We start from the raw sequence: 72,089 nt of genomic DNA on the forward strand, positions 1-72,089 counted from the left end.
ATAGTGGCATTAGTTCCACAGAATGCAAACTAACCGTGACGCTGCTATACTACTGAGCCAACTAGTAACCACACTACTGGTCAAAAGTTTTAGAACACCTACTCATTCAAGGGTTTTTCTTTATTTGTACTATTTTCTACATTGTTGTATAATAGTGAAGAAAAAAATGATGAAATAACAATCATGTAGTAACCAAAAAAGTGTTGAACAAATCAAAATATATCTTATATTTGAGATTCTACAAAGCATAAGGTGAATGCACCAATTTGTAAGTCGCTCTGGATAAGAGCGTCTGCTAAATGACTTAAATGTAAATGTAAATGTAAGCAGCCACTATCTACTTTGGTTTACATACAAGCATCATGAAACCTATAATAATACATTAATTTGACTTTGTGAAAATGGTTTTCTTGGACCTAACTTCCTTACCACTTGTTCCATGTGGTTTCTTTCTTCACAGACTTCATGAATTGATTACCCCGTCCTAAATATTTGGTCACATGATTCATTTTGTGTATGGTTTCCTAGAAACAAGGGGTGGCTCAACCAACCCATTGGCACGACTTACCCCACTCTACCCTACTTGTACAATCTTTGCCCGTCCTTGTGATCTTCTGGAAAAATCACAAATTACAGTGCAAATCCATCGCAAAATAATCTCTTCTTCGAGCACATGCAGTACTCAAGACTGCAGAGGTACTTAGGAGTAGTAAAGATAGGCAAATTCTTGTAGTGCGTGCAAGACCACACACTAGTCGTCAACTGGACAAAACCGCTCTTTCTATCTGTACACTTTGGATTCTTGGCTGTTGGTAGGAGAGTAGAGCCTTGTCTCCATGGCTCATCTCCACTCACATGTCCAGGTTGAAGGCTTTCATGAGTAGGTCTAGGTCTCCGATGTTGGCCGCCTGGAAGAGCTCTGGCTGGTCCATCATGGACAGGGCTATCCGCAGGGCGGCCCAGATGTTCCCGGACATGACCTGGTGCGAGAGCTGCCGACTCCGGCTCTTCCTCTGCAGACTCAGAGCCGTTAGGAAGTTACTGGCCGCCTCCCTAAAAGATGAGGAAGACTTGACCATTAGAGAACCTTGTATTTGTTTGCTATCATTACATTAGAGCGAGTGTTACTAGGTTCAGGGCTGATGTGTTTGACATATTAAAAGGGACTTTGCTGATACTTGTAACATTACAGTGGTTGAACTTCAAGAGTAAGAGAGCATTATTAGGCTCAATATAATTCATTGTCTCTGCCTCACTCCCCTCCAATGACTCTACCAGAGCAGAAACTCAAAGCCTTCTGCTGCGGTGCCAGGTGCTGTGTCCGAGAGCACCAGCTGGCTCTCAGTTAGACAACCCCCCCCCACACCACCACCCCAAACCACCACCCCTTGCCCCCTTGCTCACCCACCTGTGTGCTCCCAGGTTGATGCAGCTGATGCCCAGATTGTAGCGGGACCTAATGAAGCCCGGCTGGAGCTCCAGGGCTCTGGTGTAGGCTTCCACTGCCTCCTCGCTGCGGTCCCCGTTAGCCAGCGTGGCACCCAGGCGGTTCCACAGCAGGTAGTCCTAGAGGAGACAGACAGGGGGAAGGAGTCAACACCAGAGGGGAGAATGGTGACACATAGTAAGTATAGTGGTTGGTTTTGACGTTTGGTTTCAGACAGTGTCAGACATGGTCAGACATGGCAACTGTCGACTGAGGGTATGTGGTTTGTTGGCAGATTTGGGGCCAGATTTTTTTTGCACTGTGATTCACTCCATCAGGCACTGCATCACTAAAATGGTTTAGTATTGGAACATATTTGTTGCTAATGATTGTTGTGTAATGTAATGCGAAGTCCAATCAGAAACTAACAGTGCCTGCTTTGGTAGAGAAGTATTGCAAGTTAAATTAAGTAGAATTTTGTCTGTGATATAATGTAAATTTCGACACGACAATAAAGGATTTTTGAGAGCAGTACATAATGTGTCTGTTCTTCCACTGTATCTTTGGTGTGTAAATGACTGTAATTTAGGTACTGTGATTGGGCTTGTATGCTCCGTGGTACATTATTTCTACCTCACATGGCAAAACACCCTGTGAAAACTGAGCCATGCTGAAGTTCCATGGATCCTTTGAGGACGGTTCAGTTGCATCATTAAGTCAGTCCTCACGTTGAAGACGCGTCTCCCACCTGGGGCTATATCTGCGTATACAGGGACATGGCCTGAGACGGGAACGCTTTGGTTTTTGTGCTGATGTGCTCACCACTGCAGGACAGGGTTGACATATGAAAAGCCTCATTGGACCCCACTTCTGGCCAATGATGCGTCTTTTTAACATCAACATTCTTACAGTCTAATAAATACATTTCAGGTATGGTATTGCAAAAAAAAAAAATTTTGATTGTGTCTATGAAGGTCTTAGAATATAACATATTTGATTTCAAAGAACACTATTCACCCATCTACACACAACACCCCATAATGACAAAGTTAAAACGTGTTTTTAGACAATTTTGTAAATTTAATGAAAATTAAATACAGACCCGAGTCAATACTTTGTATAAGCAGCTTTGACAGCGATAACAGCTGTGAGTCTTTCTGGGTAAGTCTCTTAAGAGCTTTCCAAACCTGCATTGTGGAATATTTGCCCATTATTCCTTTTTAAATTATTGAAGCTCTGTCAAATTGTTTGTTGATTGTTGCTAGATAACTATTTTCAGGTCTTGCCATAGATTTTCAAGTAGATTTAAGTCAAAACTGTAACATTCAGGACGATTCATTGTCTTCTTGGTAAGAAACTCCAGGATAGATTTGGCCTTGTTTTTGTCCTGTTGAAAGGTGAATTACTCTCCCAGTATCTGCAGACTTAACCAGGTTTTCCTCCAGGATTTTGCCTGTGTTTAGCTCCATTTGGTTAATTTTTTTATCCTGAAAAACTCCCCAGTCCTTAATGATTATAAGCATACCCATAACATGATTCAGCCACAATTATGCTTGAAAATATGGACAGTGGTACTGTGTTGTATTTAATTTTCCCCAAACATAATTTTGTGTCCTGAATACAGTGTTAATTGCTTCACCACATTTGTTGCATTACTTTAGTGCCTTGTTGCAAACAGGATGCATGTTTTTTAATATATTTTTTTCTGTATAGGCTTCCTTATTTTCACTCTGTCAATTAGGTAAGTATTATGGAGTAACTACAATGTAGTTGATCCATCCTCAGTTTTCTCCTATCACATCCATTAAACTCATAACTGTTTTAAAATCACCTTTGGCTTCATTGGGAAATCTCTTAGCGGTTTCCTTCCTCTTCGGCAGCTGAGTTAGGTAGGACATCTGTATCTTTGTAGTGATTGGGTGTATTGATACACCATCCAAATGTAATTAATAACTTCACCATGCACAAAGGGATATTCAATGTTTGCTTTTTTTACCCATCTACCAATAGGTTCTCTTCTTTTAGAGGCATTGGAAAACCTCCCTGGTCTTTGTGGTTGAATCTATGTTTGAAATTCATTGCTCGACTGAGGGGCTTACAGATAATTGTACAGTATGTGTGGGATACAGAGATTAGTCACATGATTCACGTAAAAGATCATGTTAATTAAACACTATTGTTGCACACAGAGTGAGTCCGTGCAACTTACTATGTGACTTGTTAAGTACAATTTTACTCCTGAACGTATTTAGGCTTGCCATAAAAAGGGGTTGAATGCTTATCGAATCAAGACATCTCAGCTTCTCGTTTTTTTACCCATTTGTAAAAACGTCTAAAAACATAATTCCACTTTGACATTATGAGGTATTGTGTGTAGGCCAGTGACACAAAAATCACTATTTAATCCATTTTCATTTCAGGCTGTAACACAACAAAAATGTGGAAAAAAGCAAGCAGTGTGAATACTTCCTGGAGGCACAGTAACAAAATGGCAGAGTAATTAATAAAGTACATTTGTTTTGAGTCAACGCTCTCTGCTCTCCTAGTGTTAAAGGATAGGAGCTTGAGCGGCAAACAGAGGCTGTAGTGCAGGGAGGGTGAATCAGGAGTTCATGAGAGTGGATTTCTCTCAAGTTTGGGATGAAGTGCTTCAGTGATTTGTGTGACAGGTTGGTGTGCCTCAGTGATTCTGTTTGCACAAACTCTCCCTTTCTCTCGCTATCTTGGGTCGTGTTTTGGGGGATTTGTGACCTTGATCAGTCATCTGTATGTATGTGTGTGTGTGCATGCATGCGCATAGTAGGCGTATCAGTGTGTGTGTGTGGGTGCGTTCATACGCACGTTTGTGTGTAAAGTTTTTACACTGCCCCCCTACCTCAGGCCGCACTGACAGGGCAGCATTGAAGGCCTCCACAGCTTTGTTGAACTCAGCGCTGATGTTGAACAGCACGCCCAGGCCCGTCTGCAGGTCCGGGTCGGTATCCCTGTTGTGCTGGGCAGCCTCCAGGAACAACTCCTTGACCTCCAGCAATAGTAGGGAGCTGTGGGCAGACAAACTTGGCTTAGAGCCTATATGGAGTGGAGACACACTGGCAACCAGCAGTGTAACGCTCTTGAGAGTCCTGCCACAGCACTGTTCGTCCCCCTGCGCCCACTTTATTCATTTTCCACACCGATTGTGTGCAGGGGAATGGAGAAGATAGAGAGAGCGAGAGAGCGAGAGAGCGAGAGAGCGAGAGAGCGAGAGAGCGAGAGAGCGAGAGAAGAATTGGAGGGAGATTTAGGAAGAAGTGGAGGGAGATTTAGAGGGGGCTGCACCTGCATCTCACTGTTGAATAGAGGATTTGATAGTCATGTTTTTCCTATACATTGGAGAATTCATTATATAGGCTCCAAACTGATAATTATTTTCATGTGGCACCTTAAAGTATGCCTTTAAAAGGAAAGAGCACCCTGAATTGTGGTCGTTTTAACATTGAATACAAGTGTGCATGCTTGCTCGATCGGCAAGAAAATTACACCCACACCAGCTGTGGTTGAAAAGCCTTGAAATAACGTTTCCTTTCATTTATGACAGGAGGTAATAGTCATTGCACTGAAACAACCTGAGTTTCTAAAACGAAACTGTTAAAAATAACATAACTGAGCGGGAGAATAAAGCACACCGTAGCATAAAATATGTATGAATAAGCCATTCCGTAATATTGTCACAGTGCTCAGGCTAAGAGATTGTAAAGGAGAGAGAGAGAGTGCCAGCAATGTGCTTTAAAGTAATAGATGTCAGATTTTAGTGCTCTTGAATGAAGGTGTCCTGGAGCATACTTCTCCAATGTTAAGTGTGTAATCCTGAATGGCCTGCATCTCTCCTGTTTCTGGAGAAAATATGGATATTGTAGTCTTCTTATACGATTCTCCTACAAAATGATTTGCTTAGTGCTATCCAGTCCTTATAATTCTACCTCTCATTCCTGCCCACTGTAGAGACACGTGACATCCTACGTTGGGAGCCCGGGGAGCCCGCCAGGTGTCTCTTGCTCTTCAGCAGGTGCTTGTACTTGGAGTTGTGGCGGAGCCAGCACAGCAGCGCCTCGCAGGCATCCTGCCTCATGCCCGTGTTGGTCAGGCTCACCGCCAGGGCCATGAGGGCCTGGAGGTTGTTGGGGTGGAGCTCCAGACACCTGGAGATACAGAGAGAGGGGGCGAAGAGCGGGTGAATGGGGGATAGTGAGCACTTCAAAGCGGTTGACGGACACTAATTTGGACAGGCCACAGCTAAGGAACATCAGGAGGCTGGGGTCAGGTGGCAAGGACCAGTCCCCCTTTGGGGTGACATACAAGTATCCCAGGCTAACATATTGCCTTCAAAAGCATTTGGTTCATAGGAGTGACATTGGGGCTTTGCAATTGTCATTGTTACTCTCAACTTAAAACTTTTTCTGTCTTGCTCGCAGTTTTGCTGTTGCATCAGAACTAGAATTATGAATTATTATGAGATATTAAAAGAGCTATGTTGGATGAACAACAAGGATTAGCGAGCACTCGGGGAAGAGCCAAACCCAGATATGGCTTTCATCAAATGTTCCACTGAGATTTGTGACAGTCGGTGCTACAACTTCCTTGTTCTCTCAGGAAAACCAAATTATTTATGGCAGACTTGCTACTGTGCCATGGATCTCTGACTGTTATATAAAGTTAGTTTACAATTGGTATACAGGGCAGAAGCTCCGTTCACCTTTTAAGATAACATGTTATCTGCGACAACTTTCCTTGTTTTCAGAGTTCTCTAATCCAGGCTTCTCGGGAATACACATCAACAATGGGGCTACACTAAAAGTCAGCAAAAACACAATGTAAAAGCAGTGTGGTATTAATAACAGAACAGTGCTGGATTTCAGGAGATGAGTCATTCTGAGGAGATTATATAAAAGTGTTACAGTTTTAAACCATTGGTTTTAACACCAATGATTAATTAACCCAAATGCACTTGATTTAATTTAGTTCCTTAATACAAGATGGTTGCATTCATCTGCAGTGAATGAAATCCAAGCACCGGCCTAGGATCTTATGAAATGCACATTTAATTGGATCAGCAATTTGTGAATGTGCATTGAGCGTAAAAGTACTGTCTGTGTTACTGTTCTGTGTCTCTTTTGATTTCCTTGTAAGTGTTTACATTCTCACAGATGGATCAAGCTGTTGTTTGATCTGTTGCTTATCCTATCTACTGACCGAGCGTGCCTTCTGACAAGGTAATATAAAATGGGCCATCTTTCCCCTTGTGGAGCCCGACACCTTTGGCTCTCTGATAGAATCCACTAGAACATGTGGCACGTATATTCGAGAAAACCCCCACTAAAATGTATTTTTTTCATGCCTGTAGACCAGTTGATAAAATGTAGTAGAAGCTTAGCCTAGGATCAGGCCTTTGAATACCTTCGGTACAATATCTAACGTTAACATAAAAAATGGTTTTCATCTAAGATGTGTGGCATCCCGCGAGGTTTACCCTGGGGGGGAATGGGGGGTAATAGAGGGGAGGTACATGCTGCAACATTGGCTCCCTCTGCTGGGAGTACACGAGCTGGACCCCCAACACAGATGGCTCCAAATGGAGGTAATTAGGGGAAAGTGCTAACCAGCCATGGAGGCCACATAAAAGGAGCACTGTGGCACACCGCAGCAGAGAACCCGGGAGAGATCTCTACAGAGCCAAAGCTGAGAAGAAGGACCAAGCAAAACCCACATGATTTTCTTTTGTTTTGTTTTGTTTATTTTATGGCCTAGTAAAGTCGTGTTTGCTGACTAAAACCTCCCGGTCTCTGTGTTAATCTCTGCACGCGCAACCCAACACCCCACGGTTTACCATAGACGGCTATACATTTCTAAAGCAGTTGAGGAGTATTCGAACTACAGAGCATGCAGTGTATTGCCGTGTTTGTGGTGAAGCCTATGGGTCCACGTTGCGCAGTAACACCTCCTTACCTTTGGAGGGAGACAATAGCAGCCTGCTCGTTCTCATTCTCGGCCTGGGTGGTCCCCAACACTTGCCAAGCCTGGGGAGACAATAGGGAGCATTGAACAACAGGGTCATCACCTGGGCTTTAACACCCTCTCTAAGGAGAGATGGTGTGGTCATGATGCAGAGGTCAGCACACTCTGAGGATGACTCATAGGATGACTCATAGGATGACTCACTCGCAGTCAATGCTCTAAGTACCACTCACACAGGCGCTTCTGCCATTGGTAAAGAACAGAACAGTCAGGAAACATCTTGTATCTCAAACAGTCTCTGCAATACAAACTTTTGTCTGAAGTTTGTCTAAGGGGAAGTTAGGACACATCAAAATACAATTACCGAAATTAATATCGCAAGCTTTGAGGTTTGTCTTCTGACAGAAACAGTAGTGTTCTGCCAGCCAAGTTCATTTAGGATTGCTGAGCCTCTTAACTCTATTATTGGGTGTTTCCTATTAAGATGATGCATCATGGTATTGTATTGTTCTAAAGAGCCAATAAGAATGAATGAATGAGATCAAGTTGCGGGGCATATTTACATTTACATTTACATTTAAGTCATTTATAGCAGACGCTCTTATCCAGAGCGACTTACAAATTGGTGCATTCACCTTATGACATCCAGTGGAACAGCCACTTTACAATAGTGCATCTAAATCTTTTAAGGGGGGTGAGAAGGATTACTTTATCCTATCCTAGGTATTCCTTAAAGAGGTGGGGTTTCAGGTGTCTCCGGAAGGTGGTGATTGACTCCGCTGTCCTGGCGTCGTGAGGGAGTTTGTTCCACCATTGGGGAGCCAGAGCAGCGAACAGTTTTGACTGGGCTGAGCGGGAACTGTACTTCCTCAGTGGTAGGGAGGCGAGCAGGCCAGAGGTGGATGAACGCAGTGCCCTTATTTGGGTGTAGGGCCTGATCAGAGCCTGGAGGTACTGAGGTGCCGTTCCCCTCACAGCTCCGTAGGCAAGCACCATGGTCTTGTAGCGGATGCGAGCTTCAACTGGAAGCCAGTGGAGAGAGCGGAGGAGCGGGGTGACGTGAGAGAACTTGGGAAGGTTGAACACTAGATGGGCTGCGGCGTTCTGGATGAGTTGTAGGGGTTTAATGGCAGGGAGCCCAGCCAACAGCGAGTTGCAGTAATCCAGACGGGAGATGACAAGTGCCTGGATTAGGACCTGCGCCGCTTCCTGTGTGTGAGGCAGGGTCGTACTCTGCGGATGTTGTAGAGCATGAACCTACAGGAACGGGCCACCGCCTTGATGTTAGTTGAGAACGACAGGGTGTTGTCCAGGATCACGCCAAGGTTCTTAGCGCTCTGGGAGGAGGACACAATGGAGTTGTCAACCGTGATGGCGAGATCATGGAACGGGCAGTCCTTCCCCGGGAGGAAGAGCAGCTCCGTCTTGCCGAAGTTCAGCTTGAGGTGGTGATCCGTCATCCACACTGATATGTCTGCCAGACATGCAGAGATGCGATTCGCCACCTGTGGAGCGAAGCGGAATGCGACCGGGTTGTTGAGTGCGGAAGTTCTATTCAGTAGACGTTGGCTAGCTGTTGGCTAGCTAGCAGTGTCTCCTACGTTAAGGACGACAAATAGCTGGCTAGCTAACCTCGGTAAATTAAGATAATCACGCTCTAAACTACACAATTATCTTAGATACGAAGACAGCAAAGACAACTATGTAGCTATCTAACACTACACTAATCAAGTCGTTCAGTTGAGTGTAATAGTTTCTACAGTGCTGCTATTCGGTAGACGGTGGACGTTATATTTCACATACTACTTTTGCAAAGGCTCACTCGAGACACTTGGCAACCAACCAAATTCATTAGGTGTACCTGATAAGTTCTGAAACCCAACTTTGAATCTCCATACCATCCAAGGATTGCATTTGGACAGCTAGCTGAATCTGCAATCCAAACAGACTTGTTTACATGCATCTTTCAGACCTCTTTGAAGAAACATATGATCTATGCAGGTTAATCTGCATTCTGGTTTATTTTGTGAATTGACATTGATACTGAATTTGTGAGTATCAATGTAAGGGTGACATTAGCTACAAACTATCCAGAGGTCTCTGCAGCAGAGCGATAAGCAACCAAGCACGCTAGGACTTTTGTGATCATATTAGTTCCATACACTGTGGAATAATTTTAGGCCATTCCCGAGTTCCGTTTTCTATTAATGTGGGCTCTCTGAGGCTGTAAAGAGATTACTGCTGTTACAATAGAGAGGAAATGAGCAGGAGAGAAAAAGCTGAGAAAATAGCTATTACTCAACTCATTGGGAAAATTGACAATTCTGAAGACAGCGTAGTTTTGCTACAGTAAACCACTCTATTTAACAGAATTCCCAGTCCTCCACTAGCAATCAGCGTCGGCCACTTAGCACTCTCTGAGTGTTGACCGCACACATGATTTGTGAAGTTCTGAGTATGGTGTTATCTGAACAGGCTGATTGGCAGTTGGTGCCAGAATATTATGGTCCTGTGTGAAAGTCATGCTGGAAATGTGTGTGATTACTGTGCCTGTGTCTCATCACCCCCTTGTGCCTGTTCACCTCTGAGTCCTGGGGATCCTGTAAAATGGCCCCCTCCAGTAACAGGACAGCGTTGGGCAGATCTCCCTCTTTGGACTTTCGAAACCCCTCCTCAAATGCGTTGGGCCAGTCCTTGTAGGGGTTGTCCGTGTGAAAGTAGTAGCCCTGTCACCAATGGGGGAAAAAATAACAGTAACATCAGCAATGTCAGCGCTCTGACGCTGTATTTAAAAAAAATGGCGAACCTGAGCAACTTTCCTCTAGAATACAATATTTAAGCAAAACTCCCAGGGCTCTATTTTAACAAACCTAATGGTAAATCTAAGCACTGGCAGAAGCACTATAGGTCCGGGGGTGTGTAAGAAATATGCACACTTGCCCGAGTCTTTAGGGTGTCTATAGCGAGGTTAACATCCAATTGGCGACAGATTTTTTTATGCAAATATTTTAAAATCATCAAAAAACAATATGCCATTTCAGAGTTACCTTTAGGGAAGATTTGGACTATTGGACTATTTTCTACATTGTAGTATAATAGTGAAGACATCAACAATATAAAATAACACATGGAATCATGTAGTAACCAAAAAAAGTGTTCAACAAATCGAAATATATTTTATATAATTCAAAGTAGACACCCGTTGACTTGATGACAGCTTTGCATAGTCTTAGCATTCTTTCACCTGGAATGCATTTCCAACAGTCTTGCATCCCCACATATGTTGAGCACTCGTTGGCTTCCTTTCCTTCACTCTGTGGTCCAACTCATCCCAAACCATCTCAATTGGGTTGAGGTCGGGTGAGTGTCGAGGCCCGGTCATCTGATGCAGCACTCCATCCCACTCCTTTGTCAAATAGCACTTACACAGCCTGGAGGTGTGTTGGATCATTGTCCTGTTGAAATAAACAAATGATAGTCCCACTAAGCGCAAACCAGATGGGATGGCGTATCTCTCTGGAGAGATCTGAAAATAGCTGTGAAGTGACACTCCCCATCCAACTTGACAGAGCTTGAGAGGATCTGTAGAGAAGAATGGGAGAATGCTCGTTTCGGGTTCAAGTCCAAGCTCTGGCTTGGCCACTCAAGGACAGACGGAGACTTGTCCCGAAGCCACTCCTGTGTTGTCTTGGCTCTGTGCTTAGGTTCGTTGTCCTGCTGTCAGGCGAATCTTCACCCCGGTCTGAGGTCCTGAGCGCTCTGGAGCAGGTTTTCATCAAGGATCTCTCTGTACTTTGCTCTGTTCATCTTTCCCTCAAACCTGACTAGTCTTCCAATCCCTGCCTCAGAAAAGCATCCCCACAGCATGATGCTGCCACCACCATGCTTCACCATAGGGATGTCATTGAGAGATCTGAAAATAGCTGTGAAATGACGCTCCCCATCTAACTTGACAGAGTTTGAGAGGATCTGCAGAGAAGGATGGGAGAAACTCCCCAAATACAGGTGCCCAAGAAGACATGAGGGGAGGTTAGTACATTTTTCACCTCGTTTACATTTGCTGTTCTGTTCCATTTTCCCGATAAACAATGCCTTTACTTTCTTTTGATATTACCCTAATAAAGTTTAGAAACGTTTGTGAAGGTTTCGTACGGTGTGGCTATTATTACGCTTTAGCTACTGCAGACCTATGATAGTGCACACTGGTGCTCCAACTGACATCGAAAGTTGAACTTGAGGGGACAAAGATTGTTTCAGGCCTACCAGAGTTACTCCTATAATGTAAGAATATCATGCTTATCTTTATACAAATCGAAAATGTGTGAATTACCCGCCTTCTGTACCTTTGCATCTGTATAGCAGACGCAGTAGTCTCTCTGACAAGGTACAAATCTTTCGTTCTGCCCCTGTTCCTAGGCCGTCATTGTAAATAAGAATTTGTTCTTAACTGACTTGCCGAGTTAAATAAAGGTAAAATAAAATTAAAATAAACATGTCAAAAAAGGAAAGCATGTCGGTGTCGCATATCTCTATCTCTCTGGGGTTAGGCCGAATCTTCTCTTCCTTTTCTATAGGCTATATATTTAATAATATATTCATATCATGCAGTGGACACCTAAGCCTATATGCCCATGTACAGTGGGGCAAATACCAGGCAGTGATGCAACCGGTCATGATGCTCTCGATGGTGCAGCCGTAGAACCTTTTGAGGATTTGAGGACCCATGCCAAATCTTTTCAGTCTCCTGAGGGGGAATAGGTTTTGTCGTTCCCTCTTCACGACTGTCTAGGTGTGCTTGGACCCTGTTTGTTTGTTGGTGATGTGGACAACAAGGAGAGGCAGTTGTCCTAGCACCACACTGACAGGTCTCTGACCTCCCTATAGGCTGTCTCATCATTGTAGATAATCAGGCCTACCACTGTTGAGTCATCGGCAAACTTAATGATGGTGTTGGAGTTGTGCCTGGCCTTGCAGTCATGAGTGAACAGGGAGTACTGGAGGGGACTGGGCACGCACCCCTGAGGGGCTCCAGTGTTGAGGATCAGCGTGGCAGATGTGTTGTTACCTACCCTTACCACCTGGGGGCAGCCCATCAGGAAGTCCAGGATCCAGTTGCAGAGGGGAGTGTTTCGTGCTAGGGTCCTAGCTTATTGATGAGCTTTGAAGGCTCTATGGTGTTGAACGCTGAGCTGTAGTTAATGAATAGCAATCTCACAAAGGTGTTCCTTTTGTCCAGGTGGGAAAGGGCAGTGTGGAGTGCAATAAAGATTGCATCATCTGTGGATCTGTTAGGGAGGTATGCAAATTGGAGTGGGTCTAGGTTTTCTGGGATAATGGTGTTGATGTGAGGCATGATCAGCCTTTCAAAGCAGTTCATGGCTACAGACGTGAGTTATACGGGTTGGAAGTCATTTAGGCAAGTTACCTTAGTGTTCTTGGGCACAGGGACTATGGTGGTCTGCTTAACATATTTTGGTATTACAGACTTGGACAGGGAGATGATGAAAATGTCAGTGAAGACACTTGCCAATAGGTCAGCGCATGCTCGCAGTTCCAGTCCTGGTAATCCGTCTGGTCCTGCGGCCTTGTGAACGTTGACCTGTTTAAAGGTCTTACTCACATCGGCTGCGGAGAGCGTGATCACAGTCTTCCGGAACAGCTGGTGCTCTCATGCATGTTTCAGTGTTATTTGCCTCCAAGCGAACATAGTAGTTTGCTTGTGTCACTGGGTAGCTCTCGGCTGTGCTTCCCTTTGTAGTCTAATAGTTTCCAAGCCCTGCCACATCCGATGGGAATCAGAGCCGGTGTTGTACGATTTTGATCTTAGTCCTGTATTGACGCTTTGCCTGTTTGATGGTTCTTAGCGGGATTTCTTATAAGCTTCCGGGTTAGAGTCCCGCTCCATGAAAGCGGCAGCTCTACCCTTTATAGCTCAGTGCGGATGTTGCCTGTATGTAATCCATGGCTTCTGGTTGGGGTATGTACGTACGGTCACTGTGGGCACGACGTCATCGATGCACTTATTGATGAAGCCCATGACTGATGTGTACTCCTCAATGCCATCGGAGGAATTCCGGAACATATTCCAGTCTGTGCTAGCAAAACAGTCCTGTAGCTTAGCATCTGCTTCATCTGACCACTTTTTTTATTAATTGAGTTACTGGTGCTTCCTGCTTTAATTTTTGCTTGTAAGCAGGAATCGGGAGGATAGAATTATGGTCAGATTTTCCAAATGGAGGGAGAGCTTTGTATGCGTCTCTGTGTGTGGAGTAAAGGTGGTCCAGAGTTTTTCCCCTCCGGTTGCACATTTAAGATGCTGATAGAAATTTGGTCAGGCGGATTTAAGTTTCCCTGAATTAAAGTCACCGGCTACTAGGACACCGCCTCTGGGTGAGCGTTTTCCTGTTTGCTTATGGTGGAATACAGCTCATTTAGTGTGGCCATAGTGCCAGCATCAGTCTGTGGTGGTATGTAAGACAGCTGCGAAAAATACAGATGAAAACACTCTAGGTAGACAGTGTGGTCTACAGCTTATCATGAGATACTTTACCTCAGGTGAGCAAAACCGAGACTTCCTTAGATATCGTACATCCGCTGTTCTGATATCATACACCAGCTGTTTTGATATACATAGTCCGCCCCCCCTTGTCTTTACCAGATGCCCCTGTTTTGTCCTGCCGATACAGCATTTAACCAGCCAGCTGTATGTTGATAATGTCGTCGTTGAGCCACGACTCCATGAAGCATAAGATACTACAGTTTTGTATGTCCCATTGGTAGTTTAATCTTCCACGTAGGTCATAGATTTTATTTTCCAAAGATTCCATGTTTGCTAGCAGAATGGAAGGAAGTGGGGTTTATTCGATCGTCTACAAATTCTTAGAAGGCAGCCCGCCCTCTGGCCCCTTTTTCTCCACCTTCTCTTCGCGCAAATTAGGGGGATCTGGGCCTGTTCCTGGGAAAGCAGTATATCATTCACATCGGGCTTGTCGGACTCGTCAAAGGAAAAAAAGGATTTTGCCAGTCCGTGGTGAGTAATCATAGTCCAGAAGTTATTTTCGGTCATAAGAGATGGTAGCAGCAACATTATGAACAAAATAAGTTTAAAAAAAGAAGTTACAAACAACGTAAAGAAACAATAAAAAAAAACACAATTGGTTAGGAATACGCCTTGTTCTCCCGCTCCATCTTGACCCTGTGTTTATAGACCCTGTGTTTATAAACACAGGTTCAAAACAGTTGTTATTTGTGGTCTTAAACATTATTTTGAGTTAATTCTATGAGGGTCGAGGGTGTTTAATTTATTTTACAATACAAGTGGAGGGTCATGCATTCTTTTTATGACACCTTGTGTTGGACTTAGCCCCCCCAGTAAATTTCGACCTGTCTCTAACATTATGGAAGCACTGGGTTAAATCAGTAAATCTGTATATCATCAAGTTCATAGGCTATATTTCCCTTCATTAAGTAGAACATATCCACATGCGAAGTAAACACATAATTGGCATCTAAACAGGCATCTAAACAGAGTACTATGATTAACAGAGGTCAAAGATGAAAATATAGTAACCTTCTCGTGAGGCGACACACTGGAGGGGGTCTGGGCCTGCTCGTTCTCCGTTAACCAGTTCCGTCGCGCTAGCTCCTCCCACTCTGCCTGCATCTTGTCCCAGAACTCTGTGTCTGACTGTGGAGGGATGGTGTTTTGAGGGTGGGAGAAAGGGAAAGGTAGGCGGATTAGTAAACAGAGGACTGGTAGCTTTGATACTTTGAGAATGCTGCATTCCCCTGCCACAGAAATGTCACCTCCATCTCACTCTTTCATTGGCGGGGTGTGTAACGTATGGACTTCAGGTGACTAATCACCATTACGTAAATGCAGTGTCCAAATGTCAAAAAAATTCTAGACCTTTGACCTTTCAGTTGTTGACATTTCAGTTGATGGATTGATGTTGAGGAATTTGCACTGTATGTGCAAAGCTCTAGACACAACAAACAGCCACCTCGATTGGTGTTATAACTACATATCCTTTGATGCCAAACTAGCAGGTGTAGAGGCCACACCTTTTCCTGAGGTCACACCTTCTTGCATTTGTAGTGGTGGAATGCTGACCAATTGTTTGTCATGGTTTTGATTGGGAGGATGGAACTCAATTGCTTGATCATTCCTAGATAAAGGGAAATATGTTTGAAGGAGGGAAGCTTTCTGGTCTGGGTAATTCTCCAGGTGCGGATTGTTACTGTTGTGATTCTTGCTAGCATGTTTTATGGTCCAACCTTTCAAGGGATTGCTGATTTTTCGGTTCTCTAAATTATTTTATGGAGCGCAAAGTGCCGTCAAATGAAAATCAAGTGGATGCAGAGAACTTCATCATGGTGAGATCTGTACTTTAGTGTCTCTCCTATAGTTGGAATTTGGCAAATAGTGCATTATGTGTCTAATGATCTGTCTTTCTAGTTATTTTGTTGGTATCATGGCAAAATGGGAGTTAAAAGTACTTGGTCAGAAAACACAAATGACATCAAATGCTTGTTACAAATTGAGGCATGTGTCGAATCTCTTCATTTGGACAGAAACAGGTCATGAGAAGTGTTGTGCTGATGTTGCTTTTTTTGTCTGACTTTGTCCAAGCATGCAGGCCATGCCTATTAGCCCTCAAGGTACAGCTGAGGCCAAAGACCTCCAAGCATGTCACTCGATAACTCCATGGGCCAGTGAGCAAAGAGAAAAGTGAGCAAGTCATCTGCTTTCAAAGAGCAAACGTTTCCGACACCTCCAGAAACCCGAAAAGAGAGTGCATTTTGACATGTCTATGACTTGCCAATCAAATTCCTGCACAGACGAATTTGACACTTTAGGCTACAGATGTCAGATCTTAACTTAATCACTCTTTTGTCAAGGAGAATTTTCCTGCGGCATCAGGAAATTCAAATGAGCCTTGCTATTCCTTGAAAATGTGCAGTTATCTGTATCTCCATGCAGGGGCAGTTGAGTCATTGGGATCAGGCCTGCTATCAATAATATACTATCTCTCACTTGCTCAAACACTAGGCCTAGGTCCTATTACTGCAACATTTAAGTACAAAAATGGATCATCTGAAAGGGAGCCATACATAACAATCATTGTTTTATATAGCTTAATAACAAGATAGATATTAGTCTCCACTAGGCCACGATATACAAGTGCAAAGTGTATCCTAAGTTTACGCATGAACTGTCAACATTTAGTTTAATTGTGGCCTGGGGTGGTCTAGCAGTTCGGACGCTCCCTTCAGGGGACAAACATAGGCCTACTGTGTAGGTATGGGTTCAATTCCGGCCCAAGCCCTTCTGGCACTAATAACTCAATCCCCCAAATGACTTATTTTAGTTACACATTTCAAATATGGACAGTCCAAGGATATTTTACCCCCGATCTTGAAAAGAAATGACCAAACAAATAAAATAACAGTAGGCTACACCAACATTAGTTTCCATTCATACAAAGTGTCGGGTAAAGTGCCACAGTAGATTTACTGTGGTAAACAAGGAAGAACTTTGTTCAAAAAGGACTAAGTTGTTCCGATGACGGTGTGTGAAGGTTAGTCGGCATGTTCTATTGACACGAGGGGGATGGGTGGATATAGTACCTTGTGAGTGTGTATTGATGGTGACAAAATAGTCAAAATGTTGGCTAACCACTGACAAGTGTATGCCCTACAGACTAATCTTGCTACTGCTGATGAACACGACACCAGCTTTAGTAATACAGATCCTGTAGACCAGGGGTGTCAAACTCATTCCATGGAGGGCCTAGTGCCCCCGCCACCCTTTCAATTAAGACCTAGACAAGCAGGTGAGGGGAGTTCCTGACTAGTGACCTTAATTCATCATTCAAGTACATGGGAGGAGTGAAAACCCACAGACACTCGTCCCTCCGTGGAATGAGTTTGACACCTGTGCTGTAGGTGTTGGATGAAAGCTGTCAGCCGGGAACAAGCTCAACATAATCTGACTTGGAAGAGGAAAAGACTGCACAGGGCTGGCATTAGCAGGAGTGTATAGTTTGAATCCAAGGTCATGAGCGCATTAAATTCTGCCAGACCAGCTGACATTGCCCAACACTAGGTTCACTACCTGAAGAACATTCCGGACCCGGTCTAGAACAAAGCCAACACGCCATTAATTTTCAGTAAGACTGATGTTATCGAATGCCTAGTATGCTCACAACTTCATTGTGGTATAGATATTGCTAGCTCTGTACATTTATGTATATAATGGAGTTTGATATAGTTTTATTTTCTGCAAGTGTACTGACAAATGTCTAAATCAGGGGTGGGCAAATTCTTTTGGCTCGAGGGCCACATCGGGATTTTGAAATTCTACAGCGGGCCGTATTTTTTGGGGACCAATTGTTAAAATCAATTTGCAGGGGCCTCCCGAGTGGCACAGCGGTCTACGACACTGCATTGCAGTGCTTGAGGCGTCACTAAAGACCAGGGTTCGATACCAGGCTATGTCACAGCTGGCTGTGACTGGGAGACCCATGAAGCTGCGCACAATTGGCCCAGCGTCGCCCGGGTTAGGAGAGGGTTTGGCAGGCAGAGATTTTCTTGTCCCATCGTGCTCTAGCCACTCCTGTGGCGGGCCGGGTGCATGCATGCTGACACGGTCTCCAGGTGTACGGTGTTTCTTCCGACACATTGGTGAGGCTGGCTTCCGGGTTAAGCTGGCATTTTGTCAAGAAGCAGTGCGGCCTGGTTGTGTTTGAGGATGCCACTGTTCTTGACCGTCGCCTCTCAGCGATGGGACAAGACTAACTACCAATTGGCTACCACTAAATATTATTAATATGTCTCGCGGGCCGGATTGAAGTGCCCGGCCTTCGCCCCCTACTTGGTCTAAATGATTCCAACTGCATCCAAAACCAATAGTGTTGACGTTAACTTCAGGATCAATTCATTGTGATATTCATGAAATGTATTTAGCATTAACTAGCTACAATATTTACTGCTAAAACAAATAATGGCAGGAGTTGATAGAAAACACGTTTCAATAGAAACCGATTAGTCGGTCAATATACAATAAGTAGACATGGCTTGTATTCAAGTCAAAGTTTATTTGCTCTGGAGACAGGTTCATTTTCAAAACAGTATGCAGGAACAGTTATGGCAATGTATATAGTAGAAGAAAAGTATACTAATGACTATAATAAATACTACAATTCTACAAAGGGACTACTTGCATCTGATGTGGTGTGTTTGGGGGGATGCAGTAAAGTGTTCAAAGTCACTTTGGTACAAGGGGAGATCGTGGTTTTGAACCTTTCACAGCTCCTCTTGAGTTTCATTGAATGGACCCAACAACACATGCAGGCAAGGGCATTTGGTGTCCTGTGCCTAGCTTTTCCACCACGTAGAACAAACTCCAAAAAACATCTGTAGGCCACCAAGCGGTATTGTCTGTAAGAGAATGACAACACTATTAAGGACTTTCATGGGTAATCATTGTGTACTGTCTGTATTCCTACTGTTGCAGCACGATCCAAATAATGGCACTGGACGGGGATGGCTGCCGTTTTACGGGCTCCTAACCAACTGTGCTATTTTGCTTGTTTTTTCACATTGTTTGTAACTTATGTACATAAAGTTGCTGCTACCGTCTCTTATGACCGAAAAGAGCTTCTGGACATCAGAACAGCGATTACTTGCCTCAAACTGGACAAATGTTAGACAAAATGAGTCCGAACGTGAAGGATATACTGCCTTCCGGAGAACATGTCCACATCCAGTCATTCGCGTTCAGAAAATATGGAGATACTGAGGGAGAAGGTCTGGATTACAAGGCTCCCCCTCACCCTCCATTTGGAAAATCTGACCATAATTCTATCCTCCTGATTCCTGTATACAAGGGAACTAAAGTAAGAACTACCAGTGAATTGCTCAATAAGAAAGTGGTCTGATGACGCAGATGCTAAGCTACAGGACTGTTTTGCTAGCACAGATTGGAATATGTTGCATGATTCTTCCAATGCCATTGGAGTATACCACCCCCGTCACCGGCTTCATCACTAAGTCCATTAAGGGCGTCATCCCCTCAGTGACCGTACGTACATATCCCAACCAGAAGCCATGGATTACAGGCAATATCCACACCGAGCTAAGGACTAGTGCTGCTGCTCTTCAAGGATTGGGACACTAATCCGGACACTTATAAGAAATCCCGCTATGCCCTCAGGCAAACCATCAAACAGGCAAAGTGTCAACGCAGGACTAACATTGAATCCTACCGCACCGGCTCTGATGTTTGTCAGATGTGGCAGGGCTTGCAAACTAATACAGACTACAAAGGGAAACCCAATGTTTGCACATTTTTAATAAAAAAATACAACTTAAATATCACATTCACGTAAGTATTCAGACCCTTTACTCTGTACTTTGTTAAAACACCTTTGGCAGCGATTTAAAGCCTTGAGTCTTCTTGGGTATGATGCTTCAAGCTTGGCACACCTGTAATTGGAGAGTTTCTCCCATTCCTCTCTGCAGATTCTCTCAAGCTCTGTCAGGTTGGATGGAGAGTGTGGCTGCACAGTTATTTTCATGTCTCTCCAGAGATGTTCTATCGGGTTCGAGGCTCTGGCTGGGCCACTCAAGGACATTCAGAGACTTGTTCCGAAGCCAATCCTTCTTTGTCTTGGCTGTGTGCTTAAGGTCGTTGTCCTGTTGGAAGGTGAACCTTTGCCCCAGTGTGAGGTCCTGAGCGCTCTCGAGCAGATTTTCATCAAGGATCTCTGTACTTTGCTTCGTTCATCTTTCCCTCAAACCTGACTAGTCTCCCAGCCCCCGTTGCTGAAAAACATCCCAACAGCACGATGCTCCCACCACTATGCTTCACCGTAAGGATGGTGCCAGGTTTCCTCCATTTACATTTACATTTAAGTCATTTAGCAGACGCTCTTATCCAGAGCGACTTACAAATTGGTGCATTCACCTTATGACATCCAGTGGAACAGCCACTTTACAATAGTGCATCTACATATTTTAAGGGGGGAGGGGGTGAGAAGGATTACTTTATCCTATCCTAGGTATTCCTTAAAGAGGTGGGGTTTCAGGTGTCTCCGGAAGGTGGTGATTGACTCCGCTGTCCTGGCGTCGTGAGGGAGTTTGTTCCACCATTGGGGAGCCAGAGCAGCGAACAGTTTTGACTGTGCTGAGCGGGAACTGTACTTCCTCAGTGGTAGGGAGGCGAGCAGGCCAGAGGTGGATGAACGCAGTGCCCTTATTTGGGTGTAGGGCCTGATCAGAGCCTGGAGGTACTGAGGTGCCGTTCCCCTCACAGCTCCGTAGGCAAGCACCATGGTCTTGTAGCGGATGCGAGCTTCAACTGGAAGCCAGTGGAGAGAGCGGAGGAGCGGGGTGACGTGAGAGAACTTGGGAAGGTTGAACACTAGACGGGCTGCGGCGTTCTGGATGAGTTGTAGGGGTTTAATGGCACAGGCAGGGAGCCCAGCCAACAGCGAGTTGCAGTAATCCAGACGGGAGATGACAAGTGCCTGGATTAGGACCTGCGCCGCTTCCTGTGTGAGGCAGGGTCGTACTCTGCGGATGTTGTAGAGCATGAACCTACAGGAACGGGCCACCGCCTTGATGTTAGTTGAGAACGACAGGGTGTTGTCCAGGATCACGCCAAGGTTCTTAGCGCTCTGGGAGGAGGACACAATGGAGTTGTCAACCGTGATGGCGAGATCATGGAACGGGCAGTCCTTCCCGGGAGGAAGAGCAGCTCCGTCTTGCCGAAGTTCAGCTTGAGGTGGTGATCCGTCATCCACACTGATATGTCTGCCAGACATGCAGAGATGCGATTCGCCACCTGGTCATCAGAAGGGGAAAGGAGAAGATTAATTGTGTGTCGTCTGCATAGCAATGATAGGAGAGACCATGTGAGGTTATGACAGAGCCAAGTGACTTGGTGTATAGCGAGAATAGGAGAGGGCCTAGAACAGAGCCCTGGGGGACACCAGTGGTGAGAGCGCATGGTGAGGAGACAGATTCTCGCCACGCCACCTGGTAGGAGCGACCTGTCAGGTAGGACGCAATCCAAGCGTGGGCCACGCCGGAGATGCCCAACTCGGAGAGGGTGGAGAGGAGGATCTGATGGTTCACAGTATCGAAGGCAGCCGATAGGTCTAGAAGGATGAGAGCAGAGGAGAGAGAGTTAGCTTTAGCGGTGCGGAGTGCCTCCGTGATACAGAGAAGAGCAGTCTCAGTTGAATGACTAGTCTTGAAACCTGACTGATTTGGATCAAGAAGGTCATTCTGAGAGAGATAGCGGGAGAGCTGACCAAGGACGGCACGTTCAAGAGTTTTGGAGAGAAAAGAAGGGATACTGGTCTGTAGTTGTTGACATCGGAGGGATCGAGTGTAGGTTTTTTCAGAAGGGGTGCAACTCTCGCTCTCTTGAAGACGGAAGGGACGTAGCCAGCGGTCAGGGATAAGTTGATGAGCGAGGTGAGGTAAGGGAGAAGGTCTCCGGAAATGGTCTGGAGAAGAGAGGAGGGGATAGGGTCAAGCGGTCAGGTTGTTGGGCGGCCGGCCGTCACAAGACGCGAGATTTCATCTGGAGAGAGAGGGGAGAAAGAGGTCAGAGCACAGGGTAGGGCACTGTGAGCAGAACCAGCGGTGTCGTTTGACTTAGCAAACGAGGATCGGATGTCGTCGACCTTCTTTTCAAAATGGTTGACGAAGTCATCTGCAGAGAGGGAGGAGGGGGGAGGGGGAGGAGGATTCAGGAGGGAGGAGAAGGTGGCAAAGAGCTTCCTAGGGTTAGAGGCAGATGCTTGGAATTTAGAGTGGTAGAAAGTGGCTTTAGCAGCAGAGACAGAGGAGGAAAATGTAGAGAGGAGGGAGTGAAAGGATGCCAGGTCCGCAGGGAGGCGAGTTTTCCTCCATTTCCGCTCGGCTGCCCGGAGCCCTGTTCTGTGAGCTCGCAATGAGTCGTCAAGCCACGGAGCGGGAGGGGAGGACCGAGCCGGCCTGGAAGATAGGGGACATAGAGAGTCAAAGGATGCAGAAAGGGAGGAGAGGAGGGTTGAGGAGGCAGAATCAGGAGATAGGTTGGAGAAGGTTTGAGCAGAGGGAAGAGATGATAGGATGGAAGAGGAGAGAGTAGCGGGGGAGAGAGAGCGAAGGTTGGGACGGCGCGATACCATCCGAGTAGGGGCAGTGTGGGAAGTGTTGGATGAGAGCGAGAGGGAAAAGGATACAAGGTAGTGGTCGGAGACTTGGAGGGGAGTTGCAATGAGGTTAGTGGAAAAACAGCATCTAGTAAAGATGAGGTCGAGCGTATTGCCTGCCTTGTGAGTAGGGGGAAGGTGAGAGGGTGAGGTCAAAAGAGGAGAGGAGTGGAAAGAAGGAGGCAGAGAGGAATGAGTCAAAGGTAGACGTGGGGAGGTTAAAGTCGCCCAGAACTGTGAGAGGTGAGCCGTCCTCAGGAAAGGAGCTTATCAAGGCATCAAGCTCATTGATGAACTCTCCGAGGGGACCTGGAGGGCGATAAATGATAAGGATGTTAAGCTTGAAAGGGCTGGTAACTGTGACAGCATGAAATTCAAAGGAGGCGATAGACAGATGGGTAAGGGGAGAAAGAGAGAATGACCACTTGGGAGAGATAAGGATCCCGATGCCACCACCCCGCTGACCAGAAGCTCTCGGGGTGTGCGAGAACACGTGGGCGGACGAAGAGAGAGCAGTAGGAGTAGCAGTGTTATCTGTGGTGATCCATGTTTCTGTCAGTGCCAAGAAGTCGAGGGACTGGAGGGAGGCATAGGCTGAGATGAACTCTGCCTTGTTGGCTGCAGATCGGCAGTTCCAGAGGCTACCGGAGACCTGGAACTCCACGTGGGTCGTGCGCGCTGGGACCACCAGATTAGGGTGGCAGCGGCCACGCGGTGTGGAGCGTTTGTATGGTCTGTGCAGAGAGGAGAGAACAGGGATAGACAGACAAATAGTTGACAGGCTACAGAAGAGGCTACGCTAATGCAAGGAGATTGGAATGACAAGTGGACTACACGTCTCAAATGTTCAGAAAGTTAAGCTTACGTAGCAAGAATCTTATTGACTAAAATGATTAAAATGATACAGTACTGCTGAAGTAGGCTAGCTGGCAGTGGCTGCGTTGTTGACTTTGTAGGCTAGCTGGCAGTGGCTGCGTTGTTGACACTACACTAATCAAGTTGTTCCGTTGAGTGTAATAGTTTCTACAGTGCTGCTATTCGGGGGCTAGCTGGCTAGCTATCAGTGTTGATTACGTTACGTTGCGTTAAAAGAACGACAACTCCACGTCCTCCAGACGTGACGCTTGGCATTCAGGCCAAAGAGTTCAGTCTTGGTTTCATCTGACTAGATAATCTTGCTTCGCATGGTCCGAGAGTCTTATATAGACAGGTGTGTGCCTTTCCAAATCATGTCCAATCAATTGAATATATCACAGGTGGCGTCCAATCAAGTTGTAGTAACATTGCATGGATGATCAATGGAAACATTGGAAACACCTGAGCTCAATTTAAAGTCTCCTAACAAAGGGTCTGAATACTTATGAAATGTGGTATTTGTTTTATTTTAACACATTTTCAAACATTTCTAAAAACCTGTTTACGCTTACGAAAAATCAGTGGCAATACCGGAAAATGGTTGTCTAGAAATGATCAACAACCAATTTGACAGAGCTCAATGGGCAAATGTTGGACAAGCTCTTAGACTTACCCAGAAAAACTGTAATCGCTGCTAAAAGGTGGTGCTACAAAGTATTGACTCAGGGGTGTGAATACTTATTTAAGAGATATTTCTGTATTTCATTTAACACATTTGCAAAAATGTCTAGACACGTTTTCAATTTGTCATTTTGTATTTTGTGTAGACGGGTGAGATTACATTTAATCAATTTGGATGCTTTCTAAAGGCCACTGTATACCTTAATTTCTCAAAGATACACTCTTAGCTCTCATTTGACACCTAATTTGATGTGCTCATATGAACTTCATGTTAGTACTCATGGAGCTTTTATACAAGGAAATGCCCAGAGTTAGGAGTCATTTAACGGTCAAGGTAATGTGGAGAGAACGCGTTTTAATTTGATAAGATTGAATGTGCATACAACCATACGTCATTCCTTGATTAAACAAGCACAGACCTGGGGCCATTTTATGATTAAAATTACAACATCTGTGAGAAAGGCAATTAAGAATGGTGCAATATTTCATTTGGCGACAGTAACCCTGCAGAGGCTTCATCCTAACTGATTCCAGAGCTAACAAAGCACGTAGCTAGAGAGACTGCGTGTAAGATGTAAGATCTGCTTGTGTGCACGAGTGTCCTATTGCTGTGTGTCATCACCACAAAATCAGACAAACTAATTACATTCTTGGATGTTACTTTCATGAGTGCATGCACCAATTATGATATGTGCCACGGTACTGGAATGGTTGTGAAGGGTGAAACAATCCTCAATAGCGTGACACATGACAATGTGATAGCAGTCTCTGTAAATTAGACACTTTGGCCGTTTATAACAGATTCTAAGGAATCAAACACACTAATTATTTGAAATGTTTGCAATGGTGTATTTTGCACACAGATCAGCATTTTCATTTCTGGGAATGAGATTGAGAGAGGAAGGTCCTTTTTATCCCATGTATCAATGAAGCAAGCCTCTGCCTGCGACTCTAATTCGACTAGCTCAGATGAAGTGTAAATGTGAAACGCACAGAATTCAGGCTTGTGCTCGCTGCCTGCCAAAACATAAGTTAATTTAGGAGATCCATTCGTTACTTCATGAATAGATTATTGCCAGTATAAGTAAATATGGAAATGCAGCCAGAGATAATACCAGTCCTTGGCCCCCCGGAACAGACCAAGAGCCTTATAGTTTGGCCCTTAATTGCAAGTAGTACTGTCCCCAACTCAAGTGAGGTAATTTATACAGTCAAAATAGATTTTTCTACACAGTCTAGGTCATTTCCTGAGACCAAATGATTACTGTCTCCTCTAGAATGTAGTATATAGCTCTAAACAACAGTGCATTATACTGTACAGTTCTTGTTTTAGACTTCATTATCAAATTGGCATTTTTCTTCTCCAAGATTAAGGGACCGACATTAATGGTTGTGCAATTAATTTTTTCTTTAATTATGCTTGATAACGGAAGGAACCATAGTCAGGCAGACATGAAAATGCGAGGGCCTTTCATTTTTCTTATCGGATAACTATCAGTGTTCTGTTTTAGAGTAAGTCATAGTATCTAATTACACAACCAGCAGTGGTACAGTTTATTTCAGTGTTTAATTCCATCTGTTTCTACCTTAATATGGCTCCAAGGACAGCCCCGCAGGTGTATCTGTCAAATCACTTCCTGTTGTTGTGATTGGGATTTTGCACATCAATAGAGCCATAAAGGATTGGACGTGTGAAGCTCTTTGAAGAACATCAAACACACTTTCAGACATGTAAATTGACTGATTTACTTTATATTTGGAGGGTGGAATTAAATTCCAACACCACAATGCTCTTGATATCCAGGAAATGAATTCAGATCTTCCCTGTTCAATTTACACGGAACAAAAATATAAACGCAACATGTAAAATGCCGGTCCCATGTTTCATGAGCTGAAAAAAAATCCCAGAAATGTGTTTATATATGCTTTCCGTTTATACTTTCCGAATGCACTGTATATAAGCAATATAACAATGGAGGTGTACAAACTATAGCATAAAGGAACGATGAGCAGATAAAAGGCAAGCCATAATTTCAATCAAGACAATAATGAGTTGAGCTAAGAGGGACGTTGTCGATATGCTTATTTGTTCAGGGCTTTTGAAATTGACAGCAACAGAATTCAGAACATGGGTCGTTCTTACAGTATTCTCCCTGTATACCAAGTCAGAACCGTATGATAAAAAACGGCATATAAGCAGACAATGAAAGCTCTTACAATATTCAATTATGACATTTCTCTAAAACAGGCTAACGTTATAGGCTACATGTGCACCACCAAGTCAGAACAGTAGGCTACTGGAGAGGGACCCAATTCTTATGGAGAGACACATGGGCTACTAACAGCTTACTACACAACATAAACTTCGTATTACTTTCTCAGTTACAGTATACATATCTCCCTGGCATATTACATCATTTATGCAGTTTACATACAATACATTTTTTGGACTCACCGTTGTTGTGCTGTGTTCACTTGAACAGGAAGGTGGCATGCCGATCCTTGTGGGCAAACTTTGTCATCAAAACTGTCATCAAAGTCTGATATTCTCTGGATGAAGTCATGCTGGATTGACAGCACAGTCAATCTATTCAACATTTTCTGGCCCATGGTATGTGTCAGGACCCGGTTACGAACCTGGGTCTCCGGAGTGAGAAACAGTCACTAAACCAACTGAGCCACGAATAGTCGGCAGAACCCAGAAGATGAGGCAGACACAGCAGTACTTGAGAAGGTGTATTTAATGAAGTAAAAAGTGAAGTTCCCACAACTTCAAAAGGAATTCCACAAGAACAAAGGTAATCCTCCAAGACAAAAAGGTAAATCCACAAGGTGGAAGGTAAAGCACAAAAAGCCTCAAAAGATACTCAAAAACAAACAAGAACAAAAAAACAGAATTCCACAAGAGAGTCCACCGGGATCAACAAGAGTTCAGAGTACTAGGGCTGGGTGCTAACATACAAACACAGAGCAAAGAACTGAGGGAAAACAAAGGGTTTAAATACAATCAGGGGAAACGAGGCACAGGTGCAAATAATAATGGGGATCAAGGGAAAACAAAAGGTCAAAAGGCACAATGGGGGCATCTAGTGACCAAAAACCGGAACAACCCTGGCCAAATCCTGACAGTATGGTGTGGGAATGTTTATCCTTCTAAGCTTGGAAAAGAGACCCTTTCAGACAGATGTTTTTAATCCTTGAACCCGGACTTGGACCACACACACTCTCCACTGACACACACTCGCAAATTCGGAAATAAATGGTTTGGAAGGAATCTGTCGCTTACTGTGAGCACAATAGTGATTGCTTTGCGACGCTCACAGAAAGCCACTGATTCCTTCCAAACCACTTACTTTTGGATATGGGATTTGTTGGGTAGATTATCGATGCGATTCATGATGATCAATGCTTGTCTAGCCATCTAAGATTTTGAAAGTAGGATGTTGACATGATCAGTCCAATCAAAGCTACGGTAGATAAAAATGTGATCTGTTGCAATGACCTTGAGCCTGGACGGGGCTTATACTGTAAATCTACGGCAGCACCCAAGAGGGCTTGAACTGCCTCGCTCTCCCTGTAGATTCTGTAGTGATGTAAAGTCCCCATGAGTGACAGAACACTGAGCCAATCATGGCGCAACTAGAGAATATTACCAACGCCTACAAACTGATTTTGCTGGCTGCCCCTCTACCACAAAGTACCGAGCTGGGATGAAACGGCTGCATTTTGGAGTTGCCTTACTCAATAGAGTAGACCATGTTGGTACAATATGCAGCTTTATTAACTCAAGGATTTTTTTGTGTATGTATGTATGTATGTATGTATGTATGTATGTATGTATGTATGTATGTATGTATGTATGTATGTATGTATGTATGTATGTATGTATGTATGTATGTATGTATGTATGTATGTATGTATGTATGTATGTATGTATGTATGTATGTATGTATAGTTTGCAAACTGACATGTGACACGAATTAATGCCAGAATAAAGACAAAATAAACAATATATTTCTGGGGGTGCTAAACAGGTAGGGAATCCACTGGTTGTGCATAATTTGAGGTCAAACCCCCAATGAACCCCAGTTGGTGCATTTAGCATGGACTATTAAGTTGTCAGCGAGTGTCATCGGAGTGAGAGAGAACACAGTCTCAGATATAATAGAGATCATTTCGCCCAGAGATAGGAGGGCTTGAGTCAAAAATAAATCTACCTCAAAGCAGCTTTTGGTAGACGGTGGTGACATAACAGCTATTATCAAAGACTGTTAGGCTAATGGGCTTTAAAGTGAAGTTGAAAGGTGATATTAGAAAAACTTCCTCTGCCAATGTTTTCAGGTTTATTGCAATATGTGATATCGCTGTCACTTATTGGTTTGAACCTTAATGAACCAATCAGCAAATCCATCGGCTGCATTTCAATCGCACTGACCTGAGGGCACATGATAGGTGAAAGAAGCAATGGATGATGGATGGCTACTTGAAACTTCAGAAAGCTAGCACAGACTACTGAGACTCAACAGTGAGGGTGAAGAAGCTCTACTTTGAGTGTGACTGGGTAGGGTTTGAAACCCGATATCGTGCACACCATAAGACTGTTGGCACACTATGCTAAAGTCCATGCATTAGTGCTGGGAAGTCTTCGGGTCTGAGGCAAAGTAACGTATTACATGAAGCAGTGCCTTGTATTACTAACAAAGTTCACTCATCTTATTTCAATCTGTGCCCTCTAGTTCTGCTATAATATTGAGAAATATAGCCACCCTGTGTCTATCTTTAGGAGCAATTCAAGAGTTAAGTGCTTGAAAAGGCCCAGGTGCAGTTGTCTGACCCTATACACGTGTGATGTGTCTGAAATCCCCCTCCGCTTACCTCGACAGCCGCCTTGGCGCGCTCAAACTCTTCCTCCAGGGACTGGTTTCTGGACAGGAGACCGCCACCGAACCGCTCTTTACTCAAACGGCCCTGTTTCTCACACACACACAGAGAGGGGTGCAGTGTCAGCCATCTCTGCCTTCCCCTGGAGTGGCAAATATCACTGCCTCGGCAAAGCCTTTGACATGCTCAAGAAGGCCAGCGGCTGGCAGGAGTGCCTCAGTCAGCACCTCTCAGCCCCCTCTAACACTTTTCCCACTTATCAGCGCCACTCTTCTCTCCAACCTCACTATCTCATCTCGATTACAGATTCATTCCCCTCTTTGTTGGCCAGGTCATACATCGCATGCCCTTTTGTATACTTTCCATGCACTATTATAACTCAGAAATATGCTGATTGTAGCTTGGTTATAGTATCTGACAGTACATTGTGCTTAGGGCTGTTTCGGTTAATGTATTACCGCCACACCAGCAGTTTTGAGTCCTGACCACAGTCAAATTCCACGTGACCATTGAGTCACGGTAATCTCCTCTTTACGCTCCTTGGACATGCATTGGTAGTACCCAACTTGCTAATGACGTCAGGTCGCTAATGGCCTGGTACTCAGCGCTCGATTGTCCTTCAAACCACTCTGACATCAATGCCGACGCAATCGAAAATGACATCAAACACAGTATCATGCTTTTAAAACTCCCCTCACTGTGATGATCAATTTGAAGAAAGTTCAACAACTGGGTGAAAGTGAGTGGAAAACATGGACGTTGCGGATGTTGTTTCAAAGCCAAACACAACAAAATGGACAGAGCATTCTATGTTGATGATTAATTCAAAAACACCCATCCGCATATTATGCATAGGCATATACACTATGAGCCCAAGCCTGAAAAAAAACCCAACTGAATTCAAATAATGATTGTGCTGTTATACAATACATAGCCAAATAGCCTCCAGCTTACACACGGCAGAAAAACATTTAAAAAATGCATAGATTTAAGATGTCTTTGGTACATAATTGGTCTAGAATGTACTCCACAATTTAACAAATTCCAGTAATCGCCTTTAAGTGTGGACTGTATTATTATGCATACTGAATGGATTGGCTACCTTGTTCTACACTATAAACCTTCAATCCATGAGTCTGGGAGAGAACGTACAGGCCTAGGCGATTCTGTTGGTTCATTGATTGTGCAGGGCGGCTTACAAAATGAGTAAAGAGTGAATGAATAGCGGATTTTGATTTTGAATAGCCTTGTAATAGGTAATGAAAAAAATATATTTTCATAATTAATAGGCTGACACATTACCTTTTAGCTACAGAATATCTCACCACCATGCGTTTCCATCTCTTTTTCTCTCTTTGTGATGTATGCTTGTGCCTATAAAACTTCTTAAGGCCCCTTAACAACATCCATTGAAAAGGCAGAGTACGAAATTCTAAAATATTTTAAAGAAATATTTAACTTATGAAAGTTAAATATTTCTTTAAAATATTTTAGAATTTCGCACTCTGTATGAACATTCACAAGTGCAATACACCAAATTAAAGCTTAACTTCTTGTTAATCTACCCATCATGTCGATTAAAAAAAGGCTTTACAGCGAAAGCACACCATATGGTTATGTTAGGTCAGAGCCAAGTCACAAAAACATACAGCCATTTTCCAGCCAAAGAGAGGAGTCACAAAAAGCAGAAATAGAGATAAAATGAATCACTGACCTTTGATGATCTTCATCAGATGGCACTAATAGGACGTCATGTTACACAATACATGTAGGTTTTGTTCGATAAAGTTCATATTTATATCCAAAAATCTCAGTTTACATTGGCGCATTATGTTCAGTAATGTTGTGCCTCGAAAACATACGGCGAATTTGCAGAGAGCCATATAATTTTACAGAAATACTCATCATAAACTTTGATAAAAGATACAAGTGTTATTAAAGATATACTTCTTGGTGACTGGGGGGCAGTATTGAGTAGCTTGGATAAATAAGGTGCCCAGAGTAAACTGCTTGCTACACTGTCCCAGATGCGAATATTTGCATATTATTAGTAGTATCGGATAGAAAACACTGAAGTTTCTAAAACTGTTTGAATGATGTCTGAGTATAACAGAACTCATGGCAGGCAAAAACCTGAGACAAATCCAACCAGGAAGTGGGAAATCTGAGGTTTGTAGTTTCATTTAAGGGATTGCCTATCCAATATGCTGTGTATATGGGGCCAGATTGCACTTTCCAAGGCTTCCAGCAGATGTCAACAGTCTTTAGAAAGTTGTTTGAGGCTTCTAATTGTGGTAGGGTGTCGAAAAAAAGAGCTGTTTCAACAAGTGGACCAGGAAGAGGCCAATCAGTTGTTTACTGCGCGGTCACGCGGGCGCGCCGGTCCTTATTTTTCCTCTGTAATGAATAAGCTATTGTCAGGTTGGAATGGTATTGAATATTTATTATAAAAAGACCCTAAGGATTGTTTGTAAACATTGTTTGTAAACATTGTAAACATTGTTTGACATGTTTCTACAAACTGTAATGGAACAAAACGGTATTTGGACATAAATATGGACGTAATCGAACAAAACAAACATTTCTTGTGGTAGTCCTGGGAGTGCATTCCGACGAAGATCAGCAAAGATAAGTGAAGATTTATAATGCTATTTATGACTTTTGTTGACTCCACAATTTGGCAGGTAACTGTATGGCTTGATTTTGTGGCTGAACGCTGTTCTCAGATGATTGAATATTGTGCTTTTGCCGTAAATCTTTTTTGAAATCTGACACAGCGGTTGCATTGTAAGTTTAAGTTTCTATGTAAGTTTATGATGAGTATTTGTTATTTGATGTGGCTCTCTTCAATTTCTCCGGATGTTTTAGAGGCATTTCTGAACATGGCGCCAATGTAAACAGGTTTTTGGAAATAAATATGATTTTGATTGAACAAAACATACATGGAGTGGGAGTGTCATCTGATGAAGATCAATGGTTAGTGATTACTTGATCTATATTTCTGCTTTTTGTGACACCTCTCTTTGGTTGGAAAATGGCTGAATGCTTTCTGTGACTAGTTTTTTTAAAACCTTTTATTTAACTAGGCAAATCAGTTAAGAACAAATTATTATTTTCAATGATGGCCTAGGAACAGTGGGTTAATTGCCTGTTCAGGGGCAGAACGACAGATATGTACCTTGTCAGCTCGGGGATTTGAACTTGCAACCTTCTAACCACTAGGCTACCCTTGCTGACCTAACATAATGATATGTTCTGCTTTCGCCGAAAATACCTTTTGAAATCGGACACTGTGATTGGATTAACGATAAGTGTATCTTTAAAATACTTGTATGGTTGAGGAAGTTTAATTATGAGATTTCTGTTTTGAATTTGGGGCCCTGCAATTTCACTGGCTGTTGGTGATGTGGGACGCTAGCATCCCGAACGATCCCAGAGAGGTTAATGCAACCGCTGTGTCAGATTTCAAAAAAGCCATGTTGTGGAGTCAGTAAAAGTTAGAAATAGCGTTATAAATATTTTATTTTATTATTTATTATTACACTTACCTTTGATCTTCAATAGAACGCACTCCCAGGAATAGCAGTTACACAATAAATGATTGTTTTGTTCTATAAAGTCCATCATTTATATCCAAAAACCTCGTTTTGTTAGCGTGTTTAGTTCACAAATCCAAACTCAGAAGGCGTGGGCAAGGCCAGGTGAAAGTTCAGACAAAGTCCAAAAGATTACAGTTCGTAGAAACATGTCAAACGATGTATAGAATCCATCTTTAGGATGTTTTTACCATAAATCTTCAATAATGTTTCAACCAGACAATTCCTTTGTCTTTAGAAATGCAATGGAACGCAGGTCTCTCAAGGCCACACGAGTGACCAGCTCATGGCCTCCTGCCAGACACCCGATTGAAACAGATCTTATTCTCTCCCCCTTGACAGTAGAAGCCTGAAACAAGGTTCTAAAGAATGACATCTAGTAGTAGCCTTAGTAAGTGCAATATTACCCCATAGACACTGTATATTGGATAGGCAATGAGTTGAAAAAATGCAAACCTCAGATTTCCCACTTCCTGGATGGATTTTTTTCAGGTTTTCGCCTGCCATATGAGTTATGTTATACTCACAGACATCATTCAAACAGTTTTGGAAACTTCAGTGTGTTTTCTATCCACATCTACAAATAATATGCATATATTAGCTTCTGGACTTGAGTAGCAGGCAGTTTACTCTGGGCTAATTGACATAATTTGAGTCAATTGGAGGTGTACCTGTGGATGTATTTCAAGGCCTACCCTGAACATTTTCCTTGACATCATGGGAAAATCTAAAGAAATCAGCTAAGATCTCAGAAAAAAAATGTAGGTCTCCACAAGTCTGGTTCATCCGTGGGAGCAATTTCCAAAACCCTCACGGTACCACGTTCATCTGTACAAGCAATATTGCGCAAGTATAAACACCATGGGACCACGCAGCCGTCATACCGCTCTGGAAGGAGATGCGTTCTTTGTCCTAGAGATGAACGTACTTTGGTGTGACAAGTGCAAATCAATCCCTGAACAACAGCAAAGGACCTTGTGTACCTGTTTCCTCCAGCATCTTCACAAGTATCTCTATCCACAGTAAAATGAGTATATCGACATAACCTGAAAGGCAGCACAGCAAAGCCACGGCTCCAAAACTGCCATAAAGCCAGACTACGGTTTGCAACTGCACATGGGGACAAAGATCGTACTTTTTGGAGAAATGTCCTCTGGTCTGATGAAACAAAAATAGAACTGTTTGCCCATAATGACCATCAATACTTTTGGAGGAGAAAGGGGGAGGCTTGCAAGCCGAAGAACACCATCCCAGCTGTGAAGCATGGGGGTGGCAGCATCATGTTGTGGGGGTGCTTTGCTGCAGGAGGGACTGGTGCACTTCACAAAATAGATGGCGACATGAGGGAGGAAAATGATGTGGATATATTGAAGCAACATCTCAAGACATCAGTCAGGAAGTTAAAGCTTGGTCACAAATGGGTCTTCCAAATGGACAATAACCAAACCATTTTCAGCGGTGTAGCCACCTCTCCACGCTTTCTGGTCTGAATGTTAATTCTTAGCGAGTCCTTTTTAAGCGCTCTAGCCAAAGAGGCGATTACGTCATGCTGACACGAACTCTAGGCTCACTTGGGCGTGGCCACTGACTGGGCACAAGTTTATATGAAAAACTATTTTCCATTTGGAAGGCTAAAATCACATCGCTATCTTCAAAAGTATTCTCATATTTAATCAAACTCAGCAAAAAAAGAAATGTGCCTTTTATCAGTCTTTCAAAGATAATTTGTAAAAATCCAAAACTTCACGTAATCTTCATTGTAAAGGGTTTTAACAGTGTTGTTGATCTCGCACCTTTGACCCTCACCAAGGAGAGATTCATGACAATTACTAGAATAACTGTAATTAGCAATGGCCAAGGAATTGAATTAAAAGGCAATTCTGCCACTTTTCAACCTCATTCATTATTTCCGACACCCAACCAGTGTTAAATCTGTGTAGTTAAAAAAACATAAGGTGCTAAGAAATGCTTCTCTGTGACATCACAAATTCGGATTAAAAGTAGGAAAAACGTTAATCTCAAAACCTTGCAATGAGTTTCTAGCCAGGGGGAGGGTATTTTCTTACTCCCTACGTCGCCGCTAATCTCAGTGTTTGATAATCACTGATTTTAAAATGATTTAACTTTGATGTAATCGGTTAGAACTTTTTGACTTGTTGTTTTTCTACAAAATGTAGAAATGTACAATTTTCACATGGTATTGTGCTGGAGATAATGAAAATTAGGTTAGTGGTGGATATATCCTTCATGAACATGCTCTACTATACAGAGAGCCATTTTATAGCCCTATGGTAGAATGCAAGTCAGTCGGCTCCCACTACCACAGCTGCCTAGCTGACTAATCTGTTTTGTAAGGCCTCATGTCAGCTCTGCCATTACCTGTAACATCATATTTTCCATAGCTGGTCATCAGAAAGACCTGATTTATGCAAGGTCTAATTGAAGTTGGCTTATCTAGATATTAATGGCCTCCAGAGAATTCACTTTACCCAGGTTAATGCCACCGATTATGTCAAGCCAAAAGAAAAATTGTCAAGTTTCTTCCCAAACTTTCCAGGCAGTTCCACATGCTGTTGTGTACAATATGTCAAGGTACAGTAAAGCTGTAGGGAGGTGTGAAGGGTTTAAGAAGTTTTTCAGACAGCTTTTGTTCTATTCTAGACCAATTCGCAAAAATTCATTCAAACAAAGCATTCCTCTCGCAATACATTGCGTGTGAGAGCACCTGCCACTATTTACAACATCACTGGGCTGAAACAACCACCGAAGATGGGGCATCTTTAATCCAAAATCTATTATTTAGTGAGATGTTGAAAGGTGATGCAAGCTTAGTTGGTCTGAGATACACTGTGGGCTCAAAGTAAGGCTACTGAATTATTCATGAGCTATTAATATAATAATGGGTGGATAGTAACAGGACCCTCATGCAAACTTGTATAGAGACCACGAGCACTAAGGAGGGAAGCGCCTGACATTTGGACCTCGGAGCACCACAAAGAAACCATTTCAAAAGCCAACATGGGACTCTTCTTGTTTAACTGGTACCTTTGTCGCAGAACCAACACTTTAAATTAAAATGTAAAAAATTTAACTCAAATTACATTCTGTGGGGATGTCTGCTCAGTGCAAATGTCTTTCAATATCATAGGAAAGGATGCATAGAGAAGCTTACATGTCTTCCACTAATATACTGTCTGTTGAGCTGTAATGGAAGAATATGAGGTGTTAGCAGAAGATGGCAGGTTGAAACATGGTCACAACACAGGGATCTAGTACATTGACTGGAATCAGGAGATTGGCATGACCGCTATGGTTTATGTGTCCCAAAACCCTTCCATCCAACAAAGCAGAGTCCTCTCAACATGTCACAAAGCAGCCTAAAATGCTTCTAATCAAAACCATCTGTTTTTGAGGTGGAAAGAAAACGTTAAACTCCAAATACTGTTGATTTCAAGTGCAGACAGAACAGACAATGGTCTGCAATGACTACTCAGGACTCTGCTTACTTGAAATGTTAGAGCTGGCTCTGCCTCTGCTTTGGTATTCCCTTCCAATGAGTTCATGGAGGTTGCCTCTGGTTGTGTTTTGCAGTCTATGGACCTAAAGAGAAAGGACAATTAAATCAACAATTTAAAAAAAAGATCCACTCTGCATTTCATTAGGGTAGCCTAATGGTTAGAGCGTTGGACTAGTAACCGAAAGGTTGCAAGTTCGAATCCCCGAGCTGACAAGGTACAAATCTGTCGTTCTGCCCCTGAACAGGCAGTTAACCCACTGTTCCTAGGCCGTCATTGAAAATAAGAATTTGTTTCTTAACTGACTTGCCTAGTAAAATAAAGGTAAAATAAAAAAATAAAAAAACTCCCTCAAAACGATTTAAGGTGCAATATGCAGAATTTGCTACATATTGTAAATAAGAATATAATATGTTTCTAAACACTACATGAATGTGGATACTACCATGATTACGGATAGTCCTGCATACATCGTGAATAATCATGTGTGAAAGTTAGACACACAAATACAATACCCCCCCCCCTCCCCAAGAAAAATGCTTACCTCCCCTGTTATTGTAAGTTTGAGAGGTTAGCACGTCTTGGGGGTACCATATTTGTGCTTCTGTAACTCTCTCATTCATGATTATCTGTAATCATGGCAGCACCCACATTAATGTAGAAGTGTTTACGAAAAAATCTTCTATTCTTACTTACAATCAAAGTGACTCCAACGACAATTAATTGACCCAACTGTGGTTTGTAACTACAATGGTTTCCTGTTACCGATTTGGTAACAGAATTACAAGGTTTTAATCTCTTAATAATTCATAAACAAACTTTATCAGTAAAAACACTAATTGGTAGGTCTAACTTTACATGTTACTTCTGTGAACTTTCCTTTTCCCTCATGAGGGACATACATTTTAAAAATATCTTAAAGATATGTGGGGGGTTTTTAAACGGGATTACAAGGCACAAGGCAATGCTTAACTTACAGAAGGCAAATAATTGTGTTTATTAGTTGGCAGGGGTCTTTACTTCAATATTATTGGGATTTTATGTATTTCCCACATTTTCCATCTGTTTTACCAGAAATCAAAGCCTTTGCTTATTCCACTTTTTTTGAGATGGAAAATGGTTGGAAAATGTATATACAGTGCATTCGGAAAGTACATTTTGTTATGTTACAGCCTAATTCTAAAATAGATCAAATAGTTTATTTCCCTCATCAATCTATGCACATTAACCCCATAATGACAAAGCAAAAAAATTTGGCAAATGTATTAAAGGTAAAAAAACAGATACCTTATTTACATAAGTATTCAGACCCTTTGCTATGAGACTCGAAATTGAGCATCCTGTTTCCATTGATCCTCCTTGATATTTCAACAACTTGATTGGAGTCCACCTGTGGTAAATTCAATTGATTGGACATGATTTGGAAAGCCACACCTTTCTATATTAGGTCGCACAGTCCAGTCCATTGAATTTACCACAGGTGGACTCCAATCAAGTTGTAGAAACATTTCAAGGAAAATAATTTTACAAATTTTAGAGTAAGACCAAAGTAATAAAATGTTTGAAAGAGTCAAGAGGTCTGAATACTTTCCAGATGCACTGCATGCCTTAATTTCTAAAAAATATAGACTCTTAGCTTTCATTAGACACCCAATATAACATGCTCCTATGAACTGCTCATTTGTCCTTTTTGTTGTTGATGGAAATGCATGTGTGTGAACAAAACTGCAATTCAACAGATTTGGAACTGACTTAGATATAACAGGTGCAGGAAGGTTACTTTACCACAGATGTTCGCTGGAGGAGTTTCTCCATGAATGTTGTCTTTCCAATTTCCACTTTCTGCTGCTGTTTCTTTCAGGGTGGAGGTTGAGCTCCTCCCATTTCTCCAAAGGAGAGGCAATGATGACTGGGAAGAGCAATCATGGAGAAATCAGCTAACAGCAGGGTACAATACAACACAATCAGCTAAGGGGGAAAAAACATTGCCATCTGGACAGAGTCATGAGAGGGACATGAACTTTGCTTGTAAATGATACCCAGGGTTACACTTAAACTTTCTTTCATGAATTACTTGCTACGCATAATTAGAACTCATTTGAAGAGTAAAATACTTTAACCTCCTCAACTTGCTAATGGGAAACTAATCTTCTGTTACCTCTTAATGTATTTTAAGATGATCTGTTCATTACAGGCGATTGCCTGATCTTTCTTTGGACAATCTTGAACATGAACAAGGTCAACTCCATTGAACTTCATAGAGGAAACGTTTCATTAAGGGTAGGCAAGTCTGTTAAAGCATTTAGGAGACTGGGGACATGAGGCTAATACAGTTCCTGATTGAATTTTCTGAACATTTTTACAGATTTATAATCTACATATTAGGTAGTCATGAAATTCATGATGACATGATACAAAGTAAATGCTACATAAATATTGTCCATAAGAGAACCTCATTTAATTTTGCACGTAACAGCTCTGTCATACTACAGAGTGACAATGACCACTAAACATGGTTTCGGACATAAATTTAGTTGCGGTCCAACATCCAATTTAGATCATTATTTTCGGACAACCAAAACATTCTCCTGACTTGCCCAATAGTCAAGAGCTATTAAGAGTTTATAGTCCATCCCTTGTATAGTGTGATTCCACGTCAGCTGGCGTAGAAAATATTTTTGGAATCTCAGAATGTTCTGGAAATGATCTCATAGGAACTTCATTGGGAAGGATGTTTAACTTCTTACGGCTGAAATCTCGCTAACGGGAATGATATGACAACTGCCAGTGAAAGTGCAGGGTGCAAAATTCAAACAACAGAAATCTCATAATTAAAATTCCTCAAACATACAAGTATTCTACACAATTTTAAAGATAAAATTGTTGTTAATCCCACCCATGTCCGATTTCAAAAAGGCTTTACGACGAAAGCACATCAAACGATTATGTTAGGCCAGCACCTAGTCACAGAAACATACAGCCATTTTTCCAGCCAAAGAGAGGAGTCACAAAAAGCAGAAATAGAGATGAAATTCATCACTAACCTTTGATCTTCATCAGATGACACTCATAGGACTTCATGTTACACAATACATGTAGGTTTTGTTCGATAAAGTTTATATTTATAACCAAAAATCTCAGTTTACATTGGCACGTTATTTTCAGTAATGTTGTGCCTAGAAAACATCCAGTGATTTTTTTTTCAGAGAGCCACATCAATTTACAAAAATACTCATAATAAACATTGATAAAAGATACAAGTGTTATGCATGGAATTATAGACCTACTTCTAGTTAATGCAACCGCTGTGTCAGATTTTAAAAAAAACTTTACGGAATAAGCATACCATGCAATAATCTGAGTACAGCGCTCAGACACAAAAACAAGCCATACAGATACCCGCCATGTTGTGGAGTCAAGAGAAGTCAGAAATAGCATTATAAATATTCACTTACCTTTGATCTTCATCAGAATGCACTCCCAGGAACCCCAGTTCCACAATAAATGTTTGTTTTGTTCGATAAAATCCATCATTATGTCCAAATAGCTCCTTTTTGTTTGCGCGTTAATTTCACAAATCCAAATTCATGAGGCGCTAACTCTCACGGCCACGTGTGAGACTGAGCTCATGGCACTCTGCCAGACCTCTGGTTGAAACAGCTCTCATTCTCTCCCCCTTCACAGTAGAAGCCTCAAACAAGGTTCTAAAGACTGTTGACATCTAGTGAAAGCCTTAGGAAGTGCAATCGGACCAAATTTACACTATCTTGGATTGGCAAAGAGTTGCAAAACTACAAACCTCAGATTTTCCACTTCCTGGTTGGATTATTTCTCAGATTTTTCTTTTCTTCTGCCATATGAGTTCTGTTATACTCACAGACATCATTTTAACAGTTTTGGAATCTTCAGAGTGTTTTCTATCCAAATCTACTAATAATATGCATATCTTAGCTTCTGGGCCTGAGTAGCAGGCAGTTTACTCTGGGCACGCTTTTCATCCAAGCTACTCAATACTGCCCCCAGCCATAAGAAGTTAACAACATGCTTTTTACATTTGTATCATAAACAATTTATTTGAAAATTATGATTATAATTGCCATTTTAGACAACCTGTGCACCACTCATGATGATACAGACAACATGTTGGTGTCATTATACTCGTTATAATGTTCTCTCAAATATGGAGTATGTCTTGATACTGAAATACACTTTCACATTCATTTATTCAACATTATATATTGAAAGGCGCACTATGCATAAATCGCTCTGCCATTTCCTGGTTGTTAATATTCTAATGTCTGATTTCAGTTTGACAAAGCAAGCAAAAATATACATATAGCATTCAGACCCCTTCCCTTTTTCCAAATTTTGTTACGTTACAGCCTTATTCTAAAATGGATTAAATACAACAATTTCCTCATCAATTGGCCTTAGAGAGAGAGAGACACAGCTGCATGTGAGCTTTCGCATTTTTCAACATGTTTTTTTTTACAAAAGTGTCATGTTTGTCATTTATTATCATGTCTTGTCCCTGTGCTCCCCATTCTATTCGTTTCCCTCTGCTGGTCTTATTAGGTTCTTTCCCTCTTTCTATCCCTCTCTCTCCCCCTCCCTCTCTCACTCTCTCGCTCTCTCTTCTCTCTATCGTTCCGTTCCTGCTCCCAGCTGTTCCTATTCCCCTAATCATCATTTAGTCTTCCCACACCTGTTCCCGATCCTTTCCCCCTGATTAGAGTCCCTATTTCTTCCTTTGTGTTCCGTTCCTGTCCTGTCGGTTCCTTGTTTAGAATTCACCGTGCTGTGATTGTGTATCGCCCTGTCCTGTCGTGTTTTTGCCTTCATCAGATGCTGCGTGTGAGCAGGTGTCTCTGTCAGCTACGGCCTGCGCCTACCCGAAGCGACCTGCAGTCTGTGGCCGCTTCTCCTGTTATTCCCCTCTACAGACTAGAGGATTTCTGTTATTCCCTGTTTGGACATTTCCTGTTAAGGATTCAGGATTTGTCGTTTTCTGTTTGGACTTGAATAAACTCTGTTTCTGTTAAGTCGCTTTTGGGTCCTCTTTCACCTGCATGACAAAAAGGATAGATTTGGAGTTAGATACATTTTGATTTTTCGGCAGGGACCCTCCGCTGGATGCTAACCTTAACCACAAACCTACAACCTAATTTATGACAAAGGTACCTGGAGGGATGACTGCTACCAAGGATTCCTTCTTCCAAGCTATAGGGAGGGTGCTCTTGCAAACAAACAGCAGAGATGTGAGGACCCCATCCAACTTGGAACTGAGTGAGTCACGTTTAGTCTGATGCTATTTTTAAAGCCATATATATATATATATATATATATATATATATATACACACACATTGGAGGTGTGTATACACACACATCTTGGCAAGTTAGTTAAGAACAAATTCTTATTTACAATGACAGCCTAGTGGGTTAACTGCCTTGTTCATGGGCAGAACAACAGATTTTAACCTTTCAGTTACTGGCCCAACACTCTAACCACTAGGCTACCTGCCACCCCTGTTGGGGTGAGTGACTCTGAACTTACAATAGCTAGCTCCAAGTTGTTATTTATTAAATTTTTTCTTGTGCATTTTGCTATTTGCCTCATGACTTCTGCATGCTTTGTTGACTGAACGTTCTTGTTTACCCAACCGTGAGACAGACTGTTTGTTCCCACACTCTGGACTCTGACCCTCTATTGGTTACACTGACTTTTGGCCTCCCATCCTATTCCAACCACCTCTCTCTGGCTTTGTATTCATGTTACATGATGAATTTGCTGTACAATAGGATCTTGTTGCCTTCTAATGCACATTCAAATGTCATAAATCAACACTGCAGAGCTCTCCCTGTCCTCTGTTGGGGGGGTGGCAATCTTTACCAAGGATCACCTTCAGTGCTCGGTTGTCTCCAACAAATCTGTCCCCAAACAATTTGATTTGCTGGTTTAAAATAGCTCTTTGTTGACTGTTGCTGGGTGATATTGTCCTCCACCAGCACCGGCCTGTACCCTACCTATAGTCTAAGCTCTCTCCTGACCCCTTACACTGTCTGAATTTGTCCTTCTAGGTGACCTAAACTGGGACATGCCTAAACCACCTGAACAAGTCCTAAAGCAATGGGACTCCCTAAATATTTCTCAGATTATTCCCAATACCACAAGGTATGACTCCAAACACCCCGAAAAGGCAACTCTCCTCGATGTTATCCTCACAAATAATCCTGATAGGTATCAGTCGGGTGTTTTCTGTAATGACCTTAGTGATCACTGTTTTACAGCAAGTGTTCATAATGGCTGCTCAGTGAAACGACCTGTCCTGATTTGTCATAGACGCTTGCTAAAAAACGAATGAGCAAGGCTTCCTTGAACTGGCCTCTGTAAAATGGTATAGCATCAGCTTGATCCCCTCTGTCGAAGACGCTTGGACCTTCTTTTAAAAAATATTTTCAGTGGTATTGTTAACACGCCCCCATGAAGAGAATGACAATTAAAAACCGGTCTAGCCCCTGGTTCGACTGTGATCTTGCAGAGTTACTCCACCTCAAGAATGGCATTTGGTTAAAGGCTCGGCACACACGCATACATAGGCTGACTGGCTCTCGTTCAGGCAAATGAGAAATAAGTGCACTCAGGCTATCCGGAAGGACAAAGTTTAAGGAGCAGTTCTCTCTCTGTGGGTTTAACTCCAAGAAGTTCTGGAAAACAGTTAAAGCCCTGGAGAATAAACCCTCCTCCTCACAACATGTCCCTTAATCTCTTTAATCACCACTTCATTAAGTCACTTCATTAATTTGGCTGAGTCAAATTCCAATTTGACTCAGCCATGCCTCCTTCCCCGCCCAACATTTCCTCATCTCCCATCCCTTCTAACGCAATTAGCCCCGACGCTCCTCTTTAAGGTTGCTGCCCCTATCATCACCAAGCCTATCTCTGACCGTCTCTCCTCTCTGGGGAGGTTCTCATTGCTTGGAAGGCAGCCACGGTTTGTCCTTTATTTAAAGCGGGTGATCAAGTTGATCCTACCTATTATAGGCCTATTTCTATTTCGCCCTGTTTATCAAAGTATTGGAAAAACTTGTCAATAAGCATCTGACTGGCTTTGATGTCTATAGTATTCTCTCTGGTATGCAATCTGGTTTCCTCTCAGATTATGGATGTGTCACTGCAACCTTAAAGGTCCTCATGTCACCATTGCCCTTGATTCTAAGCAATGCTGTGCTGCTATTTTTATTGACTTGACCAAAGCTTTTGATACGGTAGACCATTCCATTCTTGTGGGCTGGCTAAGGAGTATTGGTGTCTGAGGGGTCTTTGGCCTGGTTTGCTAACTACCTCTCTCAAAGTGTGCAGTGTATAAAGTCAGAACATCTGCTGTCTCAGCCACCTCCTGTCCCCAAGGGAGTACCGCAAGGCTTGATCCTAGGCCCCATGCTCCTCTCAATTTACATCCACAACATAACTCAGGAAGAAGGAAGCTCTCTCATCCATTCATATGCAGATGATACAGTCTTATACTCAGCTGGCCCCTCCCCGGATTTTGTGTTAAATGCTCTACAACAAAGCTTTGTTAGTGTCCAACAAACATTATCTGTCCTTAACCTTGTTCTGAACACCTCCAAAACAAAGGTGATGTGGTTTGATAAGAAGAATGCCCCTCTCCCCATCGTTGTTATTACTACCGCTGAGGGTTTAGAGCTTGAGGTAGTCACCTCATACAAGTACTTGGGAGTATGACAAGAGTACACTGTCCTTATCTCAGCACATATCAAAGCTGCAGGCTAAAGTTAAATCTAGACTTGGTTTCCTCTAACGTAATCGTGCCTCTTCCACCCCTTCTGCCAAACTAACCCTAATTCAGATGACTATCCTACCCATGCTAGATGAGACGTAATTTATAGAGCAGGTAAAGGTTCTAGCGACTAGATGTCCTTTATCATTTGGCCATCAGATTTGACACCAATGCACCTTATAGGACACATCACTGCACTCTATATGCCTCTCTAAACTGGTCATCTCTCTATACCCGTCACAAGACCAACTGGTTGATGCTTATTTATAAAACCCTCTTAGGCCTCACTCCTCTCTATCTGAGATATCAACTACAGCCCTCATCCTCCACATACAACACCTATTCTACCAGTCACATTCTGTTAAAGGTCCCCAAAGCACACGCATATCCCTGGGTCACTCGTCTTTTCAGTTCACTGCAGCTAGCGACTGGAATGAGCTGCAACACTCAAACTGGACAGTTATCTCAATCTCTTCATTCAATGACTCAATCATGGACACTCTTTACTGACAGTTGTGGCTGCTTTGCATGATGTATTGTTTCTACCTTCATGCCCTTCCTGCCCTTATCTGTGCCCAATAATGTTTGTACCATGTTTTGTGCTGCTACCATGTTGTGCTGCTGCCACGTTGTGTTGCTACCATGCTGTGTTGTCATGTGTTACTGCCTTGCTATGTTGTCGTCTTAGGTCTGTCTTTATGTAGTGTTGTAATGTCTCTTTTGGTAAGATGTGTGTTTTTGTTCTATATTTTTTATTTAAAAAATATACATATTAATCCCAGCACTCGTCCCCGCAGCAGGCCTTTCGCCTTTTGGTAGGTAGTCATTGTAAATAAGAATTTGTTCTTAACTGAAATGCCTAGTTAAATAAAGGCTAAATAGATTTCTTTATCTATTTTATCTACACACAATACCCCATATTGAAGCAAAAAAGGGATATACTTAAGTATTCAGACCCTTTGCTGTGAGACTCGAAATTGAGCTCTGGTGCATCCTGTTTTCATTGATCATCCTTGAGATGTTTCTACAACTTGATTGGAGTCCACCTGTGGTAAAATCAATTGATTGGACATGATTTGGAAAGGCACACTCCTGTCTATATAGGGTCCCACAGTTGACAGTGCATGTCAGAGCAAAAACCAAGCAATGAGGTTGAAGGAATTGTCTGTAGAGCTCCGAGACAGGATATTGTGTCGAGGCACAGATATGGGGAAAGGTACCAAAAATTGTCTGTCGCATTGAAGGCCCCCAAGAACACAGTGGCCTCCATCATTCTTAAATGGAAGAAGTTTGGAACCCCCAAGACTCTTCCTAGAGCTGACCACCTGGCCAAACTGAACTATCAAGGGAGAAGGGCCAAGGTCAGGGAGGTGACCAAGAACCAGATGGTCAATCTGACAGAGCTCCAGAGTTCCTCTGTGGAGATGGGAGAACCTTCCAGAAGGACAACCATCTCTGTAGGCACTCCACCAATTTGGCCTTTCTGGTAGAGTAGCCAAACGGAAGCCACTCCTCAGTAAAAGGCACATGACAGCTCACTTAGACTTTGCCAAAAGGCACCAAAAGGACTCTCAGACCATGAGGAACAAGATTCTCTGTTCTGATGAAACCAAGATTGAACTCTTTGGCCTGAACGCCAAGCGTCACATCTGGAGGAACCTGGCACCACCCTTACGGTGAAGCATGGTGGTGGTAGGGACTGGGAGACTAGTCGGATCGAGGGAAAGGTGAAAAGAGCAAAGTACAGAGATCCTTGATGAAAAACTGCCCCAGACCGTTTAGGACCTCAGACTTGAGTGAAGGTTCACCTTCCAACAGGATAACGACCCTAATCAAACAGCAAAGACAACCAAGGAGTGGCTTCGGGATAAGTCTCTGAATGTCCTTGAGTGGAGAATTCCCGAATACAGATGTGCCAAACTTGTAGCATCATAGCCAAGAAGATTCAAGGTTGTAAATCATTTCAACAAAGTACTGAGTAAAGGGTCTAAATACTTACATAAATGTGATATACCTGTTTTTGCTTTGTCTTTATGGTGTATTGTGTGTAGATTGAGTGGGGGGGGGGGGTGATTTAATCAATTTTAGAATAATGCTGAAAAGGACAAGGGGTCTGAATTCTTTCTGAATCCACTGTATAGAGAATCAATATACTATCTAAAATGCTGTGAAAAATATTGTCCATAACCTAAAATATTGTATTTTCAGCCGTTTGAAGCTAGTGTACAAAACTGAAACTAAAAGACTGAAAAACCAAACTTAAGGGAAGCAGAGAAATAGCGCACATAGAATAGATCTACCGCTTCTTAGACTTTCTTTCAATGAGAATGACAGATGAGAATGACTGGAATTTGGTCGGGTCGCCCAAAAAGTTACATATTGCACCCATAGTATCTTATTTGTAACAATATACTCTTCAAACACGTCAAATTTACAGAGTGGGCTCTCTGGGTCTTTTTAATGATATGACCCATTTTTTAAAATAGTAATTGACATTATAGGTCATTAACCAATCACAACCCTCCTTTAGGATTGCACATTCCGCAAGTCACAAGCAATCTATTTTCCCATTCACTGTGTTGGTGGTGCTCATAAAATGTATCATACTTTAGAATTAGCAAAGATGTACTTGTAAAGTATATTGTTCCAAACAAAGTCTAAAAATGAACACAATCGTTTTGAGATATTAATATTATTATTTTTCTTCTTTTTTTATACCCCTTTTCCTCCCCAATTTTGTGGTGTCCAATTGGTCTTGTCCCATCGCTGCAACTCCCGTTCGGACTCAGGAGAGGCAAAGGTCGCGAGCGGTGTGTCCTCCGAAACACACCCCCAGCCAAGCCACAGTGCTTCTTGACACAATGCCTTCTTAAACCTGGAAGCCAGCCGCACCAATGTGTCAGAGCACCTGGCGACCGTGTCAGCCCGCCACAGGAGTTGCTAGTACGCGATGGGACAAGAACATCCCTGCTAGCCAAAACCTCTCCTAACCCGAACGACACTGGACCAATTGTGCGCCGCCCCATGGGTCTCCCAGTCGCGGCCGGCTGCAGCGGAGCCTGGACTCGAACCAGGAGCTCTAGTAGCACAGATAGCACTGTGATGTAGTGCCTTAGACCACTGCGCCAATCAGGAGGCCCAATATTAGTATTTTTAATGTTGAATAAATGTATGTGATTTATTTTCAGAAACAACTTATTTTATGTCGCACTATAAGGAATGTAATGACACCAAGATGTTGTCTGTATCATGTACGGCTCTTACAGGAGGCATGTTTAGGTCTTAAAAGGGCCTAAAATTGGCACTTTCATCATGATAAAAAAAAAAAAATGCTTTTTACATTTTAAACATCCTTCCTTCCAATGATGTTTCTATGTGAGAATTGCCAGTACAATCTTGTCCATTTATAGTGAATCCTTATTTCATATACAGTATTTCATTTATAGTGTATCCTTATTTCATATACAGTATTTGTGGTATATATAGCAAAAATACTGTATATGAAATAAGGATACACTATAAATGGACAATAGTTTCAGTGGTAAACCATCTGCTCCAGTGCTTGTACCTGAGTCGGGAGTGTTTGAGCTGGGGGCAGTCTGTTCCACAGCCACCCGGATCAGCTCTGTCTCAGCTGTTGTCTTCTTTCGGTGAGGCCCATTCTTGGGCCCTTCCCCATGCGACGACAACAGAGGGCTCTTCTTGTCCTGTTTGCTGTTCATTCTCTCTCCGGGCTCGCTGAGGTCTAGTAGGTCCAATGTGGAGGTCAGAACTGGAAGGGTAGATCATACTAGTTTAGATTCTTAGTATACAGTTCAAATATTTTCTTTACAGGGAGACGCATCTCCCTAAACAAAGCTGTCATGATGTACGGATTAACATTCCTCAACAAACTGGAGTCTGACAATTTCTAGGGCCTTCCTCTGACACCACCTGGTATAGAGGTCTTGGATGGCAAGGAGCTCGGCCTCAGTGATGTACTGGGCTGTTTCCCACTATCCTTTGTAGCACCTTGCGATCGGATTCCAAACAGTTGTCATACCAGGCGGTGATGCAACCTGTCAAGATTATCTCAATGGTGCAGCTTCAGAACTTTTCGATGATCTGAGGGCCCATGCCAAAACATTTTCCGCATTTTGAGAGGGAATAGGCGTTGTTGCGCTCTCTTCACGACTGTGTTGATTTATGTGGATCCTGATAGTTTCTTAGTGATGTGGACACGAAGGAACTTGAAGCCCTCGACTTGTTCGACAGACCGCAAAGACACGATGAAGGCTTTTTTTTCAGGTTAATGTACATTTAACTGCTCACAGCATATAGTATGTGAATGAAAAGGCCCTTCCCGTCTTCATAATTATGTGCTGATAGTTTCATTAGAATAAAGGTAAGAACAGTGCCATAACTACTTAGTCAGATGGCATATTAGACATCTATACAGATGAAGAACTAAATGTATTGGAGTTAATTACTTTAAATTCAATTTTGAGTAGATCAACATGTTAAGTTTTAGGCAAAGAGGCTATGCAGAAAGATTTAACAAATTCAAAAAGATGGTTTAGTTTATTGTCTTGGTGTAAACATTGGCAGCAAAGAATTGAATTGGTGTACAAAGACACAATTAATAATGGCATATGTGTAACGGCGTTCGTCTGTTGAAGGAGAGTCGGACCAAAATGCAGCGTGGTGGTTACTCATGTTCTTTAATGAAGAAACGACGATACATGAAATAACTTATAATATACAAAATAACAAACGGAACGCGAAAACCTATTACAGCCTATCTGGTGAACACTACACAGAGACAGGAACAATCACCCACAAAATACACAGTGAAACCCAGGCTACCTAAATATGGTTCCCAATCAGAGACAACGAAAATCACCTGACTCTGATTGAGAACCGCCTCAGGCAACCAAGCCTATGCTACACCCCTACTCAGCCGCAATCCCAATGCCTACAAAAACCCAATACGAAACACAATTAAATAAACCCATGTCACACCCTGGCCTGACCAAATATATAAAAAAAAAATATATATATATATATAATATATATATATAACGAAAACACAAAATACTATGACCAAGGCGTGACAATATGTTGATGTAGTTCCTTTGATACATCAAAATGTGTTTTAAACTGGCTTTTTCTGCGTTGTTCAAGCTAGTTTGTTACAGTGAAATTGTGAGGTAATATACACTGCTATCGTAATACAGTTATTGCTCTGATTTCACTGGCCATATAAAATACACTGAGAATTTGAGAATTTGGTCCAACCGACCTCACAACCGAAGACCACGTGTAACTACACCAGCCCAGGACCTCCACATCCGGCTTCTTCACCTGCAAGATTGTCTGAGACCAGCCACCCGGACAGCTGATGAAACCGAGGAGTATTTCTGTCTGTAATAAATCCCTTTTTGTGAGTAAAAAACTCATTCTGATTGGCTGGGTCTGGCTCCCCAGTGGGTGGGCACTTACCGTCTGGCTGCCAAGTGGGTAGGCCTATGCTCTCCGAGGCCCACCCATGGCTGCGCCCCTGCCCAGTCATGTGAAAGCGATAGATTAGGGCCTGATGAATTTATTTCAATTGACTGACTTCCTCATATGAACTGTAACTCAGTAAAATCATTGAATTTGTTGCATGTTCCATTTTCTATTTTTCGTCAGTGTATATATGATGGTTCTGCAGTATTCAGCCCGTGTGTACACAAATCCCCCGGTATTTAACACACTGCTGTTTTATGACAAACAAACGGGATGATCCTCTGAATGTAATCTGTAGATAATTAGTGTTTTTCCCCTCCTGATATCTCTGTGCTCCTCAAAAGATAAATGCAATTAGAAATCAGAGGAAAAACTTGTGAGAGATGTTGTCTGAAGTGTTATCAGTGTCAGGAGAAAAGCCAGATGTGCTGAAAGAAATCAAGACGGACAAACTGTTTGGGTACCCTTGCGTCTACTTGATGATGATGATGATGATGATGATAATGCCTTGAAAATAAGTCCTCCATATAGTCTTTCCAGCTGAAGGCATATTAGATGTGTATGTATACGAAGGATAGTATACCATCTCTATCATAGTGTCACGCCTTGGTCATTGTATTTTGTGTTTTTGGTATATGTTTGGGTAAGCCAGGGTGTGACATGGGTTTATATGTTGTGTTTCGTATTGGGGTTTGTAGTAATTGGGATTGTGTATGATTAGGGGTGTGTCTAGTTAGGCCTGGCTGCCTGGGGCGATTCTCAATCAGAGTCAGGTGCTTGTCGTTGTCTCTGATTGAGAACCGTATTTAGACAGCCTGACTTTCGCGTTGTAATTGGTGGGTGTTTGTTCCTGTCTTTGTGTTGTAGTCACCAGATAGGCTGTAATAGGTTTCACGTTTCGTTTGTTGTTTTCATATACAGTTATTTCATGTACCGCGATTATTTTAATTAAAGTCATGAGTAACCTACACGCTGCATTTCGGTCTGACTCTCTTCATACAACAGATGAACGAGGTTACACATAGTGTGCCGAGCATCACTATTAATTCATTTCATTGATTCATTTCTACATCGTCATGGTCATCTAAGGGTTCCCATGTGTTTCTAATTATATTTTTGGAGGATGATGTCAGCTAACCTTCTGACCACTGCTTTCAACAACCTTAACATAATGTTTTAGAGTGCAAAAGATTCCTTATTGCAGTTTATTGTGGTCAGGTAAAGTCTGGTTTGTGTGAATCGTGATAGAGAACAATGATATCAATGGATCTTTTGCAAGCCTTTTTTCTAGGCTATTGGAGATCAAATTGTCTATTGCTATTGTCAAGGACTGAGGTTTGTCTTAGACTTTTGTAACGAAACAGCTCAACCTGTGGATATTACCGAGAAAGTGAGTCGCTGTTGTTTCCACTCACTAATCCTCTGCTGAGCCACTGACCTTCAATTGGGAACCTGCAAACTGTCATTTTGAATCATCCCAATCCACTCAGTGTGAGGACACAGCAGGCATTAGACGTGAACTTCTGACTTCAGCTAAAACGGGCATGCTTGTGCCTATACTTTTAGTTACAGTACTTCCCTCAGCACACTAATAGCAAGATTAAGTGGTCGTGTCTTTATTGTTTGCAATATTGTTACTGTAATTTAATTATGCCAATGTGTTTTCATCAATTGAAAACCCTTTTAATCTATTTTATGAGAATTTATAAGATTCTTGTTTGCATAAAATAGACGCAGACCAGTCTTTCAATAATAGGTAACACAATTTATTCTTGGAGCGCGCTCCCACTTAACCACCAGCAACAGTTTATATACAGATCATGACGTCATTTCATTGCTTTAACAGAATCCCCTCCTCTCGACCGGGACAAAGTGAGGTGAAAAGTTCATTCTAACTTACTAACACACTCCCAGGTAACTTTTGACCCCTCAACATTATCGATCACCACTGAGCTGACAGTTTTAATGAACAGAAAAGACAGTGAATGCATTCCTAGGTTATCTAAAAAAACCCAGAGCTAAGTTTCTGTAGGTTCAACGCTAGGTTAACGACCTTATGTGTTTACACAGTCCCCAACCCATTTGTTTCTTCCTAGTTGGAATGGTGTTCTTTAACTTGAATTACTCCTTGTCCGTGTCACACAATCCCTTCTTGTGAACTCATATTGTTAATCAGATATAATAAAACAGAGTATAAGTTTACTTAGTTACAATTCTATTTAAAATGACAATATTGTTTATTCATTTATTCATAATAATTCCAACAAATATGCATTTAGCATATCAAATATAACAATAACACAATCCCCCTGACATAACTTCTTAGTGGAGGAAAATTCCCACTGGAGTGTCATGGTTGCCCTCTATTACATGAACTTCTGTCAATTTCCATATTGTTACTCTTACCCTTTTCATATACAGACAAATATATGTATTTTTGACCATACCACCGCCTTTATACACTGCTCAAATGGAATAGATAACAGGTGGAAATTATAGGCAATTAGCAAGACACCCCCAATAAAGGAGTGGTTCTGCAGGTGGTAACCACAGACCACTTCTCAGTTCCTATGCTTCCTGGCTGATGTTTTGGTCACTTTTGAATGCTGGGGGTGCTTTCACTCTAGTGTTAGCATGAGACGGAGTCTAAAACCCACACAAGTGGCTCAGGTAGTGCAGCTCATCCAGGATGCCACATCAATGCGAGCTGTGGCAAGAAGGTTTGCTGTGTCTATCAGCGTAGTGTCCAGAGCATGGAGGCGCTACTAGGAGACAGGCCACTACATCAGGAGACGTGGAGGAGGCCGTAGGAGGGCAACAACCCAGCAGCAGGACCGCTACCTCTGCCTTTGTGCAAGGAGGAGCACTGCCAGAGCCCTGCAAAAGGACCTCCAGCAGGCCACAAATGTGCATGTGTCTGCTCAAACGGTCAGAAACAGAATCCATGAGGGTGGTATGAGGGCCCGACGTCCACAGGTGGGGGTTGTGCTTACAGCCCAACACCGTGCAGGACGTTTGGCATTTGCCAGAGAACACCAAGATTGGCAAATTTGCCACTGGTGCCCTGTGCTCTTCACAGATGAAAGCAGGTTCACACTGAGCACGTGATAGACGTGACAGTCTGGAGATGCCGTGGAGAACGTTCTGCTGCCTGCAACATCCTCCAGCATGACCGGTTTGGCGGTGGGTCAGTCATGGTGTGGGGTGCCATTTCTGTGGGGAGCCGAACAAACCCTCCATGTGCTCGCCAGAGGTAGCCTGACTGCCATTAGGGACCGAGATGAGATCCTCAGACCCCTTGTGAGACCATATGCTGGTGCGGTTGGCCCTGGGTTCCTCCTAATACAAGACAATGCTAGACCTCATGTGGGTGGAGTGTGTCAGCAGTTCCTGCAAGAGGAAGGCATTGATGCTATGGACTGGCCCGCCCGTTCCCCAGACCTGAATCCAATTGAGCACATCTGGGACATCATGTCTCGCTCCATCCACCAACGCCACGTTGCACCACAGACTGTCCAGGAGTTGGTGGATGCTTTAGTCCAGGTCTGGGAGGAGATCCCTCAGGAGACCATCCGCCACCTCATCAGGAGCATGCCCAGGCGTTGTAGGGAGGTCATACAGGCACGTGGAGGCCACACACACTACTGAGCCTCATTTTGATTTGTTTTAAGGACATTACATCAAAGTTGGATCAGCCTGTAGTGTGGTTTTCCACTTTAATTTTGAGTGTGACTCCAAATCCAGACCTCCATGGGTTGATTATTTTGTAATTTAATTTTTTTTTATTTTACCTTTATTTAACCAAGTAGGCAAGTTGAGAACAAGTTCTCATTTACAATTGCGACCTGGCCAAGATAAAGCAAAGCAGTTCGACAGATACAACGACACAGAGTTACACATAGAGTAAAACAAACATACAGTCAATAATACAGTCTATATACAATGTGGGCAAATGAGGTGAGAAGGGAGGTAAAGGCAAAAAAGGCCATGGTGGCAAAGTAAATACAATATAGCAATTAAAACACTGGAATGGTAGTTTTGCAATGGAAGAATGTGCAAAGTAGAAATAATGGGGTGCAAAGGAGCAAAATAAATAAATAAAATACAGTTGGGAAAGAGGTGGATAATTTGTGTGATTTTGTTGTCAGCACATTCAACTATGTAAAGAAAAAAAGTATTTAATAGGAATATTTCATTCATTCAGATCTAGGATGTGTTATTTTAGTGTTCCCTTTATTTTTTGAGCAGTGTATATCGGAAAGGGGTAAGGGGGTAAAACAATTACATGGTATATTAAAACCCACCTCAAGTCCTAATCATGTAACATTATTTTCACAGACCCTGTAACCAAAGAACAGGTACGGGGTCATAAAATGGATCTTGGTTTTTATGTAGGGAAATTCATTAACACTCTTATTGTTAAAGATCTCCCTAACAACACTCCTCCCAAACAGAGCAAATACAAAGTTTGGTAATATTATGACAGTTTGTGCTGTTTGTGCCATCATTCTGTTACATAACGTTGCATCTACACTGTTATTCAAGTAATATCACAAAAAGCATGATCATATTCATTTACCAGCTACAGTCATTTGGAGAAACATTGATCAAACTATTTATCAATGTTTTGATCAAATTAATCAGTTATGTACCTTTGATAGCAGCTAGCAGCTAGCTATAGCCATGCCAATGTCAAGTCTTTCTACACTAATATCTGACTAACTCAGAAATATGAAGTCATTTCAGAATGAAAGTAAACTGGATAGCGAACAATCTTTTGTGATATTATGTTATCTAGGTATTCCCAGTTAGATAATGTGTTTTCACTTATTGCATCTGCATGCTTGTTGTCTTCTCGCTGCTGCACTCGTTCGTTCGTGAGCTTGGCTGCTCATTCTAAATAGTATAATCTGATCTGTTCAAAACAGTGACAGCAGCATGTGCAGTGGTGATCTTTTTTTCTTCTATTTTTTTCATGCAAAAGTAAAATCGGTGTATTTATGCTGTTGTTCAAGTACACAGATGGCTTTCTATACAGTGCCTTCAAAAGTATCCACACCCCTTGACTTATCCAAAAACAAATTGTGTTACGACCTGAATTTTAAATGGATTAAATTGTTTGTTTTTCTCTCACCCATCTACACATAATACATAATGGCAAAGTGAAAACATGTTTTTAGAAAAATGTGCACATTAAATTGAAAATCTAATTTACATAAGTATTCACACTCGAGTCAATGTTTTGACATGTTAGACTCACAGATGTAATTGCTGCCATTCTCGTTAAGTCTCTAAGTGCTTTCCACACCTGGATTTTGCAACATTTGCCCATTATTATTTTCAAAACTCTTCAAGCTTTGTCAAATTGGTTCTTGATCATTACCTAAACAACCATTTTCAGGTCTTGCCATACATAGATTTAAATAAAAACTGTAAACAAGGCTGTAACGATGTGCACTGAGATTCTGGACGCAAGTTCAGGAAGTGAGTGTTTCAATAAATAAACACAACATAATACAAAATAAGAAACACGAACAACGCACAGACATGACACAGGAACAGAAACAATAATGCCTGGAAGGAACCAAAAGGAGTGACATATATAGGGAAGGTAATCAATCAGGGAAGTGATGGAGTCCAGGTGAGTCTGATGGTGCGCGTAATGATAGTGACAGGTGTGTGCCATAATGAGCAGCATGGTGACCTACAGGCTGGAGAGGGAGCACACATGACACGGGCACTCAGGAACATTCACTGTCTTCTTGGAATGCAACTCCAGTGTGGATTTGGCCGTGTGTTTTAGTTTATTGTCCTGCCATAAGGTGAATTTCAAATCAAATGTTATTTGTCACAGTGAAATGCTTACTTTACAAGCCCTTAATCAACAATGTAGTTAAGAAAAAATAAGTGTGAAGTAAAAATATAGATAAGTAAAAAATAAAAGTAACAAATAGTTAAAGAAAAATAACAGTAGCGAGGCTATATACATACAGGGGGTACCGGTACAGAGTCAATGTGCGGGGGCACCGGTTAGTCGAGGTAATTGAGGTAATATGTACATGTAGGTAGAGTTATTAAAGTGACTATGCATAGATAATAAACAGAGTGTGGCAGCAGTGTAAAAGAGGGGGGGGGGGGGGTGGGCAATGCAAATAGTCTGGGTAGCCATTTGATTAGCCGTTCAGGAGTCTTATGGCTTGGGGGTAGAAACTGTTTTAGATGCCTTTTGGACTTAGACTTGGTGCTCCGGTACCACTTGCCGTGCGGTAGCAGAGAGAACAGTCTATGACTAAGGTGGCTGGAGTCTTTGACAATTTTTAGGGCCTTCCTCTGACACAGCCTGGATGGCAGGAAGCTTGGCCCCAGTGATGTACTGGGCCGTACGCACTACCCCCTGTAGTGCCTTGCGGTCGGAGGCCGAGCAATTGCCATACCAGGCAGTGATGCAACCAGTCAACCAGTTGTGTTACAACCTGAATTCGAAATGGATTAAATTGATGCTCTCTGGTGCAGCTGTATAACTTTTTTAGGATCTGAGAACCCATTACATAATTATTACTTGATTCAATTAATAATGTAACAATTAACTCATTAGGAATTTGGGCACCACTGGTAAAAGTTTGTTTAATGAATTACCGTTTCCCAAATTAACTCAAGAATATATCGATATCCTACCAGTCATTAATTTGTCATTTCTTCATATCAGTCTCATTCTGAATATCGTAGACTCCGTAAATCGGCACAAACCCGGGTCTCAATGATCATTCCGTACCACACAAATTGAGTTGATTATTTATTTACTAACAAGCTAAATGATAACAGGTGTACATACACACGGAATAGGTTATGAGAGAGAGAGAGAGATTTGTAAGCTACGCTTCGTTTAGCCCTAATACCTTGCCCCAAACTGCCGCCCTTATGGGTAAGAAGTACATGTATTTCCATATTTAAGGTCTTCATCGTGTATCTCTCTTATCACCAAGCCGGGTTCCGCTTGGTGATAAGGGTTCAAGGCCTTGTTCTTTGGATGGCCCTTTCCTTTGTTCTCGGGTGTAAGTCTCTGATTGGCCACAAGATATCACACTGTCCATCTTTAGTGGTCTGTTTACTTGCACTCATTCTGGAAGAGTGGTCTCCTGAGGCTGGCTAATCAGCCATGTCGATGATCCCAGAGTGGTGATGAAAGCCATGTAGACGAACAATGATTTGAAGAGAATAACCAGATGGTCCTGCTTAAATTCACCTTCTTAGATACAGTACTGAGAACAGCTACTCAACCGTAGCATTGATTGTTAAGAGGTTCCTTTGTCTTCTTCAACCTCATCTGCGTTTCGGGGTTGTGACTAATCGTAGACCTCAGCTGCAGCTCTTGGTCATCCTAGTCTGATATGTTCAATCTTAACTCAAATGCTTCATATCCTCGGGTAAAAAGGGGGTGTTTACGTCATGCTGACATACTCTCTGGGTTCCCTGGGGCACGTCAAGATACGAGGCAAGGTATCACAATTTACTACGATCTCGTTAGAGAACTAAAATCACAATCTTATCGTCACAAAAACATTCTCTTTACACTCTTTACACCATTTCTCATCATTGCCAACATTCAGAGGATGAAATATATTGTCCCAGTGCCCATTGTTTGATGTTGAAGTTTTTGGACAGTAAACACTTCACAAGGCACACAGACATTCGGATCACCCAATTTAGACACAAAAAGCATTCGTCTGCTGCCTATAGTTTACGATCGAGTGAGTTGTCATAAAACCCTCCCCTGCAGGAGAGAGAGAGCACTGTAGAGCTGATCCACTGTAACCTGATCCTTTGGAATGTCACAGGAGAGTCATGACAGTGATGTAGACACCAAGGATCTTTAAGCTTTCAACCTGCTCCACTACATCTCCGTCGATGTGAATGGGGGACGTGCCACAATCATCTCCATGTCTTGATCACGTTGAGGGAGAGGTTGCTGTCCTGGCACCACACGGCCAGGTCTCTGACCTCCTCCCTATAGGCTGTTTGTTGTCATCATTGTTGGTGATCAGGCCTACCAATGTTATGTCATCAGCAAACTTAATGGTGGTGTTGGAGTCGTGCCTGGCCATGCAGTCATGAGTGAACATGGAGTACAGGAGGGGACTGAGCACACACCCCTGAGGGGCCCACATGTAGAGGACCTGCATGGCATGGCAGATGTGTTGTTACCTACCCTGTGTTTAGTCCTAGGGTCCTTAGTTTAGTGATGCGCTTTGAGGGCAATATTTACATTTACATTTACATTTAAGTCATTTAGCAGACGCTCTTATCCAGAGCGACTTACAAATTGGTGCATTCACCTTATGACATCCAGTGGGACAGTCACTTAACAATAGTGCATCTAAAACTTAGGGGGGTGGGGTGAGAGGGATTACTTAACCTATCCTAGGTATTCCTTAAAGAGGTGGGGTTTCAGGTGTCTCCGGAAGGTGGTGATTGACTCCGCTGTCCTGGCGTCGTGAGGGAGTTTGTTCCACCATTGGGGGGCCAGGGCAGCGAACAGTTTTGACTGGGCTGAGCGGGAGCTGTACTTCCTCAGTGGTAGGGAGGCGAGCAGGCCAGAGGTGGATGAACGCAGTGCCCTTGTTTGGGTGTAGGGCCTGATCAGAGCCTGGAGGTCTGAGGTGCCGTTCCCCTCACAGCTCCGTCAAGCACCATGGTCTTGTAGCGGATGCGAGCTTCAACTGGAAGCCAGTGGAGAGAACGGAGGAGCGGGGTGACGTGAGAGAACTTGGGAAGGTTGAACACCAGACGGGCTGCGGCGTTCTGGATGAGTTGAAGGGGTTTAATGGCACAGGCAGGGAGCCCAGCCAACAGCGAGTTGCAGTAATCCAGACGGGAGATGACAAGTGCCTGGATTAGGACCTGCGCCGCTTCCTGTGTGAGGTAGGGTCGTATCTGCGGATGTTGTAGAGCATGAACCTACAGGAACGGGCCACCGCCTTGATGTTAGTTGAGAACGACAGGGTGTTGTCCAGGATCACGCCAAGGTTCTTGGCGCTCTGGGAGGAGGACACAATGGAGTTGTCGACCGTGATGGCGAGATCATGGAACGGGCAGTCCTTCCCCGGGAGGAAGAGCAGCTCCGTCTTGCCGAGGTTCAGCTTGAGGTGGTGATCCGTCATCCACACTGATATGTCTGCCAGACATGCAGAGATGCGATCGCCACCTGGTCATCAGAAGGGGGAAAGGAGAAGATTAATTGTGTGTCGTCTGCATAGCAATGATAAGAGAGACCATGTGAGGTTATGACAGAGCCAAGTGACTTGGTGTATAGCGAGAATAGGAGAGGGCCAAGAACAGAGCCCTGGGGACACCAGTGGTGAGAGCGCGTGGTGAGGAGACAGATTCTCGCCACGCCACCTGGTAGGAGCGACCTGTCAGGTAGGACGCAATCCAAGCGTGGGCCGCGCCGGAGATGCCCAACTCGGAGAGGGTGGAGAGGAGGATCTGATGGTTCACAGTATCGAAGGCAGCCGATAGATCTAGAAGGATGAGAGCAGAGGAGAGAGAGTTAGCTTTAGCAGTGCGGAGCGCCTCCGTGATACAGAGGAGAGCAGTCTCAGTTGAATGACTAGTCTTGAAACCTGACTGATTTGGATCAAGAAGGTCATTCAGAGAGAGATAGCGGGAGAGCTGGCCAAGGACGGCACGTTCAAGAGTTTTGGAGAGAAAAGAAAGAAGGGATACTGGTCTGTAATTGTTGACATCGGAGGGATCGAGTGTAGGTTTTTTCAGAAGGGGTGCAACTCTCGCTCTCTTGAAGACGGAAGGGACGTAGCTCAGGGATGAGTTGATGAGCGAGGTGAGGTAAGGGAGAAGGTCTCCGGAAATGGTCTGGAGAAGAGAGGAGGGGATAGGGTCAAGCGGGCAGGTTGTTGGGCCCGGCCGTCACAAGACGCGAGATTTCATCTGGAGAGAGAGGGGAGAAAGAGGTCAGAGCACAGGGTAGGGCAGTGTGAGCAGAACCAGCGGTGTCGTTTGACTTAGCAAACGAGGATCGGATGTCGTCGACCTTCTTTTCAAAATGGTTGCGCATCTGCAGAGAGGGAGGAGGGGGGAGGGGGCGGAGGATTCAGGAGGGAGGAGAAGGTGGCAAAGAGCTTCCTAGGGTTAGAGGCAGATGCTTGGAATTTAGCGTGGTAGAAAGTGGCTTTAGCAGCAGAGACAGAGGAGGAAAATGTAGAGAGGAGGGAGTGAAAGGATGCCAGGTCCGCAGGGAGGCGAGTTTTCCTCCATTTCCGCTGAGCTGTAGTCAATGAATAGCATATAGGTGTTCCTTTGTCCTGGTGGGAAAGGGCAGTGTGGAGTGCAATAGAGATTGCATCATCTGTGGATCTGCTGGGGTGGTAATGCAAATTGGAGTGGGTCTAGGGTTTCTGGGATAATGGTGTCATGTTTTGTCTTAGATTGTCTTGTCATTATGCTTTCCCTTCTGTTCGTTTCCCCCTGCTGGTCTTATTAGGTTCGTTCCCTTTTTCTATCCCTCTCTCTCCCCCTCCCTCTCTCTCCTCTCTCTATCGTTCCGTTCCTGCTCCCAGCTGTTCCTATTCCCCTAATCATCATTTAGTCTTCCCACACCTGTTCCTTATCTTTTCCCCTGATTAGAGTCCCTATTTCTTCCCTTGTTTTCCGTTCCTGTCCTGTCGGATCCTTGTCTATTGTTCACCGTGCTGTGTCTATGTATTGCCCTGTCGTGTCGTGTTTCCCTCAGATGCTGCGTGGTGAGCAGGTGTCTGAGTCTGCTACGTTCAAGTGCCTTCCCGAGGCAACCTGCAGTTCTTGATCAAGTCTCCAGTCTGTTCTCGTCATTACGAGTAGTATTATGCCTTTTGTTTGTAAAGTAACTTTACTGGATTAAAAACTCTGTTTTCGCCAAGTCGCTTTTGGGTCCTCATTCACCTGCATAACAGAAGGATCCGACCAAGGAATGGACCCAGCGACTACAGATGCTCGTAACACTGCCGTCGAGATCCAAGGAGCCATGCTCGGCAGACACGAGCAGGAATTGTCTGCTGCTCGCCATGCCGTGGAGAACCTGGCCGCTCAGGTTTCCGACCTCTCTGGACAGTTCCAGAGTCTTCGTCTCGTGCCACCTGTTACTTCCTGGCCTGCCGAGCCTCCGGAACCTAGGGTTAATAACCCACCTTGCTACTCCGGGCAGCCCACGGAGTGCCGCTCCTTTCTCACCCAGTGTGATATTGTGTTCTCTCTCCAACCCAACACATACTCTAGCGAGAGAGCTCGGGTTGCTTACGTCATTTCACTCCTTACTGGCCGGGCTCGAGAGTGGGGCACAGCTATCTGGGAGGCAAGGGCTGATTGTTCTAACAATTACCAGAACTTTAAAGAGGAGATGATTCGGGTTTTTGACCGTTCAGTTTTTGGTGGGGAGGCTTCTAGGGTCCTGGCTTCCCTATGCCAAGGTGATCGATCCATAACGGATTACTCAATAGAGTTTCGTACTCTTGCTGCCTCTAGTGACTGGAACGAGCCGGCGCTGCTCGCTCGTTTTCTGGAGGGACTCCACGCAGTGGTCAAAGATGAGATTCTCTCTCGGGAGGTTCCTTCCAGTGTGGACTCTTTGATTGCTCTCGCCATCCGCATAGAACGACGGGTAGATCTTCGTCACCAAGCTCGTGGAAGAGAGCTCGCGTCAACGGTGTTTCCCTGCTCCGCATCGCAACCATCTCCCTCCTCTGGCTCAGAGACTGAGCCCATGCAGCTGGGAGGTATTCGCATCTCGACCAAGGAGAGGGAACGGACGATCACCAACCGCCTGTGCCTCTATTGCGGATTTGATGGACATTTTGTCAATTCATGTCCAGTAAAAGGCCAGAGCTCATCAGTAAGCGGAGGGCTACTGGTGAGCGCTACTACTCAGGTCTCTTCATCTAGATCCTGTACTACTATGTCGGTCCATCTACGCTGGACCGGTTCGGGTGCTACATGCAGTGCCTTGATTGACTCTGGGGCTGAGGGTTGTTTCATGGACGAAGCATGGGCTCGGAAACATGACATTGCTTTCAGACAGTTAGACAAGCCTACGCCCATGTTTGCCTTAGATGGTAGTCATCTTCCCAGTATCAGATTTGAGACACTACCTTTAACTCTCACAGTATCTGGTAACCACAGTGAGACTATTTCTTTTTTGATTTTTCGTTCACCTTTTACACCTGTTGTTTTGGGTCATCCCTGGCTAGTATGTCATAATCCTTCTATTAATTGGTCTAGTAATTCTATCCTATCCTGGAACGTTTCTTGTCATGTGAAGTGTTTAATGTCTGCCATCCCTCCCATTTCTTCTGTCCCCACTTCTCAGGAGGAACCTGGCGATTTGACAGGAGTGCCGGAGGAATATCATGATCTGCGCACGGTCTTCAGTCGGTCCCGAGCCAACTCCCTTCCTCCTCACCGGTCGTATGATTGTAGTATTGATCTCCTTCCGGGGACCACTCCTCCTCGGGGTAGACTATACTCTCTGTCGGCTCCCGAACGTAAGGCTCTCGAGGATTATTTATCTGTGTCTCTTGACGCCGGTACCATAGTGCCTTCTTCCTCTCCGGCCGGGGCGGGGTTCTTTTTTGTTAAGAAGAAGGACGGTACTCTGCGCCCCTGCGTGGATTATCGAGGGCTGAATGACATAACGGTTAAGAATCGTTATCCGCTTCCCCTTATGTCATCAGCCTTCGAGATTCTGCAGGGAGCCAGGTGCTTTACTAAGTTGGACCTTCGTAACGCTTACCATCTCGTGCGCATCAGAGAGGGGGACGAGTGGAAAACGGCGTTTAACACTCCGTTAGGGCATTTTGAGTACCGGGTTCTGCCGTTTGGTCTCGCCAATGCGCCAGCTGTTTTTCAGGCATTAGTTAATGATGTTCTGAGAGACATGCTGAACATCTTTGTTTTTGTCTATCTTGACGATATCCTGATTTTTTCACCGTCACTCGAGATTCATGTTCAGCACGTTCGACGTGTTCTACAGCGCCTTTTAGAGAATTGTCTCTACGTAAAGGCTGAGAAGTGCTCTTTTCATGTCTCCTCCGTTACTTTTCTCGGTTCCGTTATTTCCGCTGAAGGCATTCAGATGGATTCCGCTAAGGTCCAAGCTGTCAGTGATTGGCCCGTTCCAAGGTCACGTGTCGAGTTGCAGCGCTTTTTAGGTTTCGCTAATTTCTATCGGCGTTTCATTCGTAATTTCGGTCAAGTTGCTGCCCCTCTCACAGCTCTTACTTCTGTCAAGACGTGTTTTAAGTGGTCCGGTTCCGCCCAGGGAGCTTTTGATCTTCTAAAAGAACGTTTTACGTCCGCTCCTATCCTCGTTACTCCTGACGTCACTAGACAATTCATTGTCGAGGTTGACGCTTCAGAGGTAGGCGTGGGAGCCATTCTATCCCAGCGCTTCCAGTCTGACGATAAGGTTCATCCTTGCGCTTATTTTTCTCATCGCCTGTCGCCATCTGAGCGCAACTATGATGTGGGTAACCGTGAACTGCTCGCCATCCGCTTAGCCCTAGGCGAATGGCGACAGTGGTTGGAGGGGGCGACCGTTCCTTTTGTCGTTTGGACAGACCATAAGAACCTTGAGTACATCCGTTCTGCCAAACGACTTAATGCCCTTCAAGCTCGTTGGGTGTTGTTTTTCGCTCGTTTCGAGTTTGTGATTTCTTACCGTCCGGGTAGCAAAAACACCAAGCCTGATGCCTTATCCCGTCTGTTTAGTTCTTCTGTGGCTTCTACTGATCCCGAGGGGATTCTTCCTTATGGGCGTGTTGTCGGGTTGACAGTCTGGGGAATTGAAAGACAGGTTAAGCAAGCACTCACGCACACTGCGTCGCCGCGCGCTTGTCCTAGTAACCTCCTTTTCGTTCCTGTTTCCACTCGTCTGGCTGTTCTTCAGTGGGCTCACTCTGCCAAGTTAGCTGGTCATCCCGGTGTTCGAGGCACTCTTGCGTCTATTCGCCAGCGCTTTTGGTGGCCGACTCAGGAGCGTGACACGCGCCGTTTCGTGGCTGCTTGTTCGGACTGCGCGCAGACTAAGTCGGGTAACTCTCCTCCTGCCGGTCGTCTCAGACCGCTCCCCATTCCTTCTCGACCATGGTCTCACATCGCCCTAGACTTCATTACCGGTCTGCCTTTGTCTGCGGGGAAGACTGTGATTCTTACGGTTGTCGATAGGTTCTCTAAGGCGGCACATTTCATTCCCCTCGCTAAACTTCCTTCCGCTAAGGAGACGGCACAAATCATTATCGAGAATGTGTTCAGAATTCATGGCCTCCCGTTAGACGCCGTTTCAGACAGAGGCCCGCAATTCACGTCACAGTTTTGGAGGGAGTTCTGTCGTTTGATTGGTGCGTCCGTCAGTCTCTCTTCCGGGTTTCATCCCCAGTCTAACGGTCAAGCAGAGAGGGCCAATCAGACGATTGGTCGCATACTACGCAGCCTTTCTTTCAGAAACCCTGCGTCTTGGGCAGAACAGCTCCCCTGGGCAGAATACGCTCACAACTCGCTTCCTTCGTCTGCTACCGGGTTATCTCCGTTTCAGAGTAGTCTGGGTTACCAGCCTCCTCTGTTCTCATCCCAGCTTGCCGAGTCCAGCGTTCCCTTCGCTCAAGCGTTTGTCCAACGTTGTGAGCGCACCTGGAGGAGGGTGAGGTCTGCACTTTGCCGTTACAGGGCACAGACTGTGAGAGCCGCCAATAAACGCAGGATTAAGAGTCCAAGGTATTGTTGCGGCCAGAGAGTGTGGCTTTCCACTCGCAACCTTCCTCTTACGACAGCTTCTCGTAAGTTGACTCCGCGGTTCATTGGTCCGTTCCGTGTCTCCCAGGTCGTCAATCCTGTCGCTGTGCGACTGCTTCTTCCGCGACATCTTCGTCGCGTCCATCCTGTCTTCCATGTCTCCTGTGTCAAGCCCTTTCTTCGCACCCCCGTTCGTCTTCCCTCCCCCTCCCCCGTCCTTGTCGAGAGCGCACCTATTTACAAGGTACGTAAGATCATGGACATGCGTTCTCGGGGACGGGGTCACCAATACTTAGTGGATTGGGAGGGTTACGGTCCTGAGGAGAGGAGTTGGGTTCCGTCTCGGGACGTGCTGGACCGTTCACTTATTGATGATTTCCTCCGTTGCCGCCAGGATTCCTCCTCGAGTGCGCCAGGAGGCGCTCGGTGAGTGGGGGGTACTGTCATGTTTTGTCTTAGATTGTCTTGTCATTATGCTTTCCCTTCTGTTCGTTTCCCCTGCTGGTCTTATTAGGTTCGTTCCCTTTTTCTATCCCTCTCTCTCCCCCTCCCTCTCTCTCCTCTCTCTATCGTTCCGTTCCTGCTCCCAGCTGTTCCTATTCCCTAATCATCATTTAGTCTTCCCACACCTGTTCCTTATCTTTTCCCCTGATTAGAGTCCCTATTTCTTCCCTTGTTTTCCGTTCCTGTCCTGTCGGATCCTTGTCTATTGTTCACCGTGCTGTGTCTATGTATTGCCCTGTCGTGTCGTGTTTCCCTCAGATGCTGCGTGGTGAGCAGGTGTCTGAGTCTGCTACGTTCAAGTGCCTTCCCGAGGCAACCTGCAGTTCTTGATCAAGTCTCCAGTCTGTTCTCGTCATTACGAGTAGTATTATGCCTTTTGTTTGTAAAGTAACTTTACTGGATTAAAAACTCTGTTTTCGCCAAGTCGCTTTTGGGTCCTCATTCACCTGCATAACAAATGGTGCTGATTTGAGCCATGACCAGCCTTTCAAAGCACTTCATGGCTACAGACGTGAGTGCTACGGGTAGGTAGTCATTTAGGCAGGTTACCTTTAGTGTTCTTGGGCACAGGGACTATGGTGGTCTGCTTGAAACATGTTGGTATTACAGACTTAAGTCAGGGAAACGTTGAAAAAGTCAGTGAAGACACTTGCCAGTTGGTCCGCGCATGCTCGGAGTATACGTCCTGGTTATCAATCTGGCCCTGTGGCCTTGTGAATGTTGACCTGTTTAATGGTCTTACTCACATCGGTTACGGAGAGCTTGATCACACAATCGTCCGGAACAGCTGATGCTCTCATGCATGCATGTCTGTTGCTTGCCTCGAAGTGAGCATAGACGTAATTCAGCTCATCTGGTAGGCTTGTGTCACTGGGCAGTTCGCGGCTGTGCTTCCCTTTGTAGTCTGTAATAGTTTGCAAGCCCTGCCACATCCGACGAGCGTCGGAGCCGGTGTAGTATGTTTCGATCTTAGTCCTGTACACTTTGCCTGTTTGATGGTTCGTCGGAGGGCATAGTGGGATTTCTTATAAGCTTCTGTGTTAGAGTCCCGCTCCTTGAAAGCAGCAGCTCTACCCTTTAGCGCAGTGCGGATGTTGCCTGTAATCCATGGCTCATGGTTGGGGTATGTACGTACAGTCACTGTGGGGACAACGTCATCAATGTACTTATTGATGAAGCCAGTTATTTTTTATTTATTTTTTAAATGTTTTTATTTCACCTTTATTTAACCAGGTAGGCTAGTTGAGAACAAGTTCTCATTTGCAACTGCGACCTGGCCAAGATAAAGCATAGCAGTGTGAACAGACAACAGAGTTACACATGGAGTAAACAATTAACAAGTCAATAATACAGTAGAAAAAAAAGAGAGTCTATATACATTGTGTGCAAAACGCATGAGGAGGTAGGCGAATACGCGTCTCTCTTATCTATGGATTTCACATGACTAGGCATAGGCCCACCCATTTTGGAGGCTGGCACAGTCATCAGAATGATTTTCCCCCCACAAAATGGCTCTATTACAGACTTAATACTTTCACCAGCTGTCTCGGCTGACGTGGTTAAATGTGGTCTGAAGTTGAGGCCAGTTGGCCGTACCAACAAATTCTCTAAAATGACGTTGGAGTAGCTTATGGTAGGGAAATTAACATTACATTATCAGTCAACAGCTCTAGTCAACATTCCTACAGTCAGCGTGCCAATTGCATGCTCCCTCAAAACTTGAGACATCTATGACATTTGTTGGGTGACAAAATGTACATTTTAGAGTGGCCTTTTATTGTCCCCAGCACCTGTGTGATGATCATGCTGTTTAATCAGCTTCTTGACATGCCACACCTGCCAGGTGGATGGATTATCTCGGCAAACAAGAAATGCTCATTAACAGGGATGTGCCAACATTTTTTGAGAAATACGCTTTCTGTGTGTGTGGATAATATCTGGGATATTTTATTTCAGCTCATGAAACATGGGACATGTTGCATTTTATATATTTTTTCAGTATAATTCCACTTTACATTTACATTTACATTTAAGTCATTTAGCAGACGCTCTTATCCAGAGCGACTTACAAATTGGTGCATTCACCTTATGACATCCAGTGGAACAGTCACTTTACAATAGTGCATCTAAATCTTAAGGGGGGGGGGGGGTGAGAGGGATTACTTATCCTATCCTAGGTATTCCTTAAAGAGGTGGGGTTTCAGGTGTCTCCGCAAGGTGGTGATTGACTCCGCTGTCCTGACGTCGTGAGGGAGTTTGTTCCACCATTGGGGGGGCCAGGGCAGCGAACAGTTTTGACTGGGCTGAGCGGGAGCTGTACTTCCTCAGTGGTAGGGAGGCGAGCAGGCCAGAGGTGGATGAACGCAGTGCCCTTGTTTGGGTGTAGGGCCTGATCAGAGCCTGGAGGTACTGAGGTGCCGTTCCCCTCACAGCTCCGTAGGCAAGCACCATGGTCTTGTAGCGGATGCGAGCTTTAACTGGAAGCCAGTGGAGAGAACGGAGGAGCGGGGTGACGTGAGAGAACTTGGGAAGGTTGAACACCAGACGGGCTGCGGCGTTCTGGATGAGTTGAAGGGGTTTAATGGCACAGGCAGGGAGCCCAGCCAACAGCGAGTTGCAGTAATCCAGACGGGAGATGACAAGTGCCTGGATTAGGACCTGCGCCGCTTCCTGTGTGAGGCAGGGTCGTACTCTGCCTCACACAGGAACGGGCCACCGCCTTGATGTTGGTTGAGAACGACAGGGTGTTGTCCAGGATCACGCCAAGGTTCTTAGCGCTCTGGGAGGAGGACACAATGGAGTTGTCAACCGTGATGGCGAGATCATGGAACGGGCAGTCCTTCCCCGGGAGGAAGAGCAGCTCCGTCTTGCCGAAGTTCAGCTTGAGGTGGTGATCCGTCATCCACACTGATATGTCTGCCAGACATGCAGAGATGCGATTCGCCACCTGGTCATCAGAAGGGGGAAAGGAGAAGATTAATTGTGTGTCGTCTGCATAGCAATGATAAGAGAGACCATGTGAGGTTATGACAGAGCCAAGTGACTTGGTGTATAGCGAGAATAGGAGAGGGCCAAGAACAGAGCCCTGGGGGACACCAGTGGTGAGAGCGCGTGGTGAGGAGACAGATTCTCGCCACGCCACCTGGTAGGAGCGACCTGTCAGGTAGGACGCAATCCAAGCGTGGGCCGCGCCGGAGATGCCCAACTCGGAGAGGGTGGAGAGGAGGATCTGATGGTTCACAGTATCGAAGGCAGCCGATAGATCTAGAAGGATGAGAGCAGAGGAGAGAGAGTTAGCTTTAGCAGTGCGGAGCGCCTCCGTGATACAGAGGAGAGCAGTCTCAGTTGAATGACTAGTCTTGAAACCTGACTGATTTGGATCAAGAAGGTCATTCAGAGAGAGATAGCGGGAGAGCTGGCCAAGGACGGCACGTTCAAGAGTTTTGGAGAGAAAAGAAAGAAGGGATACTGGTCTGTAATTGTTGACATCGGAGGGATCGAGTGTAGGTTTTTTCAGAAGGGGTGCAACTCTCGCTCTCTTGAAGACGGAAGGGACGTAGCCAGCGGTCAGGGATGAGTTGATGAGCGAGGTGAGGTAAGGGAGAAGGTCTCCGGAAATGGTCTGGAGAAGAGAGGAGGGGATAGGGTCAAGCGGGCAGGTTGTTGGGCGGCCGGCCGTCACAAGACGCGAGATTTCATCTGGAGAGAGAGGGGAGAAAGAGGTCAGAGCACAGGGTAGGGCAGTGTGAGCAGAACCAGCGGTGTCGTTTGACTTAGCAAACGAGGATCGGATGTCGTCGACCTTCTTTTCAAAATGGTTGACGAAGTCATCTGCAGAGAGGGAGGAGGGGGTGAGGGGGAGGAGGATTCAGGAGGGAGGAGAAGGTGGCAAAGAGCTTCCTAGGGTTAGAGGCAGATGCTTGGAATTTAGCGTGGTAGAAAGTGGCTTTAGCAGCAGAGACAGAGGAGGAAAATGTAGAGAGGAGGGAGTGAAAGGATGCCAGGTCCGCAGGGAGGCGAGTTTTCCTCCATTTCCACTCGGCTGCCCGGAGCCCTGTTCTGTGAGCTCGCAATGAGTCATCGAGCCACGGAGCGGGAGGGGAGGACCGAGCCGGCCTGGAGGATAGGGGACATAGAGAGTCAAGGGATGCAGAGAGGGAGGAGAGGAGGGTTGAGGAGGCAGAATCAGGAGATAGGTGGGAGAAGGTTTGAGCGGAGGGAAGAGATGATAGGATGGAAGAGGAGAGAGTAGCGGGGGAGAGAGAGCGAAGGTTGGGACGGCGCGATACCATCCGAGTAGGGGCAGTGTGGGAGGTGTTGGATGAGAGCGAGAGGGAAAAGGATACAAGGTAGTGGTCGGAGACTTGGAGGGGAGTTGCAATGAGGTTAGTGGAAGAACAGCATCTAGTAAAGATGAGGTCGAGCGTATTGCCTGCCTTGTGAGTAGGGGGGAAGGTGAGAGGGTGAGGTCAAAAGAGGAGAGGAGTGGAAAGAAGGAGGCAGAGAGGAAAGAGTCAAAGGTAGACGTGGGGAGGTTAAAGTCGCCCAGAACTGTGAGAGGTGAGCCGTCCTCAGGAAAGGAGCTTATCAAGGCATCAAGCTCATTGATGAACTCTCCGAGGGAACCTGGAGGGCGTTAAATGATAAGGATGTTAAGCTTGAAAGGGCTAGTAACTGTGACAGCATGGAATTCAAAGGAGGCGATAGACAGATGGGTAAGGGGAGAAAGAGAGAATGACCACTTGGGAGAGATGAGGATCCCGGTGCCACCACCCCGCTGACCAGAAGCTCTCGGGGTGTGCGAGAACACGTGGGCGGACGAAGAGAGAGCAGTAGGAGTAGCAGTGTTGTCTGTGGTGATCCATGATTCCATCAGTGCCAAGAAGTCGAGGGACTGGAGGGAGGCATAGGCTGAGATGAACTCTGCCTTGTTGACCGCTGATTGGCAGTTCCAGAGGCTACCGGAGACCTGGAACTCCACGTGGGTCGTGCGCGCTGGGACCACCAGAGTAGGGTGGCCGCGGCCACGCGGTGTGGAGCGTTTGTATGGTCTGTGCATACAAACATTATGGGGTATTGCGTGTAGGCCAGTGGCAAAAAAACTCAATCTAATGCATTTTAAATTCAGGCTGTAACACAACAACATTTGGAAAACATCAAGGGGTGTGAATACTTTCTGAAGGCACTGTAGATAATCTACAGTACAGATGGTCATACTATCTGTTGATAAGCAACTGGCTAATAAGGTTAGGGTTAGGTTTAGGGTTAGGATATGGGTTAAGGTTAGGACTAGGTTTAGTGAAGGCACTGTATCTTATTAAAGAAACTTGAACTTGAAATCTTGGCATCAAATTTCTGTCATGCTGCTTTATTCAAAACTCCAACCATTCTGCGCCCCGGGTATTCAGCCAATCAGAGGCCTTGGGCACAGAGATGTATGGTATAACTTTGCAATCATTGGTTTCCATTTGGCATGCATTTTAAAGTTAAAAACCTGAGTTTAGCATCCTGTTACCTATAAGAAAGTGGTAAATAAGGGGCTGTTTGAAATGGAGTCATATAAACATGGCCTTTGTTGGTTTTACAGGTGACACCCTGTTTTCTGTCTGAAATAGGTTACAGTGTTATGTCATAGTGTTATGAAATGCCAATGACTAATGCATGAAGGTGTGACTGCAGCCATCGGGGCTGGGTAGACAGAGAGGAGTGGGAGGTCAGTGGAGGTACCTGCTGTGTTTGAAGTCACTGGGCGGGCAGCTCCATCGCACTTGGTCTCACAGAGAAAGTCGTCGATGGAGGGGCTTAGCAGGGGGCGGCTCTCTTGTTGCTCACTCACCAGCTGGAATTGCAAGCAGACGACATTGCTCAAACTCAGACACAACATGCCCCTTTGACCCTTCTCTTGGAAATGACAACGTGACCCAGACGTTATATGTGGTGATGTGTGGCCTTAGAAACGGTGTATTGTTTGCCCTCCCCCCAACACACCTGCACAGACACACACACAGAAACATGCCACTCTATTTGACCCAGCCACTCTGATGTCCACTTCATTTGACATATGTATTTTTTGTTATGAACTGTATCCACTCTGCACTTTGTAGTGATCCTCTGTTTAAAAAAAATGTAATTCAAACAAAGTGATGACATGATCTTATGTGACCCACCAATCCTCCCCATCCCCCCCACCATTTCATGGGTGTTCTGTTTTTCCCCTGAGGACCCACAGCTCAGTTGAGTGCTAGCTCTGTGAATCCATCATCTGCCTCTCCCAGTGCCCATTTAGCCAGCCTTGGCAGAGGCGGAGACTTACGGTGTGTGTGTGTCCCCAAGTGTAATTGCTAAGCCATTAGCAGTTGTTTACCTCACTTCCCAAACCCATGCTAAAGCTAATCACCTTGCATGTGAGGCATCCTTGGGCTGTCGCTGTAGATTTGCCAACACTGATGTGGCATATGTCACATCCCATCCATTATCATTACCCTGAAGTAGTTGCCACATGTTTAACTGGCCACCCTGTGCTCTAGTGGCAAATCAGATTGAAAGTATGGATTTGGTTTGATACAAATGGCCCCACCATCGTTATTTTCTGCTTGTGCCATGTGTACACAATGTTGTCGGAGAGGAAACATGACATTTTCCATCCTTGCTCTCCAGAGTTGTGTTTGCATGCAAAATCTTAATGAAGGCACTAAAGAATGTATTACAAGCTATGAAGTTGCCCTCAGCCTGCCATACAATACGCTTGATATGAAAGGTGCTGCCCACAGTTTCATGACCCGTCCATATGTGCTCGAGCTAACATTGATGCAACTGTATCTTCTTGGAATGAATCATGTGGCTGGTTATTAGCCACTTCAAGCCAAATTGAAAAAAAACCTTTGACCCCACCAATAATTGCTAAATTGGGAAACTGATTGGCTGCATCTCAGCATATTTGAGAATTAGTCTTATTCTTGTCAATTTGGGACACTAGGCTAGCTAGACATGGTCCTCCTTACTCAGAATTTTCTGTACTGTACGGTATCTCACAGAAAATTGTATGACGATTACAAGTACTTTTGTAGATCAATAGACAGACAATTTTCTTAGTGCGGACTTTTGTCTCCCTTTCAGAATGACACGAAAATCGATTTCCTGTAAACTTGTGTGAATAATAGCTCAACTCTGACGAAGATATTTGTCAAGATGGCATAGCAGTCAGACGTCCTTTGTCCTCGTCTTGTCGTGTCCCATATATATATATATATATAATTTACACCTTTCTTCAAAACACTCTCCTGCAACCCACCTTGCCAATTTAAAAAAAAGTGTTTTTACCTCAAATCTGAAATCCACAATAGAAGCTAGCCAGAAGCTAACCAG

The 72,089-nt window shown here is 44.1% G+C and overlaps 1 protein-coding gene across 1 annotated transcript; it reads right to left on the reverse strand.

The window, feature by feature from the left end:
- Positions 1-301: 301 nt before the first annotated feature.
- LOC123997017 (PEX5-related protein-like) lies at positions 302-47,701 on the reverse strand. The gene is made up of 11 exons (XM_046300950.1): positions 47,527-47,701; positions 37,943-38,066; positions 36,149-36,242; positions 29,041-29,133; positions 14,988-15,104; positions 10,000-10,143; positions 7,409-7,479; positions 5,386-5,604; positions 4,302-4,467; positions 1,409-1,566; positions 302-1,053 (listed from the first exon to the last, which is right to left on the reverse strand). The coding sequence occupies exons 1-11, from the start codon at positions 47,678-47,680 to the stop codon at positions 852-854; spliced, it is 1,542 nt and encodes a 513-aa protein (XP_046156906.1). The 5' UTR covers positions 47,681-47,701; the 3' UTR covers positions 302-851.
- Positions 47,702-72,089: the final 24,388 nt, after the last annotated feature.

The sequence above is a fragment of the Oncorhynchus gorbuscha genome, linkage group LG15 (genome assembly GCF_021184085.1).
Source record: "Oncorhynchus gorbuscha isolate QuinsamMale2020 ecotype Even-year linkage group LG15, OgorEven_v1.0, whole genome shotgun sequence".
NCBI lineage: Eukaryota > Metazoa > Chordata > Actinopteri > Salmoniformes > Salmonidae > Oncorhynchus > Oncorhynchus gorbuscha.

Bases quoted from the DNA above. Each gene is read 5' to 3' on its own strand.
- LOC123997017 (XM_046300950.1), bottom strand. From the start codon at position 47,680: ATGAACAGCAAACAGGACAAGAAGAGCCCTCTGTTGTCGTCGCATGGG. The intron at 4,468-5,385 runs GTAGAATTATAA...GTCTGCCCACAG, and splicing joins ACAGTGGGCAGGAATGAGAG to CTCCCTACTATTGCTGGAGG. The intron at 1,054-1,408 runs GTGGGTGAGCAA...CTCATCTTTTAG, and splicing joins ATCAACCTGGGAGCACACAG to GGAGGCGGCCAGTAACTTCC.